The sequence below is a fragment of the Erithacus rubecula genome (assembly GCF_903797595.1).
Source record: "Erithacus rubecula genome assembly, chromosome: 8".
Lineage (NCBI taxonomy): Eukaryota > Metazoa > Chordata > Aves > Passeriformes > Muscicapidae > Erithacus > Erithacus rubecula.
Window position 1 is genome coordinate 17,786,582 of NC_136659.1, and position 72,089 is coordinate 17,858,670.

Below are 72,089 nucleotides of genomic sequence, written 5' to 3' on the forward strand. Positions count from 1 at the left end.
TGCCTTTTATTAGTTGCAGCATAATCTAAAATAGAAGATGGATAAAATAATTGACCAAGACTATAGCTTCAGATATTATTGTCTATGTGCCCCACTCTGTCTTTCCCTTTTCTGCCACTCACTAGGGGAAAAGCAGTTTTCTTCCTTATGCTAACTCCAGTTCCTATCCACAGCAATCATGTAAATCTTGGCATCAGTCTCACAGCAGAATAAAAAGTCAAATCAGCAGGAAGCTTCCACATAAGAGCAACAGGCAGCTCCAGGAGTAAGAAAAAAAAACCTACAAGAAAAAAATCTTTTCAAACTCTTCCATTTATTTTCTTTCAAAAATAAAGGGTTCTCATTAGAAACCCTCAGGTTTTCTTGTATTTTTAAAGATAATATGCCTTCAAAGAATAACAACTCATTATTCAGCCAGCCTTTCAAAGTCTTTTATTTCAAAGCTTCTTTCTGAATAAACAAATCTATAAAGAGAAAAAAATTGCAGTTTCTGCTTTTCCTAATGTTTTACAGAGGCTACACAAGCTGTCTTCTCTCAGAATGAGTCAGATCTGAAATTACAAAGTAACCAAAAATTGTTGGATATGGCTGGTGGAATTAATTTTATATGTTTTACCTACAGACTGCCGCTAAAGCAACAAAAATATTTTTAATTGAAAATTCAAAATGTTAGATCAAAACCCCAAGATATTTTTAATGATTGTTATTATTTGCTTAGGGATGTTTTAAATGTTTCGAGATAGGCAAAGGAAGACTAAGTATAATACAAATAACTATCATAAACATAACAACATAATAAAACTGAAAGTAGGGTTCGTGATGTAATTTGAATTTGTACTTATTGAACTGATGTGCAAAATGTCTTTGTATCCAATTATTACATTCCACAAGAACTTACTTCAGAGTGAATTAGTCCTTTAAGGACTAATTTCCTTTAAGGAGGAAGTGTCTTACTCGGACTAAACTGAGTTACCCTCCCCAGGATGAGAGAATGATTAGGTTTTAAACCAGAGAAAACATACTGAGAAATATAAAGATTTTGTTGCTAGAGCAGAGGTTCAGGAAATACAAAGATTGGAGTAAAATGTCCTCAGAAGAACTGGAGAAAGGAGTTTGGAATAAGAAGGAAATGTTAATTAGTGAATGGAAAGCATAATGTTAGTAAGTGCAAAATAATACAATTTGTAGGAAAATTTGTAGGAAATTTGTGGAGAAATGTCTGAACTCTCACAGGACTGTAGTCACCAGAAGAAGACCAAGGCATTATTGTGATGAGTTGAAACCATATGATTCCTTGATATAGTTTCTATTGTTAGTACCTGAATTACAATTGGAAATAAAAAAAGAAGTTCAAACTCAGTACACAAGACTTCATGATGGCTGACATGGGCTTACGAAGGAAGAAATCAAACGAAGCACTCTGTGTGATTCTGGGCCAGAATATTTGACTTCTTATTAAAAGCAGGTACAAATGGAGTACAAGTGCAGTCAGAGACTGGAATAACAGGGAACTCTCCTGTCCCTGAAGTCAGCTAAAAACTCTGGAAGCAATTCTTACTTAAAGATACCTTTTTTCAGAGTGAAGTAACTCTGTAGAGGGGTTTTGAACAGCTGTTGAATGCGGGAATTGCTGACTGCCTGTATTGCCTCTGAATCTTCTTTCATTGATTTGAGGAGAGGAGAGCAGTGCTTAGGTCCATATGCAAACTCATTCACTCAGATAGTGCTTGTGGTTATATTGTTGCCATCTCATGGATTGGCAAATTCTTCCTAGGCTTTTGCGGTGCCAGGTTTCTGCTTGGTAGCAGAGAATAGTTCATCCAAATCCATGTGTAACAGTACCTTCTTTTCAGACCTGTGGACTTTCTTCCCAGTCACCAGCTGCATGATTGTCAGTATAGACCAAAGAACTAGGAAAACTTCTACGGCAGCATTTTGAGATCTGCTGCAGTTGTGTTTCGCTAGGCTCTTGCAAATCCTGCTTACAGTATGCAATAAAGTGAGTACAAGATTTATCTCTGATTTCACATTGATGTAGGTTTTTAAAAAAGCATACTTTTCTACACAGAAAGGACATTTCGTGCTGCTACTCTTGTTAGGTATGGAGACCTATGAAATGATGGCATCATTCAGTATAATTGGAAATGCAGGAAAAAACGGTGTTTTATTGTTGAGTAACCGTCTGGCAAACATCTTTGTTTACTCCATGCATCTCATCCATTATTTGTAGATTATAAGTAAAATGTAATTTTAAGTTTTTTTAAGCAAAGTGTTTCTGTAAAAGAATATGAAGAGAAGAAATAGGTATAAATGGGGAAGCCACTGTCTGTCTACAGCAAGTAACTTTGTGAGGACCAGTTTAGTCACTTCGAAATACAGGCTGAACGTGCAAGAGGGTTGCTGGCAGGGTGCAGTGGGGAATGGCTGGCAGCAGGGCAGGCAGGAATTGCAGGAAATGGCAACCAGGTTCAGCTGCTGAAGCAGGTTGACAGTTATGCTGGAAAGTCAATCCACAGGTCATAATCTGACCTACTGAGGGTCAGAGTCCTGTGATCTCTAGGGAGGTCCAGGGTGATGGGACCAGGCAGAAATCAGGCCAGAAGTCAGGTCCAAGAGGATGCAGGCAAGCACTGAAACACCCAGGTGGAATGGGATTAAAGGCCCTGGACTCATGGGCAGGAGTGTGGGGGTTCAGGCTCCCAGGTGAGGTCTTAATAGGTAATTAAGACCTAATTAATGTGTTTAGGGTCATTATTATCCATTGGCAGTCTTGCATTTGAAACAGACTAAAAGGATTACAGAGGCTGTGCCTTACTGGACTTCTGTTCAAATTCCTCATTACAGATGCAGTAATCACAGCAATGAACAGTCATGTAAATTTTTTTGTATTTTTAGTCTCATTCTCTACATCTGATCAGAAACAGAAGCCAGACAGGATTAGTGCTCCCATTGCCACGGTCCTGAGCTATTCCTTAATTGCAACAGCAGTTGCTGTTTTTAACAAAAAGAACAAGCACCCAAGCTGAATTACTAGTGTATTTTAAGCTAGTATTTCTACCAGATCCAGTAGTCATAACAATAATGAGAGCACTATCCTGGAGAATCAGAATTACATGAATTTTGCCACTTTGTTGACCTAAACATGAATGGCAAGCTTTGTGAAAAACCATGGTACCTTGTCTCATCAGCACCAGTCAGCCATAGAAGACAAAATAATAATAGACAGAGATTGGGAAGCAGGTAAGATCAAGCAATAGCATTTGCATACCATGTAAAAAATAGCTTTCAGTAGTACTGAAACTAGTCTGTTCAATGGAATAGATCGGAAAACATCATCAGAAAACAAGCCAAAATCCACAAAGAGATTAAATTAATAACAGAAGCTGTTATCAAGTATCAGATGGCAGAACTGTGCTTCTTCATTATTTGAAATTGGCATTCATATTTACTTTTTCAGGTTTTTTTGTTGGTTTGTTTTTGTTTTTTTGTTTTTTTTTTTTGTTAACTGCAAGGTTAAATGGTAAAAGTACTGGAAGTTCCTACTTTTTTTTTTTTTCCTTATTCTTGCTGCTTTCATATCTTGTATATGAGTTTATCCCTAAACTTCAATGCTTTTCTGTTCTTGTTGTGTCTTTTAACCAAGCTTGTATTTGCACAAAAGTTGCAAACAGAAGTTTAAGAGCTCTGAGGTGGAGCACAATAAAGAGCAGTTTCCAATGTCAGGGATGAAGAAATACTGTATTCTGAGTGGGCCCTTTAAAAGAAAAGAGAAGTGAATATATAAATTCTGATATGACTGTGTGTTATAAGACGAGTAATTTTGTGGTTCTGTTTTGAGGCAGACTACTCATCACATTGTATCACCTAAAAGTAAGGCTGGTCTAGCATCTGCCAAAGACCATTTTGGTTGTGCTTGCCACCTAGTGGATTTCTGCTTGTATACACATATGAGCAGGATCATCTGCCCAAAAATATTTGACCATCACACTATTAATCAAGCTAATATTTAATTATATCCTGCAGAATTTAAGTGCTACTCAGTGGATTTTTATTTTGTTGGAATGAAATTCTTGTGAAAATTGAACTATTAATTGCAAACATTTTCAAAACTTTTATCCATTTTCTGACAGCTGTATTTGTAACTATGACTTGGTGACCAGCAAAATATGGAATTTGAGAGCCAATGAGTAGTCAGTGTACGTGGCCATGGACTCAGCTGAAAACTCAAGCCCCATGCTAACAAATGGTGGCTTGATCTTCCCATATTTGCAATTGCATTCTCACAACAGGATAGTTTTGGTTTGGTTTTTTCCTCCCTCTAACAACTGCTACGAGGAATTTCCATTATGATCAGAAGGTGAAATACGAATTGCTTTTGCAGTGAATTCTTTTACTTTCCGTGAATTCTTTCAATTTCCGTTATATACTGATTATGTTTCTAAAGTACATATGTATATATTTACAAAGTACATAAACTTCATCATAAAGATCATCATAAATAATTGAAATTAAGACATATTTGAGAAATTTTGTACAACTGTCCTCCTGTTTTCAAAATGTAATTTAGGAGTAATCTGATTATCCAAATTTAGAAAGTTATATTTTAGTACCATAATGAAAATCTGTACTCAGTAGTATCACAAGCTCAAAAATAATTTTTATTAATATATAAAAAAGAATAAAGAAAACAGACATTGTATTTAAATATTTTCTCTCATCTACAAATAAGTACCTTGTATGATAAAATATTTTTTTAAGTTCTTGTGAACAGTTAAAAACAGAGGAAGGAATTTTCTGAAATAAAAGCAAAAGAAAGAGACTTTTGAAATAGAAAATATTTGGCAATATCTCTTAGTCACTAATAAAATATCCATGTAAACAAGTAATCCATATTTACATTATCATATGCAATATTCTTGGTTACATGTAGTAAGAAGTACACATGTAATTACATTCAATTTTAGAATCTAATTTGTACCATCATTTCTCAGTTTCATTAACGTTGGAAAAAACACTCTTCTACTTCTGTCCATAGTACTGCACAACAGCATGTAAATAGAGGATTTTTTTTCCCCAAGCATCTTAAAAATATAGCACTTTCAATGTTAGGTTTTGTAACTTCCTGTTTTTATTGGAATCCAAACCTGGAATGTAAGCTCTACAATCATATTCCTGTAGATGTTTTCCAAACATGCAGAAAAATCTCTGTGAAAAAGCTAGTTCTACCTTCCATTTGTATGTTTGAAAATACAATCTTTTCACTTCCTATGTTGCTACTGTATTTATGTTACTCATAAATACAGGTAAGAAAACTTGCAAGAAAGGAAAGTTAATGGAAGGGCAATTTGAGGGGCAGGTTTAGGACTATTACTCTCCAAACACCTATGGATTTTTATTTAGCATTGAACTAACCTAATCTTTTTTGCAAGGATACTTAGAGGCCTTTTTAATCAGTTTAGAATTAAGCCAAATGTCTATTGTATGTTTTGTCAGTTTTAAATTGCACACACCAATGTTGATCAAGATTTAGAAGCTCACAGCTACTGCATCTAATGGGCACCTTCCAAAGGTCAGCAGCCAGAATCCCACAGTTCATGCACATGAGATACCACTGATTCTAAATTCTAAAATGGAATATTCAAGCTTCTGCTGAATTTCTACTATTATGTTTACCCTCTCAGCTGAAAACCAAAATTATTTTCTGGGGGGCTCACCTCAAAAGGTTGCTAATCATTGATTTTGAGTTAGTTTTATATCACAGAAAGTTGGAATTGGAAGGGATCCAGAAGGATCAAGTCCAGCCCTTAAGCAAATGGCCCATATGGGATTTGAACCCACAACCTTGGTGTTACTGATACCTTGCTCTTCATGAGAATAGAGAAATAAAGAAATGCCACCATTCTTTTTTCAAGTATCATTCCCCTTGAACAGTACATGGAATACAATGGAAACCAGAAGGGCATACTGGTTATTGTAGCTTAACTTTAACAGCATTTACAACCAACCACCTAAAAGCTGTTCACTTCAATATATTCAACTCAGTATTGTAACAAAAGAAGTTCATAGATTTTGTGTTTTTTCCAGTACAGTATACAGTTAGTTTCTTCCAGAACAATCCCTAGGCAACTGACTACTTTTCATACAAACATATGATTTTATTATGTGACCTAGTACTATGCAAGGATTGAGTGAGCTCATTTTCACAGGTGGATGAGACACAGTAACAAGCCAGTACATAACAATTTAAAATTCTGTTGCCTGTGTGAGTGCAGTATAGAAAGCTGCATAGCAAATTACTGCAAGTGAGCTCATTTATTCACTTCCCCTGTCATGCTTCACTGTTTGATTCATTGCACATAGTGAGACTGGAGGAGTGCTCACACAATAGTTTAGTAGTTTAGGTTAGTGTTCCTTCTGTCATACCTGAATTGTACATTAAAAGCAGGTATTTTCTACAGTAGAAAAATACACCAATGTGAGGTTGGTCCCAGTCATTCACAAACCTATAAGGGAAAACATAGAACTCTGGGATGTAGTCCTTGAGTACCAAATGGTATAGCAGAAAAGTTTTAAAAATATTTTATTATGCTAGCATTCTGTACTGCATTCACCAAATAAGAAAATATTAATACACATCAAATAACAGGAACTGCGGTGCTTCTTGTCATAAGTCATGTCCAAAATACTTTTTACTGGCACACAGTGAACTACAAAAATGGCTCACTTGTTGAAGGGTAATGTGTTAAACTGTTTTTAAAAGCTTTAGTAGATAAAAACTTAACGTAGTATTTAAAAAATAGGAAATTATATGCTGACTGAAACTATCTATATTCCAACATGAACAGTGGTAAATTCTTATTTCTAGTGGGCTCTGCAGCTTTTACAAGAGATAATAGAATGGTTCATCATTTTGGACTTGTATAGTCCAAATAATCTACTATAATTATTCTTCTATAGTAGTAATAGTATAAATGTTATTTGTATCTGCGAAATTAATGAATGAGCATAATACATTAATACTTCAATTACTAGAAAGAGATATAAAAGTAAAGTGCCAGTAGGGACTCTTCACTATTTAGAGAAAACTGCATTATTTAAAACTGTAATTTCAAATTAGAAAGGAATAAAGTTTGCATAGATTGATTATAGACTAAAGCATGTCTTCGTGCCTATGATAATGTTTTTGATATCAGTGTGGAGATTCCCAAATTGCCTTGCCTTTCAGTTAAAATGTAGCATATTATTCAAACAGCAAAGCTCACCTATGTCTTAGAGAAAGCATTTCTCACTTATAGGTAATTTTTTTCTGAGACTGAAAGCAGATTTTTCTGCTTTCCTAGTCCAGTAGCATAAATCAACAGAACTGTGCAATCAAATAAAGATGCTAAATTGCTGCCTTAAGGAAGACTTAGTTTAAGTGATACATTTTTTTAAGTGCGTTTCTATAGCTTTTCAAATAACACAAATTCTGCATTTGGGTGTCTTAAAATTTCCTTAGATTTCAGTAATAATTGCACATAATTCAAAGCCAAATATTGCCTGTATAAAATATATTTGGTAGAATTCGTTAGAAGGTCAACAGATACATTCTGACTTTAGAAAAACAAGACCAAAACCCCCCAGAAGTTTCTGAAGGAAATGTAACATTTTATGAAGATATCAAGCAAATTTTTAATTTCTTTTTTTAAATTAAAAATTTTGGAATAAATCTTTTTATGAAGGAACTCTGTAAAGTGCAGAATGACCTCAAATCCCATAGAACATGGCTGGTGGGGGGGTTAATCAGCTAGACAAATCAGAGCTTTAAAAAAGTGAACATTACCAGAACATTTATGTGTGACAAACTAAATTTTTCTGTCTGGCATACTTCATGGCTGATTCATAACCTGCAAAATCACTCAAAATTTACTCTGAATCTTGTTAAATTTTTCATGACTATAAGAGATATAAGCATTAAGTTAAAAAGTGATAAGGAACACAGTTTCCAATTATGTGATTTTCCCAGTCAAATTATGATTGTGATGTCATTCATGCTCTTGTTTTTTAAAGAAGGCATGGACTGGACATGGAACAATAAAATATGTTTTGGAAATTTAATTACAGAAATTTAAATCCATATGCAGAAAACTTGAGTGTCTTTCAGCAAGCCATATTGAAAATGAACCCCCAACCTACTTACATAGCAATGTAACACTATTAGAAGGACCCTCACCAGAGGGAATTTGGAGGTATAATAGTACTTCTATTCTGTGTATTTTCTTTACATAGTTGATCTTTGTCCTGCTTCATCAAATTTGATGTTTTGTTTTCTGGCTGCTTCAGTATTGCCCCTCAGATCAGATTTATCTGCATTACTGTTTGTCATTGTGGATTCTACTTCTGTGCCTTCAGGAGTTGCTGCAATGGGCCTCAAGATTTTAGCGTTCTCTGCCGGGGGCCGCTTCCAGTGGGGCCTGCTTGCCATCCATAAAATAAGTGAACCAAATATGACAAGCAAAAGACCAAGACAGTTGACCAAAGTTGCTTCTGGTGGGGATGCACTGTATGCAGGATTTTTCCTTTGAAAGGGGAATAAGAAAGAAGAGGTCAGAAAATAGTGTTTTAAAGACAATTCGGTCTAAAAACAGCAGTCTCCTGTTAGGTAGATCTTGTTAATACAACCAAAACAAAACAAAACCATGTCCCAGTACTGGATGCTTATTATTCTGGGTAAATGGGCGTGTATTTGCAATGAATAACAAGTGGAAACAAATACTTACAATGCAAATATAAGCTTTTCTGTGATTCCCATGAGAGCCGTTGCAATCACAGTTGCAAAGATGGTGAGACCCGAATAAACATGTATTGGCATCAGAGCTATGCGGAGATGAACTGGAGCAAATGGGAGCAGAAAGACAGCAAAACCCAAGAAAAGCTAGAACCAAAACAGATTCATAGTTAAGGCTAGATGGAAAACAAGCTGTACTTCTCAAGAAGAATAAAAATAATTATAAAAATTCCATTCTGAGATGTCTTCAGGTAAGAATTTTAAAAGAATTGGCATTTCTATTTTTGAATGTGTTTCCTGTCAAAACCAAAGCAAAATTCTGGACTTGCATTTGGGAAATAGACATTAAATATTTTATAAATAATCCTACCTAATATCAGTATCCAGACTTACTGATAGTGCTAAAACTCCAACCAAAGTACTGGAAACACAACTTTTCAGTGTCACTAATTCACTAATATAGTAAAAGTGTGAGGAGCCACACTTTTTACAGTCTCATCAAGTCCTGTTCTCTGCTCCTGTTGCAGATTTGCACATAAAGGAATATCAGAAAACCGTCTAACTTTCTGCCTTGAGTGGATTAAATAATTATATTTTGTTAGAATTTCAGTTAAATTTAAGTGCCTATCTTTAGAAGGAGAATGGTCTCTTCATATATCGATCACGAGGCTTTTAAAGAGTGAAGACATGTATGGGTGGCATCAAGTTATTTAAGGGACATTAGTCCTCCTCTTAACACTAATTTTGTGGTGGAAAATAACCCATCATGTCTCATGTTTACATCCACAGGCTTGCCCCGTCATGTTGAGGTTGTATCCCTTTTTTAGTTTGTTCAACCGTTACTTACCCCTGCTGCTAAATTAGACACAGTGCATGAATTTGTATTTCAGCCTGCTTTAACTCAGTCCTTGGTTTTATCTTTCCATAATGGATTAGAGAGCCAGATATTTTCTCCCTGGGCAGCTTTTTAGTACACCATAATCAATTCATCTCTTAATCTTAGATCTGCTAAACAGTTGAAGTTTTTTAAGTCTTGCACTGGAAGATAGCTTTTCCAGCTCTCAAATTACTTTTTCAGAATTTCTTTGGGTTCATTGCTTTTTATTCTTCTGATCGCTATTTTATACTTTAAAAATCCATAATATTTCATATTAGTTTCACTAATGCCATCTTTTTCCTGTTGTCACAGCATTGTGAGAACTCATTTAGAGCTTCATGTCATTTTTGAATACTTTCCAGAGACATTATTTTCCAAGAAACAGTCTCATTTTATATTTTTGCCCTATTCTTAAATTTATATCAGTGTGCTATACTGTCTTAACCTACATTTGGCTTACTTACAATATATTTACAATATCATAGGCAGAGTATTAATGTAAGCGTAGGACTGATGTGCCTTCTCTGGTAAATGTCATCTCTGTTAACAAAGACACTACTTTATCACTATTTTTTATAAAGCTCAGTCACTTAGTAATCAGTTTCTAACTGGAGACTTACATCCCAGATTGGAGGACACCAAGGATCTGTTGATGTGACAGGCAATGCATTAAGAGCCATTCATCATGTTTATAGTAGCAAAATGAAAAGTAGAACTAAGATTCTAGTTGCAATTCTTCATTTAACCATTAGAAAAAATACTGATACTCAGAGTAGTGGCAGCACAGACTTCCTTGAAATGGCTGCATCATTAGAACAAACTTGATTTTAACATTGTTCTTTCTAATTCATTCATATTCATTCTTATTAATTTGTTCCACTATAAAGAGTATACTCACTAATGCTGCAATATGCTTTCGTTTTCCTAAATGCTAAAAACACTATTTCAACACTTTTCCCTGTACCTCTTGACCTGAGCAGTGAAGGATAAAGTCCAGAACTGGAATCCCTTAGCTGAGGCTTTTCTGCGCTTGATCATAGATAATTAATTTTTTCTTTCTAGTGTTTTGGGAAAAAAATATTTGAAGGAACAAAATAAATTTCCATAGTGCAATAACACAATATAGGGAGTTCAGAATATACAGAACCATCTGTATGTGTTCTGTTTCAGGGCATGGTTGCTCTTCTTTGCCAAATTTGGAATTCACTAAGTTAGCTTATTTTACATTACAATAATGCTAATTCTCTGCCAAGAGGAGTAGTTAAGAGCATGCCCACCAACATATGTCAAAGTTCTGTTGATTCAGGAAAACTGGTTAGCCAGTAATAACTCATTCAGATGTCATATCCTTTACATCTCTACTGCTCCCTGATGCACTTGTTCTGCTTGGGGCCAAGAAGTGACTACTTAAATTTATGATAGCTGAAAAAAAAAGTAGAAAAGCTGTTACTTCATTTGAGATGTTCTAACTGTATTTAAATATTCTGCCGAAAAAACAAATAACTTGCTGTAAGTTCAGGAGTTAATAGGACTTAGAAACACACTGCTGTGTAACTGTTTTGTAAGATAATGGCTTTATGCCAGCAAATAAACAAAATACTCTTAAAAATGCATTTTTCTTCAAAGTCATTGATCCAGTATTTGTACATTTACATTATAATTTGGCAAATCAGAGTGCAAAATGGCTATCCCGGTAGTTGCGATGTACTGACAAGAGCCTATTATGCCTGAATTACTCAAAACATTCTTCAAACTTATAACCTGTTTATAAATACAATTAGATTCTGACCTGGAGAGAATAAAATATAACAGCAGTCAGCCCAATCCAGCTGTGCAGACTGTACATGTTAGGAATGTTCTTGGCATTGTGGAATTCAAACACAGCTACCATAGAAACAATTGCAAGAATCATAGCTATGGTATTTAATCCAGCATGTATGAACTTCATTAGGACTTTGCTGCACTTCCAGGTCCAGGGCAATCTGTACACAATAATAGCTGAAGAAAGAAGAGAATCAAGATTTTAGGCCTTATAGGATAAATTCTTTCACATATTAATAATTATGCATAATTCACATAGTTACATTGTAAATTTCTACAAAATCTAACCTTAAGTCTTCTAAAAAGTCTATTAAAAGGCTTTTCCTCATACCCTTAGCATAGCATACTCTGAGAATACAACTGAGGCTTAAATACAACTTTTAAGGGATTTTTTTCCTCAATTATAAAATATCGCACAAATTTAAGTGTGTTTCAAAAAATACCCCAGTAAATAACTTGGTGTCATCTTTTCCTCAGTTATTAAGTTGATCTAATAGGGATTTGGCATAGGATTTTGATTTTTCTGCTACTAGTCAGATTGGAACAACATAGCCTGATTCTTAGGTTGAGAAGATCACTTGTTGAGAAAGTGTGTAGGATTATTTTATAATATTTATTCTCTTTGCCAACTGTGGATAATGCTGTTCTCTAATTGCATAGATACTTATATGACTGTCTATTACATTGATATCAGTAAGACTACTTTAAATGGGAAAATGCTCTTCAGCATCAGGGAATCTTAATCTGACTTTAGGGACAAAAGCATTTAACAAATACAAGTCTTCAACCACTGTTAGTCAAATGTAGGGAAGTTTTGCCTCTACTTGAATTAGTAACTCTAGCAGACAGTATTTTGTCCAGTCTGAACAAAACCATAATATCCATTGATCTAATTCCAGATGGTCCATGAGAATAACTTAACCTAGAGATGCTTCTTGCCAAGTTTTCTCCAAGAAATAAAAGTTTTATTTCCCCATCACCACTTCCTTCTGTGCTTCTCCCTGCCTTTCTCATAAGTGGTGCTTTTCAGATCTGCAGGAAGAAAGAAGACAATCTGGGAAACAAAGGGGAGAGAAGGAATTCACCTTTGAGTGAGTACAAGCTCTTAAAAACTTATTCAGAAGTGATGTGTAATTTCATATCAAAATTAAACAGCCTAGGTTAAAAGCACATACACAATTAGAATGTTTGGTGGTGACATGTTAAACAGCCTTGTGAAGAGTTTTCTCAAGGCAGAACATCTCTACTACTGTTAAGAAATTTGACAGCCTAGACTGAGCTTTTTGACTCAGATCTTACTCCTGTTTTGAAGTATGATTTTAAAACACATCACACAGGGCAGAGTTACCTTGCAGTATCTTTATATGAGACATCTGTCCTTTTACAAATGAACAAGGCAAAATTCTAGAGTTACTCTCTAACAATACAACATTTCCGTCCTTTGTATATAAACTCAAGAAAAAATTGGTTTAGTTATTATTTAAAATCCTCTACTCAAGTTTTTTTTAGCTGTGCCTTTCTACGTTAAACTACTTAAAGACTTCTTTTTTCTTGTGTGTGTCCAAAGAGGTATCTGATTTCCCACTCTCATTCAAATTGTTTGGATTCAGTGGCAGAATTCCATCAGCCAAATTTGAATCAGATTCACAGTGGTATCTTACCTGTTGATATTTCATCTGATTTATTTTTTTACAAACCCCTTCAGTCTCTAACTTTGCTTTTCCTATTATGTAATAGGACTTCCTCCCTAAATGATGCTGTATTATTAGTGAATTCCTTGCATGCATGTGGTTTCTTAGGTATGGTAAACTTTCACTTACTTTACATATATATATATTAAATTACATTATTTATACAGGGCTTGGGGCAGCCCTCTTTCTCTGTGACACAGAGAAGAAACTGAGCTTCAGGGGAAAAAAAAGTGAATACATAGGAAAAAGCTGAAAAAAGTCTCTCCCTATTTTCTTCAAAAGTTCTATGCTGATATAAAAAAATAGGTTGAGCACATTAAGTAGTATAGATCTTAATGAAGTCAACAGGTGGTTTTCATTGCTTATTTATAGCCTGAAATTACACTTCCTATTCTATTGAGCAAATATTATGAAAAACAGCTTCAAAATATGGTTTATTGCTCAATAGTAGTTTGCAGCTTGAAGCCGCAAGAAGGCTGAGAACAGCCCCACTCCCACTGAAAAACAAAAATTTACAGTGTACGTTCAAATTACAACATTTTCTTCATAGCCAGCACTAGACAGCCTTCAGCATCTTCCAGCCCTTTGACTGGTTGCAAGTGTAATGGGAAAATGTTAGTCCACCACTGAATTCTATGAAATCCAAAGTTCATACACTCTTAGAGAAATTGGGGGGGGGGGGGGGGGGGGGGGGGAAGGGGGGAAACCAACCCTGTATCTTAATAATTATATGTTATTTAAGCAACAGAATAAATGATTAATGTAAGAGATATACTTTACAAAACAATTCATCCTAAGTCCAGCCTGAAGCATTTTAATAGTGCTTGTGTTGCTACATTTTCTTTGGCAAAAACCCCGCTCCTGGATCAAGCTTCTGTGGTACTGAACTTCCCTTTCTCAGGACATGGAAGAATGACAAAAGCGAAACTTTCCTAGGGCAGCATTTCTGGCATTTCGATTTTCAACTTGCATAAATTCCAGCTGCCTAGGAAAAACATTACCTCGCAAGCGTTACTCAAAGTGCACGGCAATCCCCGGGCCAGGATAAACAAGTGCTTGCAGAAAAAAAAACCCCAAACAACCCAAAGCCCATATGTAGCAATTTTGGCTTATTACAAGGGGCTCTTTGTCCCTTCTGCGGGAATGCTGGCTTCCCTAAACTGCGGACCGACTGCTGCGCTCCCGCTGTCACCCGCTACCGCCCGGGTCTGCCCCGGCAGCTCCGCCCGGAGCGCCCCGCGGCCCGGCCCGGCCGCAGGCAGGCCCGGCTCCCCGCAGCTCCGCGCCCACCCGGGCCCCCGACGCACCGATGCCCTGGATGAAGACGAAGCCCGTGATGATGAGGACGGGGTGCCAGTTGAATTCCCCCAGGCTGCCGTCCCAGCTCAGCCCCTCGCGGTAGTGGAAGACCCAGACGAGGGAGAGGATGACCGACATGAAGCCGACCAGCAGCGCAGAAGCCAGCAGCGCCAAGAATCGTCCGTAGTCCTCCATCTTTCGAGCCCCGTGCGCGGCAGGAGCGCCGCGAAGGAGGGGCGAGCCGCGGCCGGGCGGGGTCGGGCTCGGGCCCGGCGGGAACGGGACGGGACGGACGGGACGGGAAGGGACGGATGCAGCAGGGGCGGGAGCTGGAGCAGGGCGGCACTCCGCGCTCCTCCGCGCCCCTCCACCCTGCCCTCTCCGAGCGTCCCGTCGCATTCAGAACTCCGCCTTAGAAGAGAATTGTCTGTGTCAGCCTGTCTCCTGCCATGGTGGCAGCCCGACTGCGCTCCCCACGGCAGCCGAGCACTGGTGGTCACGGGTTTTGTGCCGAGAGGCTGTTGTGGAGGTTGGGGAGTTCACAGACCCGCCATAAAGATAAGCTACCACAGTCACAAGCACTCAGAGATAAAGCAGGAGAGCTGTTACGGTGAAGAGACAGCACATACAGAAAATGCAGAGGAGTGCACTTAAAACTTACCTGGAGCACAGTCTTGCCATCATGATGGCCCCTTTCTCACTGGACTCATTGAGTGCTGAATATATAGAACAGATCCTAACCAGTTTCATATGTGGAGTCTGGCCTAAGTATGAAGGAGGATGTGGACATTGTTCTTTTGGATGGCACAAATATATCAAATATCCACTAGCAAAGAAAGGGAATGCATAAAACCAATAGGTATGGAAAGGCCCATTGCAGGAAAGTTAGAGAGGAAAACAGAAAGAAACAAAACAGAATTGCAAAAGAAACAATAGGCAACCTGCCAAAAATACAACATGATAGATTGGACCAGTTGGGTCAAATCATGTAGTCTACTACTACTAAAAAGCAGTTACTTTTTGTTTTGGTGTAGAACATTCAGTTGGCTCTGGAGCCTGTCAAATGTAGTAGGAGGATATACCCAAATCAACACTAATTTTCTGGTATTTGATTAGCTTACTTTTAAAATTATATATAGTGTTGAACTGCATATGAAATAGAACTTCGTTAACTGACTGAGAGAAAAAATACTATTTACTCTGGCTAGCATTTGAGCTCTCTGGTATCTCACACTTAAACTGAGGCCTAGAATATGAAAGGAAACAGTTTTATGAAATTTAAAATAGTTTTAGTAGAATACTGCCAATTCAAACACTAAAGTGTTGGAAATATCTATATAGAGTCATGAAGACCAAGCCAGATTTGGAGGAGGATGCAAATATACTTCTTCATTATTGTTTTTAATCTCCTAAAAATAGACACTGACATTGTAAAGAAAAGTTTGACTTGAGCCAGCAGTCCTTGTATAAGGATACTTAGCTTTAATTTGCATGGATTTGGTGTGATCTGCCCTCAGGATTTAACTGGTTGCTCATTCTACTCACAATGGTAAGTAGAACACTTGTATTGTTAAATTTCACAAGTCACAGCACCTAAGAGAAGATCTAAACCTTAAATCTTCTGATGAATGCACTCATGCATAATCTTGCAAGTGTGCCAGATTGTCATTATCTTATCAGGCACACATCATCTCAATATTATGGTTACTCTTGTCTCTGTAAAGCCTAAAAACCTGACATAAATGTTTATTTTAATTTGCCTCTTATGAACCTAAATCTCCCAATTGCAAAATGCTTCCAAGTCCCACTGATTTCAACAAGCTTTGATTACATCCAGTAACTCAACAGTTCCATTTAGGAATCTTCTATTCAAGTGGATTTTACTTAAGCTAAAACTGTATCTCTCAGAAGACTTTCATTAATTCCTATACCTCAAACTGGTTTACCCTGTTAAGGCAGCAAATAACAAGAGCACCAACAAAATTCTATTGGACTGAATATGAAGCCTAGTTTTACCAAGTAATGATGAAGAATTTTTCTTTTTTTAATAGAATTGAAGAAATTCTAGAGCTTAGAGATTGATAAATAAACCAAATCAGAACAAAGGGCAAAATAAATCAGTAGACAAAGTGAAATGTTCTTTACAGAACATCTGTAATGCAGAAGAGATTTCAGGCAGCACCATTAGTAACTCTGGCCTGTATTTCTCACATTTCATGTTCTTCCACCTCTTCTTGCCCACCTGGTGAAAATATCAGATTGGTACAGAATCAGAAGCAATCCTTAACGCAGCTACAATGTCTGAGTGGATTTCATGTTTACTTGGGGGTAGAAACTCAACATGATACAGTTGACTGCTGAGGGCTGAATGACGCACTTGATAATCTGTTTGGAAAATAACCTCCCTGCTGGCATAAAAATGAAACTGTCCTGTATGGGGCTTTCAAGTCTCTGGGATCAGTGAACACCTGCTTTTGTTAACCATTACTGTGGATAGGTCCTATAGCAGTTCATAATCTCTATTCTTTCCCAGAGCTTCTGTCTTCTAGAGACAATGATATTTTCCCAGTAAATTACCAATTCCATCAGTGTGTGTTCCCTCTTAGCAGTTCTGATGGGACACGATCTAACATGCACTTCTTTCTTTGGGTTGCTGCATTGTCAGATGTAGAGTAACTGTGACTTCAGATCCAGAACAACTTCAAAGTAGACAGACAAAGTAAGATGAACAAAAACAAAGGTTCACAGATTATTTTGAAGAGGTAACGATTCCTGACAGTAGTACATGTGTGGTAGTTCACAACTGCTGTCATCATTGCTATATTATTCATATTTTCAGAGTAGCAGCCTAAACATAAGTGTACATAAATGCCTATCTAGCAACACACTATGTCACCATAGACCATTATTTTGTGCTTCTGATGTAACTTTTTTAATATAGGAAGTGTTTCTAGTTTCAAGTGACCAATAACTGAGTTGTCAGAGCTGTACTTAGAATGAGTCGTCTCTCTTTTACCAGCTATAACTTTATCTCTTTTTCCATGCTGGACAAGTAATTTAAGATCTAAGCCTTAGACCTGGATATTCCAGACAAGTTACAGTATCTCTTAAAGCATTTGGATGAGTTTTTCAGAAACCTGATGGCTGTTCATTTTGTAAACAAAAGTGCTGAGATTGACCAGTCAGCTTTGTTCTGGCAGCTAATTTAACTGAATGTTGTGGAAGCATTAGAAATATCTCTGTAGAAGTTATCTTACCAAGAGTAATACAGACAAAGGAGTTCAAGAAATTAGTGTTTGAATAGCACAAACAAACCAGAATGATCCTTTTAATCTTTTTGGTAGTGAGTTCCATGCCTAAGCAACAGAACCATTTAACCTTTACTATTGAGAATATCACTAATTTGTCTTTGCAAAGTGCAACTCTGGAACAAGGCTCTTCTAGTAAATGATGTTTACTTATTCCCCACCCTAGAAAGAGTTTTTGCCGAGATAAAATAAGGCACACAGTGTACATTTTGACCAAAATGTTATACCACTCATTATTACCTGTGCAATGAAACTCTTTAATTGATCTTCAATCTATTAACATTTTGTGAGTTGTAGGTTATTTTTCTAATAATTAATTTTGTAGAAGCTTTTCAAAGCTGTGGAGCTGTGGGACAAACATAGTTGGAATTGCCAAAGCAAGATTATAAAGTTTTACTGCTTTCAGTTTTTATTTGGCTTGTGCTTTCTTATTTTCTTCCCTACTACTCACTCACCAGCCTTACCAGTATGTACTCAAATGACAAGAGAAAGGCAGAATGTGCACTCTTTTAATGCTCAAAGCAAATCTTATCAAGAGAAGTCACTCCTTCATATTTTTTTAAGTTTCTAGGCTGAGAAATTCCACCTGGGTCTCTAAACAGCTATATTTATAAAATACAAATAAAGGGTTAGCCCTTTTGGGATCCTGTTTTTGCTTCTCTGTCCTGAGCAAATCACTGAAATATGAAGCAGAAAATAAAAAGTGATTTTGTTGAAATAGAAATGCTGGAAGTATGTTGCTTTGGCCCACAAAACAAAATGTTCTAGGATAGCCATAAAATCAAGCCAGCTTTCAGGCAGTACAAACAAGAGGCAGTGGCATTACAAAGGGCTAAAATAGGAAGAATGTGGTGTCAACATTCAGGAGTTTCCTAGATTTCCTTGCCCCTGAGCATGGAAATGTGTGCAACCATGCTGCTAATTGCATGTTAGAGGCAGGCAATGTCCAAAGCTGAGACTAACTGCAGATCCAGAAGATAATAGGGCTAATTGCCAAGGTACAAGTACAAATATGGAACATCCAAGTAAACACGTTAACACAATGATTTTCCTGCCTGTCTTCTGGCAAGCAGCTGCTACTGGAGGCTGTCTGGAGAGCCAGCAAGCCTATTGTGGAATGCATTGCTTCTCCTGCAGCATCTCAAGTAAGCCAGAGTTCTTCAGTCACTTTGTGGAGTGAATTTTAGCTTTCCCTGCCTTGTTTCCTTTTTTCCTCCTGAGTGTGCCCTTACTCTTCCCTAAAAATATATTGTCCTCAACACCACACTATTCCTTCTCCACTCAGGCATGAATAATGCATTTGTACTCCCAGTTTACTAAATGAATTACTAAGCCATACCAAGCAGTTCTTAACAATCACATTACTGTAACTCTTCATTCTGCTAGGATACCTAGTTCCTTTTATTTTAAAAAATCAATTTATATGTATGTAAAAACATATAAAAATATATTAAAAAGACAGTAAAATACATAATTTATTAATATTTCTCTTTAAACCAAAACATACACAACCGGAAAACCTGAGTGATTTTATTTCTCACACAAAACCAAGAGAAGAATTTTGTCTAACTGCTTTAATGGTAACATTACAATTTTCATACTACATACAAAATTTATCCTCGATAGTTTTACATACTTTAATTAACAATTTGTATTAGTGATGCCTTAAGTTTTTGCTTTCATATTTTCCAGATTCTGTACTGCATTAGTATATAACTCTGAACTTCATATAAAGTGTTAGCAAGTTCTCCTCATAGTTTAGTTAGAAAAAACAATCCTTTTCCAGCCCAAGAACCAAGGACACCACTACAGCTTCAGGCCCAAGAAGTATAAACAACAGCAAACTGAGAAGAGCAGTCTGAGAGGATGAGACTTTATAACCTGAAGCTATAGTTGGACCATTCACCCCCATATGTAAATGGGCCAAAACTTATAAAAATGTGAAAACATGTGACCCATCATCCATCTTGGGTGGAGCCATGGCTGGGCTCTTGTACATCCCAAGCTGTGTTCTTTGAGGGCCTTTTAATAAATAACTACTTTATTCCTTTACCACTGCCTAGCCTCTGTTCTAGGTAGCCTCTCAAGGCATCATTAGAGTTGCATAGGTAAAACTATATAAGACAGACCACAGCAGATGGTAGATAATAAGGAAGTCCATGTCTTTCTTCTTGATGTCCAGTATTTCAATCCTATTGCTGAAGAGAATCAATAAATGCTGCATCTAGCATTAATGGTGAACTGGTGAATACATGAAAAGCCATGAACTACAGGCAAGCATACAGTGTCACAAAGAAAAAAAGAAACAAGACCTTATGTAGTAGCAAAAAATGTTAAGATTAAATCCAGCCAGAAAAACAGTAGTTGACTACTATGTATGGAGTCCTTAAATAGCCTCTAAAAGTCTCTGTAGCAGGTGTTTATGGCTTAAATATATACAAAAATTCTCCCTCATTTTTTTACTAAACACTTTCTGGGTTTATTTTATAGCACTAAGAATCATCATCTTTTGCAGTATTCTTAAATAGCATCCAAAAGTCTCTGTCGCTGGTGTTTATGGCTTAAATATATACAAAAGTTCTCCCTCCTTTTCTTACTTAACACTTTCTGATTTTTTAATAACATTAAGGATCATCATCTCTTGCAGTATCACATACCATTTGGTAAACATAACAACTGAATCTCCTGTTAGGCTTCTGTTCTATATGTAATACAAGGTCTTTGTCAAAGTAAACTTCATGGCTGTAAGTCTGAAATGAGAAAAAAAAGTTCAGATTGAAGTCTCTATTTTATAACTTGCTAATATCCATATCATTTTCCACAAAGAACAAAAAATATTTAACAATGGTGAACTCCATCATCAGGCAGAAATTTTGTGTGGATACACAGAGATTACTCTTCCGGATAAAGGACAGAATTTTAAATCTTGGAGAGGTTTCTCACATCTCTATTTCAGGAATCTAAGTTCAGAGCATCTGACTGAAGATCAAAAGTTGCCAACGCAGTTAATGATAAAGGAGATGTAACAGTGCTGAAAATTTCAGACCATTTAAGTTGGATGTCCACCTAAAGTTGGACTGTATGAACAGCCCATTCCATCGTCCCAAATGTATATACAACAAGGCCCATGCTTCATTTTATGCATGGGTACTTCAAGTCAATAGGGAGACTATTTAAAAGTTGTAAAGTTAGTCTGATGTAACTAGCCACAGACTCTAAGTTGATAAATACTTTAGAAATACATTAAGGATAACCCTTACCCCAACCAAAACACCCCCAAACAAATCAGCCAACAAGAAAAAAACAATGATTTCAAATTATGGAGATTTTCAGGTAAATTAACTACTGTCTGATGGAGCATTTACAATTTTAGAGTTGTAATTATTATTCTATGCAAATATCATCCTTTGTAACACTACTTATGTATCTGCTTGAAATCTGAACAGAAGTGGTATGTAAATGAGTATAGGGAAGAGAGTGGGAACAGAAGACAAGAATTTTCCTCACCACATCCCAGGACTCCTTTAATGGAATACTCTTAAGTAGAATCCCATGTTCATTGCAATGGAAGTCAAGGTGAGCTCTTCCATCAGCTCCTATCTGAGTAACTGCCACAGTGGATAATAAATCCAATTCATCTTCATAGTCCACAATTTTGAATGTCTTAGGGAAAACAAAACCTCAAGTTTACAAATCAAACATAAATTGACATTCTCCTCTATCTAAACTGCATAGCTCTTTTTCTTCACGTGAAAGCAGAATGGGGCAAATTCTCGTTCTTAAGTCTTCTCATCCAAAAGAAAACTTTGGGAGTCTAATACCCAACAGGAATTTTTCCCAACATGAGCTGCCAGGGTATTTCAGCAAAATTCCTTAAGCAGGAGAAAAAGAAGTGATGTTCTGAAAAATCTTAATGTGCACATACATGTGTTTTATATGTAGCATACAGAAAATAGAAAATGAAGTGGCCAAAGACATATGATTAGGCTCTTGAAGCACAGAGGTTAAGAGACAGTGTAGCTTTAAACCATCATTGGTCTTGAGGGAATGGGTACATTAGACTAATTCCATTAATATCTCTATGTTCTGTTCAGACCTTTCTCTTGCTCCACAGATTATATGTCAGTGAAGAACTGACACCAAAATGTTAACATAGTTCACAATCTTAATTGCCTTTATCTCATTGTGACATACTCTTTAAATTCAAGTCAGTCTTTTTCTTCCATAATGTAAAAACATTTATTGGAATCACAAATAAAGTGTAACAGCAGGAAAAAAAAAATAGTGTGCAACTATTTTTATTATGGTTAAAAGAAAAGGTGAATAGAAATAAACTGCAGACTCTTAAGGGTTATACTGGACTGTGCTATATTTTTACCATAGTAAAATCAGAATAAAGAATAGAAGTGACTGCCAGAAATTGATTAATTTTACCTGTTGTGCTTATCTTAATTACAGATCCAGCTCTAGTTGGAGAGCTAAAAAATATTTTCAAAACTTTTTAAGACTCAATTGGTGTTTTCATTCTCAAGAAGCAGATACTTAAAGGAAAAGTATTAAATATCTTATCCTACAACCCAATCAAAGTAACTGGGAGAGAAAAATAAAAAGTTTAGACATATACTATAAAAAAGAAGGTCCTAAAGGAAAGGAAAAGTTTCTTACATGTCATAAAAAGCTTTATAAGAAATGTTCAAAGTAGATATTTAAATGGAGAAAAGAGCAAAGATTTGTCACACTAGCATATTTTTTCTGTGCCATTGAAGTCACGTGGGGTTATGGTATCGTGGGGCACAAAAATCAATTCTTGAAAGAAAGAAAAAATACAAAGCTCGAATGTCAACCAAGGAGAAAAGATGATAAATAGCATATGAAGCAACTGGAAGAAGACAAAGAGAAGAGGAATAAAGAACTCAAGGATAAACACAGCTACACCCAGTGGTTACACCCACTGCACCTGAAACAAGAAGGGCTTTTGGCTAGCTGAACACTAAAATAATCCATGAATGTTCTTACTACATCAGTTACCTCTTGTTCTGGGTCATCATCCAGCAGGGTAAAGCGCTTTTTCACCACTCGACCAGAAGCTGTTACAGTAACACTGTTGTTCACCTTTGGAGAAAAAAGAAAGTGTCTCTAGACTTCGGAGCAATTTAGTTTCTATCAATTGGACAATGTATCTGTTTCATATATTTTACTTTCTGATCTTGTTTTACGCATTAGCTAGGTGTAGCCCTGGTGGTGTTGTTTTCTTTATGTGAGTTCATGAACTTGGTGACTTAAGTTGAGATATAATGCTGTTTACTCATATTCAGAGTTGTCCCACAGAGGTGGCAAAGGTTCTCAGCTACTATATTTTTTTTAAACAGAAGTGACTAGAACCAAGACACTGGAATGAGAATTAAGACTGCTAAATTACCACCAATTATTTTCCTAAACTTTTAATTCTAGAAGATGGGAAAAGTAGCATCTTAAACCAACATGGCCGCTTCCACTGGGCTTCATTAACACCAGAAATATTAAAAAGCAGGTTATCAGTGTCTTAATAAAAGTCAAAAGGAATAAACACAACACAGGCAGGATTAGAACTCGTATTTCTTTCTTCTTACTGTAACAGAATTTACCTACACAACTCTCAAAAAGCAATATGGCAACTTGTGAATTCAAAGCAAGTTTTGTTCTCAAGTTTGTTGTGTATTTTTAATACACAAACCTTTTTTTCTTGCAAAAGCTTAAAAATTAACTCTCATATTTGCAGACATTTTACAGTATTCAAACTCTAAAAATTTGCTTTCAGATAAGACATAACCTTGTCTGCTGAATCAAAATGACAGTTTCAGGCATTACCTAGAATTTTTTTCAAGTGTGCTTTTTAAACTTTTTGACATTATATTGTCTTTGTGATTCTGTATCACAAAAGATTCATAAAACAGAGGTGATTTAAGAGCTCAGTTCTACCAGTAGTTTTAAATCAGCCTCTCACACTTGATTCTACCTTTCTGCACTCTTCTGATCCACTGATGAGTCAGTCCTGTTCTGTTCCAGTTCAGCAAAACAAGCAAGCAGAAAGGACTCACCTTTTCTGCCAGGTTATTATTCTGTTATTTCAGTGCACTGATTTGGCTCACCAAGGATTAGATGAATGCCAAACTTGTCACAAGAGAATGACAGGTGTGCATGGCCAGGAAAAGGAATAGACTTTTGGAAGCAATGTAGTGTTTTTGTTGTCTTTTGAAGACTTAACCCTAAGTTATGAGAGACTTTAAATATTTCGAGTGTTTGTATGATCAGTTTACCTGAGCACTATAGACACATACAATTAACACTTGGTGGCACCTTTATTTGAAGGAAATCTGTCACCATCTTTTAAGTATGTTTTAAATCCATGATACATGGTTACACAGCACACATTAAAGAATGCTGAAAACTAAAGAAGAGACTGGAAGTTTCAGAAATCTATCCTGAAAGTGTTACTGTTTTCAAAATTCTTTTCATACTGCCTAAAGTCCAATGAAGACAGAAAACATCTTTCAATAAATCTTGGATAAAGCCCATGAAACACAGTGATTACTGAAATATGCAAACCCCTGTTTATAGCTCAAAATCACACATTGTGAGCTCAGACACTAAACTCACACAGTTTTCTCTGTTGGCTACAATCGTAAAATCTTCTGCAATCTCCATTTGATCTGCATGATTTTTAACTTCCTTAAGCTTTAAGACTCTACAAAAGAAACAAATTACAAAGTAAGTAATGTATTCTAATCTGCTTACTGTAACATTTCTATATAATTTTTTTAAATCTACTACATTAAAGCACTGTAAATAAATAAAATGGAAATTAATTATTTTTGTAATTTATGCTTATCAGTGAAATTTTGACACAGTGGTCCTTGAGTATTTTTCATATTTTCATATCAAAATTTAAACTGTGACCTTTAGTGCCCACATGGAAATCTGCAGATGTTTCTAGAAGAACTTTTGATTCTGAGAAATTAATAGATTTTACAGTTTCTATAGTCTGATGAGTGTTTCAGCCTGCAAATTGTCAGACTACTGAATTTATGCAGTTATGCAACTTCTCTAGTGAATAGAAGATTTGAGTAAAAAAGGCTCATACTTTATCAAATTTGGTCCCACGTGGATTATTCTACCTGACATATCTGGATGGAAATATATCCAGTCAGGTTCAAGTGAACAGCATTTCATCTCCTGTATGCCATTTTTTGCCTGAAGAAGAAAAGGAAAGAATATTAGTATTTTGAAAGTCTCACAGATCTAATTAAAGAGGAAATACTGAGCTACTCACTACATACCTCTCAAGGTTTTTAAGTATTACTCCTAAACATGACCAGAAAGGATGACAGTGGAACAATTATAAAAAAACCTCAGTTCTCTCAATTCTCAAGATACTCAGTGGAGCAATTTTGAGATTTTTAATATGCAGTAAGCAATAACCTTGTAACTTACCTATATATTATCATATCTCTTCTGAAAATAAGCAGAATGAAGATTTAACCTACACTGTGCAAACACTTCAACAGTTTTGAGTATCCAAGACATGGGATGTGTCAAGACAAGCAACAAACATTAGCACAGAGTTTCACTTGAGCTTCAAACCTCAGGCTTTGCCTCTTTGGTGCAAACTATTTGTGGAGCATGTAAGCCTGGAAAACCATGTGATCTCAGCAATCACATGCAAGCCAGTCAAAATCTTGGGATTTTGGTGGTGGCTTTCTGTTGTTATATTTAGCTGACATCAATCATTCAAATTGCCAAATATACAAACCCACGTAGAAAAAAAACAGATGAGAAAGGATTCTGCAAATTCATTTGAATCAAAATTGATCTTCAGCTACAAATGTAGAACATCAGTTTTGAAAAAAATATAGGAAATAAAAAGAGAAAAAGGAAAGCAAAAGAGATAAGGGCATTTACAGATGAGACTTATTTAGTCAAGAAACTCTGAAGAGGCCCAGAAGTTGCTTGAAATACAGAATGATCTTCAGACCAATTCCAGATTAAAAATAAAAGCCGAGATGGAGAACTCACACAAAATAGTATTCAGATGATTAATAGTACATAAACAAAATAAATTAGCAATAGATTAAACTAACTAATAAAACCTTTCTAGGCACAGAAGGGGACTAAATTGAGCAATCAAATCTTTTTAGGGAGAGAGAGAAGGTGCAAGTCAAAGATCAACAACAGACATTAAGGACATTTATTCTGCAATATGTTAAAATTTAAAATAATTCTGTAGTCAGCATTTAGTAGGCTGACTAGTCAGAAGTGCATTAGGATGTTACCATGCAAGAAAACAGGTAATGAGACTTAACTTTTAAGTCATGAATACAGTGCTGCGTAGCTCTGACAGTACTACTATTTTATTGAAATGAAGGAAATATGAGAAGCAGTACTGATTCAGAAGGAAGTATTTTACACATGAGTCCATGGGATAGCTAATTTGAATCTGGGGTGAGCCCTGTGAAAGCACTACACTGGTAAACAAAGGTATTATAACATACTCAGGATAAGAGATGTACACAAATATATTACACATTAATTTCAGAGAATCTGCTTTCTGAATATATTACCAAAGCATTGTCTTTCAAAGAACAAATATGGAAGACTCCTTTATGTTTTTTCTTGTTAGGTGTGATGATATAATGCCAAGGGTAACCTCCAATTTGAAAGGCATTCTCCAGAGAAGATGCTTCAAATAGCAAAGGAGGGGTATCTGCAAATATTTGGTAATGTTAACACCATTAGTAGCAGAACAGTCATAATTCATTTGATCTTTACAATTCTAAATTCCAGTAAAGCTTCTAATTCTGCAGAAGTTCTGAAGATTGGTGGAAACACATTTGCTATGAACTCTGTCCCAGCACCAGCTATGCTACCTCATCCAGCACCCAGGTGCATATCTGCAGTTCCCTCTGGAGGGTTACTGCCTTCTCAGATCTTGATGCTGAATACTCTTCTAATACTTCTGACTTACTCTGTTCACTTCTGTTCAGGTATCTCACACCATAAAAACATTACTGTAATAATGCTCATCCCTTCAGGCAATTTCTGGAGGGAGGCTAGGACTTAAGTAAGAAAGAATAGTTAAATTACAGTCAATACAAGCCTGCACTCTGAAACTGTTAAGATCTTGCTCACTGAAGCATTTGCCCATCTCATTCTTGAAAGAAAACAACTCAAAAACCACAGGAACGCAACTATTTGTAAAAAGCAAGCATGAAGAATATATGTCATGGGTTCCAAACTTCCGAACCACAAATTCCTGAATATGATTAGATCAAAAAAATTTTCTCCAGTACAAAGGTTTTACATCTCAAAACTAAAAACTACAATGATCTATAAACCATGAGATTAAATCTTCCTATTAAAGGCAAGTTTTCCACAGGTCCCTAACATTAAATGGTGGTTTCACAGATTGAGATAGAGAGAAAAATGGGGGAAGATTTCCTTTTGCAAAAACAGAGACATCAAATCTAGCAGCCAATTGCTTTGCTTTGATATAACATTGCATTGTAACTTCACGATGTGTGTCTTTTATCTTTGTGTACTCTCTCATTTTTATATAAATCTGTATTGATTCATCTCTTATTATCTGACACTATGAAAAAAAGGCATTTTTTATGTGGACCATCACCCAAAAAAACATTTAATGCAGAAACATTCAAATTTAAATAAATAAATAAATAAGTGCATTCTTTGATATCTGTGAAACCAACCTTTTAAATTTTTTTAGATGCCTCAAGTGTAAGCTTGTGAGAATGTATTTTTAAAGTAAGAAAAGAAACTTCAAAAGAAGCCTCAGACTTTGCTCATTCATTAAGATTTTTAGCATCAAAATCTAATCTCAAGTGCACCAAGAAAAGCTACTATTTGCTTTTGGAGAAAGAAGTCATTATATCATGCAGAACATTTAAAAGTTAATGATATGAGGCATTAGAATTGTTTTTAATAATTTGTTCTCTTCCGAGGAATTCATTTTACTGAAACTGGCACTTCTCGGACAACCTAGAATATCAAAATGCAAGTAGAACAAATTGGATTCAGTCTCTTTGAATTTTCTCTACAAGCTGGAGTAAATGTTTTCACATCTTTTGCTTACATACCATATACTGTTTCTGAGTGCTACTAACAGCTATCCCAGTCATTCCTCTTTCTCAAGAGCAATAACATCTCAGAAATAAAGAGGTTTCCATTTCATGCATTGATTATAAAGATTTTCAGATAGCTTAGTTGCTCTAACAATTTTCTTGCTATGTCCTATATAACTATTACTGTAACTACAAGTAAAGCAAAGCACATTTTACTATAATGTAAATCCAGAAATACAGCTACAGCACATTATGAGCACAGTAATTTTAATATTTTTTCTTAGTATGAAATAAGCCACGATCAATCCATAAAGACACAGTCAAACCAATACAAAGATCATAATTACCTGTTATTTTAATGTTACATGGAAGACCAAATGGAAACTTTCCTACAACTCCAACCTGACCATTCCAGTTGAATTCTTGTCCCAAATCAACTGGTTGTTCCATAAACTAAAACAACACAGAAAAATTTAGCTTTATGGATGCATACTTGCTTGATGCTTAGTTTTACTCTCTATTACTACTGCATTCTTTATCTTGTTAGATACTGCTTGAGGTCTTATTTTTTAATGTTTGATTTTTGATTGGAAGGATATCAACTCAAGTCTAACTGCAGTTTTGTTTGAGATCAAACTTCTAGCCTTAACCATCATCTATAATTCCAGACTAGTGTGTAGAGAGAAGCACATCTGGTGTGTCATTTACCTAACTCCCCAGAAGTCCCTGCCTGACCCTGTATCTCTTAGTTTTGCTGCTTGTAACTACTACAAGTAATTTTTCTGATAGTGTATCCATTTGTATCTTCTGGCTGTAAATAGATCTAGGCAGGAACTTACATATCCCATATACTTGTGTAGAGTGCATGAATATTTATGACTTGTTGCCCCAAAAAAGCATGGACTGTATGAAACCTCTTTATTTCATTACCTGTTCCAAAATGGCCTTGAAGTTATAGAGTCTGACCAGACCCATGCTATACATTACAATCAGGATTCCATTAGAAACAGCAACATCTGTCACACTATTACCAAAAATCTGGAATGAAATTAAGCAAAAAATATTCTATTAGAGCTGAAATAATTGAAAGAAAACACATATAACTGACATTATATCCTTGATTTTTCAATAACTTTATTTTTTTTATTCTGATTGTTTAAGTTTTCTGTAACTCATCTATTTTGCTATTTCTTTCATCCACTGCACTGCACTAACACCTGAGGTTGTATTAGTCATATTCTGCAAGCAGATTTATGCTCTAATCAATTCTCAGTATATCTTCATATCATGCTACCCAGTTATTATCATACATGAATAGATTATATTATTCAGCATCCCACGTTAGCAAAACTAGCAACTTGATCTAAAAGTCCTGATTTCAGATCTTCTGTTCTTTCTTCATCCCCAGGGTAAAATACTAGTCTAATCACAACTCTGTGACTGCGTACAGCTGTACTGAAACTACATTATCCAGCTGTCACAGAGTACAGGCTTTTCTCTGAATCCAAATTAGACATATACATGAGAAACTGACTTATCTTTTTTAATAATTATGCACTATTCATTTGTGCCACTGCTTAACACATCACTGAGCAAACCCCACGGACTAATCCTTAGTATTTAATTAATACCAACATGTAAAGTTGATAGATTTTTTAAATAGATATGCTTGAAAATATAGTTTTCTTTAATCTGACTCACTATATGAAACAGCAATTAAACCAGTTAAAACAGGCTTAAAAACGATAGAAAATGAAAGAAACTCAAAAACTGTAAGACACATCTTAACACTACCAGCAATTTTGTGATCTGTTTGGTTCTGAAAGGTATATTCACCCCTGAAACTATGTCTTTTATTTAGTTTTATAGCTCTTTCTCAATACATTTGTTAGCTTAGGTCTGCTTCTTTCAGACACACTCTAATAATCTTTCAACTCTAAAGTCTCCTTGAGACCTCAGCCACTCTGAATTCACAATGTATTGTGGTATACCATCTCAGTAAAGCTGACATGTGCTGTGCATTCTGCAGCCTTATGCAGTAACACCAACCCCAACTCAAATCTAACATTCCATTGATCTGTATCAGGTCTGGCACTGCCTTCCCTGCTTGCACCTCCTTCTGGGTGGATTCTCATATCCCAAATGCTGCCCCTTCCATTACAGTTTTAACCATTTCTCTGATGAGACCCAGCTGAAGAAGTGCTCTTTCATATGTTTTGCCTACTATGACCACAATGAATGTGGCATGCCATTCCTAACCAGAATGAGAATACTTTTGATACTGGTAATGTTTTTTCCAGTCCTAAATACTAATTTTTGAACAGAAAAATACATAGTAGTACCTCCAAGCTTTCATGGGCCCAAATGAAAAAGTTTAATCCCCTACCTGCACTTGCCAGGCCAAATTTCAATTACAGCCTTAACCCAACCAAGCACCAGCTAAAACTCCAGCTTATAGCTCTGGACCCTAAGAGACACTGTACCTCACAGAACCTAAAAGACAGAGTTTGTATGTTTGTACTGTTTCATGTGTAATTTGTATCCAGAGCTTTCTTGACTTAAAATAGAATAGTCAAAACTACAATCTGGCTCAAAGTTTCTTCCTAAGTGTATGCACTACCTCATAGGTCAGAAACTGAACTCAGATCGTTTGTTCTTGACTGATAAAGCAAGACATATTTACTTTTGTCATTCAGTAACAGTGAAAATAAAAGTGTCAAACATTTATAACTGCATAGAATTCATAGACTATTACTAGGACTGGGTCAGAGGCACATCTATTTTTCTTTAAGGAGGTGAAAAGAAGTGTAAAAAACACTTTAAGGTTCCCTAGTTCTTATGACTGCTCTAAGAAAAGGCTAAAGTCCTGCTGCATGTCAAAGAGTAACCCAGCAACAGAATCCATTTGTATCTTTTCTTCTGGTTATTAGAATTAAGAATATTTGCCCAACACCCTTATCAGGCACAAGAACACTGCTACTAACTAATGTTTCAATTGCTTTTACAGACTGTAAGTATGACTTCTGAAATTCTGAAATAAGTGCCTAAATTACAGCTCTCATAGAACTACATTACACATTACATATTACTAGAGAAATTAAATTACCTTTTTGTTTATTTCCAGCATTCCAATGAATGAAAGAGGCAAAACTTGGAATACAGCAAGATAAAACAATACTGTCTGTTGGATTCCTGCCTGGGAAAGAACAATACTGAATATAGTTATTAAAGGTAGGACACCTTTATTTTCTACCGTAATAACCAAATATAAAGTCCCCATCTTTGTGCTTGTAAATTTTTTTTATCAATGTTGTAAAAATGAGTTTTTCAACACACTTACCTGCCGTGCTGCTGCAGGGAGCTTATTCTGAGCTGACTTCACAATCATTACCTCTTGAGGAGTATCCCAGCTCAGATACCTATTTGTGAACAAGAAAGGCCTGCCTTAATCACTTAAAACCCACTTATTACTATATTATTTCCCATAAAATGTAATCAACTATAACTAAGCAGATGCCTGTGCCCACGCAATCTTCAGTATTTGATGTGGAAGAGGTGCTCAAGATGTTTGCTGTTTGCAATAATGCAGAAATCCATGGAACTAGGAATGACTTATTTCATACAGGATTGTGAGAAAAAGTTGGAAAGCATGAATATTCACTATCTTAATTTTTCTCCTTCCCTTCATAATCACCACTTTCTTATCCTTCAGCCTAAAGAAAATATATTTTTTCTGAAAACAAACAAACAAAAAAAAGCAGTTTACCAGAAGCAGTAACTGCCCTGCTTTAAAACAGAAATATGGCTACCTTATGGAGAACAACTTTTGCAAATAAAAAACAGTTCAGACTTTAAACCTGTTGTTTGTATGTTTGATCAGGTTTGTTTTTCAGCTCTTAAAATACTCTCCTGGTAGGTTGCCATTGCAATAGTAAAGGCTGTAAAGTTGCCAGAGAAAAGCAAATAGTAGGCTAGTTCTGTGGAACTTGATACCAAATTTGACCCCATAATATTTAAGTAGACGAAATTTTTCTACAGGTAAGAGCAGGCAGGAACAGTACTGCAGGTAATGTTCTGGATTAACAAGCCTGTTGTGAGCCATAGGGTAGTACTAAAATAACACGATTGCCCTTCTTCTCTACAGTACTAATCACTGTTAATTATATTAAACTCTCCTTCTCCACTATACTACACCAACTGTTAATGACACAAAGCCTAGTTGTTGTTTAATACCTGAAGAATTTGCAACAGGAACCAGCAAGATACACTTTTTCCAGTACTTCTCCACTATCAGCAGAGAGACGTAGAAGCCAGTTCTGCACTGTCAAGACTATCAGGGAAGCTTTATAATCTGATGGGCTTGGTAGCATTTCCCCCTACATAAAAAAAGACTATTAGAAAAAACTTTGTATCAGGAATATACAAAACATTTTGACACAGTCAGAACAACACAAAAGTAAATACACATTCCTCAAAAACTGAAGGAGGAAAACTACCTGCTAATCAGATCAGTCTCTAAGCTCATGTCCATACCAAATAATTACCTATGACATAATCTGCTGTCACACTTTCTGCAGGACAGTTACCTTCTCTAAAAAATCACCCTTTAAAAAATCCTTGCCTTGCAAAAAGTAATTGCCTATTTATCTAATTGATACCAACCTTGAAGAGAAAATGGCTTAAGTATTTCAAAATAAGACATTCAGAAGTAACTCAACAGTAACTGCTACAAATGGTATTCACACTGCTTTAGTTTTTAGGCACCACAAGGATAGGGCTAATATTTCTAAGGTCTGTGGGCACTGGGTGAAGGAGATATTATGTAATTATCAGATAGAAACAGTAGAACAGTTTTTGAGCAGGGTCACTTCAATGGGCCTCCAGTGTATCTGCTTTTTGAGGGTTTTTTTATGTCAGTAGATCTGAAGAAAACTAAAACTCCCAGCTATTGTCCTTGCCATCTAAAAATAAAGGAAAATATAAGTAGAATTTATTTTGTAAGGAATTTAGAATTAATAGCATAAGACTAAAAGCACTGTTTTTTAAAACTTCCATGAAAGCTTATGAGAAAAGCATTTGAATGCACTATTTAGAGTGAGAAATTCAGAGAAATATACCTCTAAATGTTCAATTAATAAAAATAAGGCACATGCTGCAAACTTTAATGAGCTAACTCTATAAAAACATTGAGAAAATAGTTTGGAAGGAAAAAGCACTCCATCCTAAATGTTTCATCAAATTTTGCACAAAAATGCTCTAGCAAAAAGTAATCTTACCAGTGGGCATTCCAATAATAAAGCATCTTCTATTTTTTCAGACTTGGCACACTTTGACTTTTGATAAATTAGTCTTGGCTGTTGTGCAATGCTAGAAGAAATGATTGCTGATCATTAGTCTGTTTTATGGACCACTTCCTATCAACAAGTCATTTCATACAGTTTTATAAATCCTGCCTTCTCCTTAGGCAGATGAGAAATCTAAGCATCTTATTTTTACTTTGTAAATATATCTGAAATCGCCATCAAAATAATGCCTGATAAACAATAGCTAATATAATGTAATATTTAAAAGCTAACCTTGTCTAAATCTTTTTGTCTGGTTTTATTTTTTGGTTTGTTTTTAGTTTTGGGTTTACTTCTGTCTTTTTTAAGTAACAAACTTAATAGTAACATTCTTGCTCTAGTGATATACGTTAAGAAGAAAGCATATTTCCAAAACTAATGATCATCCTGAGACCTTCCCCTCAAGTTTTTCCAATGCTGCCTTTCATAACAAAAGTGCAGTGTCATCTTCAGATTTTTTTTAAAAACCCTGCTAATTAAAATTGATGCCATTTGGGTGTTTCCTATGATATATTCTCTATATTCTTCACATGTATATTTGTCACTCTGTCACCTATTGTATTAGTAGCTAGCTTTCCCTGTACTTTTCTATGACCTTTTCCTAAGCAAAAAGGCAAAACAAATTCCAGAGCTCCAAGTCCTGGGATGTACAAGGCCCCTGTGCTATCTTGGTTCTTCCTGGGAACCCAGGCTGAGAACAACTCTTGGAAATTCTCGTGGACAAAGTACAACTGGTGCTGAAGGGGGGACTTCAGAGAAGGGGCTTGACCTGGGTGAAGGGGGAATTGCATCATCACTTGTCCTCCTAACTGGTGCTTTTTATCAATTATGCTGATTTCCCAAAACCTGTAAATGTATACTCATCCCTGTAGGGTGGGCTTTTGTGGGCCTCTTTCCATAACTGCCTCTGAAGGCCATCATTAAAGGTCCCCTTTTATATTACCTCCTAACTAAGATTATCCTGAGTTTCATTTCCAGGTTGGGGAAAAGAAAACAAAATAAAAGCTTTGTACTGTACACAGTTTTGCCCTCTGGGAGAGGATGAGACAAAAACATGGAAGATGTTAGACAGGTTAACTCAGTACTGAAAACATTCAGACCATGTAGGAATAAAAGCAGATTTACATCTCAGCTGTGGGTGATAGAGTAACTTAATTAACTCTTAGTGCTTTACCCTGACAGAGTAGTTTGTGTTTTATGTATCATATACCACTGCTCTGCTCACAGTTTCCTCAGCAATGCAGTTCTCAAGTCCATGCTCTTCCCTCACAGCAGGGACAGCCAAAGACAAGGGCTGGTGCACACAGATTTCCTGTCCTCTACCCTACCATGTGCTGCTTCTAACTCACATCTCTGCAACTGATTGTGGAACAGGAGAATATACTAGATCAGAGAATTGATCTACAAAACACATTTGCCAAAACTAGAATATACTGCAGGTTGTAAGAATAATTTACTTATTTTATACAGAATTCACATAGCACCAAGCTTGTAACATAGTCTGGTTCTGTGACAGTCTTTAAAACAGTGCTAGGTGCCAGACTACAATGAACTACTGTTCATTTGGCTCTTTAGTGCAAAACTAGAAAATTGTGTTAATCTTCCATTCTTGCTCTGAAAGCTGAGGTTATACTGCACCAGAAAGATGACATCTATCACCTGCTTATTTTTTGTTCCCAAGTAAGCTCCATTTAATTCACAGCAGCTATCTGTATGAGTAAAGTTAGCAATATAACACAGAATCAGTCTCAAATCTGTAAGTCAGTACCACATAACTGTAAATTTATTACCTGGTAATACAGCATTGGTAATTGTCCATGTAAATTCTTCCTCTTTCATATGCAATAGGAGATGCAGAATGAGTTGTCCAAACATTCTTGAATTTAGTACTTTCCTGAAACGCAATAGTTTTAATAGTGATGGCTGTTTGTAACACACTTTGCTTCTGAAAAAAATTTTATTGCCCTCCTGCAACTTAATTACTTACATTAATTACAACTTTACTGCTGAATACACAAGAAGGAATCTTATTTGGTTTTTATAAATAGAATTAACAGACCTTTTATAACAAAATTTTGTCTTTTTTAAAGACCAAATTAAAATATTTTTAATTAGCTACTATAGACAGCAGGAGTAAGGAATATTTTGTCATTAACTGTATTAAAACTGGCAACTAAATTTCCATGGTGACTTTTGAAATCAAGGACTACGTTCCCAGAGTATAAATATGCAGAGAATTCTTTTACATGTAATTAATTTGGTTTATTAAACACCTAATTCCATTCTGCTGGTGGTGTTTGGTGTGAAAGATAGAAAAACGTATTTACTGTTATTTGCAATAAGGGCCTGAAACATTAATGAATGAAATGAATTGCTCACATGAAAGTTTCTTGCATGCATTTGAGATATCAAGAGCTCTACACAAATAGCAAAGTTCCAGTCTTAGAAAAAAGAAGTGTAAGTCAGACGTACTGATTTTTTATTTCAGTAAATCTTGCATGCCTATTGATCTAGTTACATATGCAAACACTTCAGGTGATTTCCAATAAATGTATTTTCAATATAAGATAATTGCCAGTTCACTCACACATTCTCTTCTGATGTCTATCAACTACTGCATGGAAGCAGTAATTGTTTTGACTAAAAAAAAACAAAAAAGAGTTCAATTCAGTTTGTAATGGATTTAATTCCTATTTTTTTCGTAACATCAGTTTCACTGAGAACTGGGGTTAAGTTTACCTGAAATTCTCTGCCGATTATCCTATTATGCCAACAAGATTAGTATTAAAATATGAAGCCATCTTAGGGAAATAGGTGATATAAAATTTCAAAAAAGCTTATTTCTAACATAATTTTTAGATATGCAAGTGTCTGGGCAGTTTCTCCTCTCTACATTTCTAGGTCTGAGCCTTGTGAAATAAATTTAACCACTAACTCTTTTCATCAAAACTGCACCTTTTTCTCCCCGAGCTTGTTCTGCGGCGTGACCGGGGACCTGTCAAACGCCTGGGCCGAGGACTGTCACTCGGCCCCTCGGCTGACAGCCCGAACCCTCAGGGCTGCAGCCAGCGCCGAAACGCAGCCTATTTATTACCTGGCACATGATCTTCCGGAGGAGTCCCAGGTTCTTCCTGAGGGCGACACCAGCATCTCTGGCGTAGAAGCCGTGGGCCCTGCGGGTGAGGAGGCGGCAGACGTTGTGCACCCCGCACGCCCGGAGGGCGGCCCTGTCCCCGCCGGCGGCCGCCTGCGGGCATATTCTCGGCCCTCGGGGCGCGACCGCCTTTCTCCCCCGCTCCAGGCTCGCTCTCGGCAGGGCGTGCGGCCTTCAGGGCCAGGCCCGCGGCGGGTTTATCTCCAACACCCGCCCTGCCGTAGGCAGGTGAAGCGAAGCAGGAAAGGGCCCGGGCAGCCCTCTGCTCCTTGACTACCGAGCCGAGGCCTCTCGAGAGCGCTCCGCGCCTCCCCGGCAGCCGCAGCGCCGGTTTCCGCAGCCGCGGGGCGGGGACGGCCGTGCGCCCCCTCCCCGCGGCCCGCCGGGTACTGTAGTTTTTCCGCGAGCGGAATCTCGCGGCGCGGCCGGACTGCACCTCCCGCCGTGCCCCGCGGAGCGCGGCTGAGGCGGCCGCGTGGTGCCGCGGGCGGAGCGGGCTCACCGCGCCGTGCGGGAGCGCTGCGGCGTTGGCGCTGATAAGGCACCGCCAGGAGCAGGCGCTGCGCAGGGCTGGGTGAGAATCGTCGGCAGCGGCCGCCGGCCGGTACCGCGGAGCCGCCCGCGCACCGGGAGCTCTGCCCCGGCCGGGCTCCCGCTGATCTGCGCTGAAGGATGCGGGCGCTCGACGTGCGGGGCGCGCACATGGAAGCATTTTACCCGTCGTATTTTTAAATAAAGGCAGGAAAGTTTTGTTAGTGGTATCTAGTTAGGAAGAAGCGGGAACTGGTATCTTCTTTCTTTTAAGATGTTCCTGCTGTAGAGCTCAGCCCTCGGGGTCGGGCGCGGGGCGTTCCCAGGGGTGAGCTCCCGGCCTGGCACCCGCGAGCCTTTGGGCACCGGCCGCAAACCTTTTGGGTACGGCGGTGTGGGATTGAGTGTACCGGCACCTGGGGGGAAGGTTAAGGGGTTTCTTGGAATCCTTTTAAAACTCCAAGTGAACAGAAACTTCTTAAGATGTGTGACACTTGGTTTTTGTATTTTTAGAGCTTCATCCGTAATGTTGGCATAGTCATGAATCGCTGCTTGCCGGCAGAGCAACTGAAGTGGACAGACTTGTTTCTCTTCCTTGTGAGAGACCAAGCGCTCAAATGGGGTAATCGAAAGTTGCTGATATTTTTGTGTGCCCATATCTGTTGTTCACGATCTGAGTGGAACCTTGAATCTTCACTGATCCTGAAGGAAGGAGAGAGTCCTTTAAATTTCTGGTGCTTTGCAGTTGTTGCTTGAAGGGAGCTAAACACAAACACAATGGTTGCAATTGCTCCTTCAAAGAGCTGATTAGCGCAGTAAGTGGAGCACACTGTCGGGTGGATTTGCAACATCGCCAGTTACTTCAGAGCTGGCAGGGCAGGTTGTAGCTCGTCAAAGTCCACATGGACATCCAAGTCCTCTGCAAGAATGCAAATGGATGAGGTTCTTGAATAGAAACTGTAGACAGTAGTAAAATTCATGCAGTTCTATCCCAGTTCTCATCACCTTTAATAAAAAAACCCATAATTGGTGTTGAGGCAAATCATCTGTTGGGCAATACATTTAAATATTCAGTATTTTGTAGATAAAATGGTTAGAATAGTTTAAGTGATTGCATGTGGAGGTTTAGATATATGTTCACTGTGTGAATATGTGTATACATACACATTAAGTCTCAGTAGCTCTTTTTTCCTTTTCCTCTTTCCTGTGTAAGTAGCAGCCAGCAGAGGGTGTGCAGGGTAACAAGGAACCCATCTTTGATTGTTCAAGTAAATGTTTCCAATAAATCCTCAGGATTTATCTCCCCTTCTCTCTCATAGCATAAACTATTTCCTCTTTGCCAGACTATTTTTAGCAGGCTACCTCACAGCTTGTGGAAGAACAGGCACTTCTCACTCAGCACATGTATATGTGATTAAAATCATATCTGGTGGGGCAAGTTTGTTTGTTTTTATCTGCTTTGCTCTTTAACTAATTTTAACTTTGTTGTCTCTGTAGGAATCAGAATAAATAAAAATATGTTTTCTTTTGTTTTTCTTTTCCCCTGGGAGGCACTGCTCTGCAGCAGTTTTACTGAAGTTGCTGTATGCTCACAGGGAGATCTGCATCATTCCTGGTGCATGAGAAAGGAAAACAGTTGAAATTTTTACATCTGCTGAGTTTGAGAAGTTGTGAAATACCCTGTTGTTTCAACTGTGCTTAATTTTTTGGAAGTATATAACTGAAAAACTAATCATGAAGCCCCAAGAGAGCATGATTAGTCACTTGGTCAAATAAAATAGGATTAGGCACTTGGTTAATGAATGAGTCTGGTTGACAGTAAAGTCACCCCACCCAGACTGGAAATATTAAGAAATATAAATATGTATGTACTTTAAAAATAACTAGCAGTAATTCATAGTTATATCTTCTGTGTTGCCATTATCTTGAATTTTCTTTCCTTTCTGGCTCAGATAGCCACTTGCATCTGTTTTGTGTCAGGTGTTTTGAGTTTTGGTAGTGTTTGATGGTGATAATACAGATTAGCAAGGCTGTACAGAAGAGCATTGGGGATTAATGGTCATATGTTGTTCTAGATAAGTTTCTGGGTACCAAGCAGAAGTAATTGCATAAAGTCTATTGTTTCCAGAATACTTTTCCGTATGGAATGGGAATGTAACAAAAGCTGCACATACTGTTCCTAGTATAGGCTATTTTTGTCTTTATAACAGGGACTCCACAAGTAGACTTAGTGATTGGAGATGGAAGAAGTTGTTAGATTTGCACTTGGAGATCAGCCAAACGTCAAAATATTTTCATCCAAAAAGTTTATTAAATTAGGTTCTTGGACAAAAATAACAGGTTATTTCTGTTCTTTTTGTTTTGCTTTTCCCCTCCCCCCCCCCCCTCAGAATAGATACTTTTAACGAATTTTACTCATCAGTTAAGTGATTTACATGTTTTGGGGTGAAATTCACTGTTGAAAAAATCTTAGAGCAGTGCTTTTCTTGTGTATCTGATTTTTCTTCTATGGGTGTGACTGCATCAATTAATTTAATGCTAACTTCAGGTCTGGCTAGCAGTTGATGTATGTACATTCTTCTGTGTGTTCACCGAAAAAAACTGTACTAAAGATGCTGTGTTTGCTTGTTTGAGGAGGGGAGGAGTTTTAAAGCTGTTTCTTAAAATGTCTCAACTAAACTGAGGTCCTGATCTGTACTTGTAACAATGACAAAATTGTAAAGTCTAAAAGGCAGTGCACCACAGGGAAACAAAGACTTATATGTTGCTCTTCGAAGTGTTATCAAGTGTATTGTTTCTTTAAACATTTTTTTTTCCTGAAAAATAGTTATGCTACCACAAAATGAAATAATTTCTAATGTAATTCAATTTAATGTTAATTTTCCTTAAATATGAAAGTTGAATTGTCTTGATTAACAGTCAAACTTAAAGTATTCCTGACTGTGTCTGTGAGCAGGGAAAGAACTCCTAATTCTTTCAGGCAACATTTTTTGCTGTCATAACTTCAGGATATTATCATTTTACCCGTTAACAAGAAAGGATGTTTGCCTGTTCATTAACAAACTTCAGTTAAACAATCGAGCAATGACTCGCTTCAGAAAATGTAATGTAGGCTTACAAGTGATTTAATGCTTTTGAGCTTTTAGTAGCCATGTTACCCACTAATCTCATGATCTGTGGATGACTTCTAACTCTCAGGGATATACATGTATGCCTTAAGGGAGTTCATTTACATTTAACATTGATTGCAGCAGTAAACTTCCTCACCTACCCCACTTGCCTTGCATTTTCAGAATTTATCCACTAAAATTGTTCAATTATCACTCAAAGGCTCACTTTTTCATAGAAAGGCTTGCATAGCTGGATTTTACTGATGTAAGATCATCTTAGTCATCTGACTATAGTTCCCATCTGTGCATCTTTTCATGTTCTTACTGAGATATTTAGAAAGCCAAGAAAAATTATGTGACTAGCCTAGCAGCTGAATCATTGTATTTTATAGTGAATATCAGTGCTGGCACAGGAAATGCAAGATACTAACTCAGGTCTTTTCAAATAATTGAGTGAGGAAGAGGATTTACAAACAGTTTGCAATGTAATAATGGAATCTTTATCCAAGTATTTCTATAATTTAATAATAATAATTTTGGATTATGGTTTGGGGTTTTGGAGGACTTTCTATTTGTTTTTATTTTCAAGAATTTTATTTTTCATTGCCTTTATGTAAATGACACACTTTGCAGAAGTTATCATGATGTCTTAATTTTCATGTCTCATTATTTCATTCTTTCCCATATATATTAATAATTATGGGTTATGCTATGGAAAATGCATACATATTTTCAAATACAAGCTGTGAACAGCTTGTAGTAATTGAAGAATAAATTGGAATTGTTTTAGTTGCTGAGCCTCATTAAAAAAAAAAAACAACCCCAAACAATAAACTCATTAACATTAGAAGAAGTTTTGAATTTTTATTAGGCCTAAATGTTACATTTTCACTGTATGGCAGTCCTTCCATGTCTTCGTAACATTGCAGTCTCAGCAGACAAAATTAACAGTGGTTTTATTTGGCATTGTCAACCATAAATCAAACTCCATTTGATTTAAACTTCAACAAATAAAAAGAAATTTTAATCATTTTTCCTTTTTTTTTTTTTTTTCTGTAAGCTTAAAATGAATAAACAATGCCCTTTTAAAAGTATGACTCATTCAAAAGTACACGTTAAATGAGGAATTGTTCATTTAATTGTAGTGAATGCGTTGCCAGTCTTTGTATTGATGTGTACATATTAATAATTTTCAATTCACAGTACAAGACTTGGGATCAAATACTACTGTTTTCCTCGAGATAAAAATCTTTGTTTTGCAACCAATGTGCACAGAATGTTTTTTGTAGTGCCTTGTGCCTGTTCTTTTGTAACTACGTATTGTATTTCCAGTGCAGTAAATTTGTAGGTGTGGTTTCTACAGTAGCAGCACTGCAAGTAAAGAAGATAAAAAAAAAGCAGGACAAAATAGGACTTAGAATAATTTTAAGGTAAATAGAACAAAAGCCCATCAGGGTTAAAGTAGTAGGAGGGGTATTTCCTTTCACTTGTCTCATTGAAAGCCTACATTAACAAGAATATGCTAAAAAAACACCAAAAGTGCTAATACTAGCTACACACTTGTTTCCTTTTATTATTGATCCTTTATGAAGATATTCCAAGTGAAGTAAAATATAGCTATATAGGATAAACTTATACATGTAATAAATCTGAATCACTTTTAAATTTCCATTGATAGACCTTAAACGTGTATAACCATTGCATTTCAAAGACAGTACTGAACAGGGATCAGGAGAATACATGGCAGAAATGTTGGATGACTTTATGTGCATTATGTTTACACTTAAAGTTATTTAATTTCCTATTTAAAAGTATAAAACCATAGTCATAATTCACAGTGAAGTCTTTTGAGTAAAATGAGTGGGGTGAAAAATGTCAGTTTTGCTGACAGTGTGTACCCGCTAGAAGAAGCGGTTTCATTGCCGATCATTTCTTGTTTGTGTTCATAAAGGTACAATATCAGTCTTTGATTCCTGGTTTACTCTGTATTTCTTTTCCTTCCCCTCCCTGATAGGACTTTGAAATTATATCAGATAATTTATCTTTTTAATGGTTTCATTCCAGTAGCCTACTTTGGGATTATTTGGGCTTTCAGCACACTGAAGGGATGTTGCTGTTTTCTAAAAAGCGTTTGAATTGATATTTTAGTAAATCTAATACCTGTTCTTGGTTATTTGACCAGTCTCTCATGTAAGTGACATAAACAATTAGGTTACTGCAAAACTGTAATTTGAGTTAAATGTATTTTCAGGTCTTTCAGCACAGTGAACTTCATTACAAGGCTTTCTGCTGTGTGTCTGAGGAAAAACAAGATGCAACACAGGCACCAAAGTAATAGACGACCAGCGGTTCCACTTGGATCACGGATTTTAACTGATCCTTCTAAGGTCTTTGAGCATAACATGTGGTGAGATATTTCCTCAAGGCTGATTTTCATATAATTTTGTGTTCTGTTTACTTTGATGAATAATGGTGTGGGTGTATAAAACAAGGTGCCATCAGAATAGACATAAGAAGGTAGCACTAGAGGAAGCCTGAGACTGTCACAAGTAATCTAACAGTTATGAGCTCTCAGTGACTTGCATTAAAAGCTGCCAAACAAATAGTTAGTCAAGGAATGAAAAGCAAAAATATTATTATGGATCAGTAATCAATCAGGAGACAAAGACTTTAGAGATAAGATAATCCCTGTTATTTAAAATGGCAGAAAGTTTCTAGGTACAATAACTTTGCATACTGGATTAGCGCCCTAGTCTAAAATTGACACCATTTTGAAAGGAACATGTAAATTGCTCCTATTCTTGTAAAGGTGCACTGATGATGTTACAGATATCTCAGCAGAAATTTTCATGCACTGTGCAATTATCAAAAAAAGTAAATTGAATCTTAACATAAATAAGCAATGTAATAGCAGAGAAGACATCAATGTGTAAGTGCTGACAAGAATAAGAATTGCTCTGATTTGCAACATCTCCATCTCTAAAAGATGCTTTCATGATTAATGTGTGCTCAGAAAAGAATGAGACTGCTAGTCAACACAGTGGGAAAAATGAGGCTGAAAAGCCTAAGATTTTTGATTGTGGAATGGAGATGAACAAAAAACAGTAAGTGATACAGGAAGTGTTAGAAGGGTAGAAGATTATCTAAATCTATTTCGAAAGTAGAATATCTGGTCTCGCAAATATCTACCTAAGATGTATGAGAGACCAGGAGATTCTATTCCTACATTTCATTAAACCCAAGGAATGTTTGTTCAGAAGTGAGAGATTTAGAAGCTATACAAAAAATTACTTCTTACAGAATTTTAGCATATTTTTGATTTCTGCCACCATCTTTGATAGCAAGGGTTTAGCAAAATTAAGAGAAGGGACTGGATGTAGTTAACAATAACCAATGGGTAATACAGCATAGGAGTAGTATGACACATTTTAGGACTTCAGATGACTTCATGAAAGTCATCTGCAATTCTTTTACTTTCCTCAGAGGTATCTTCTGCTGTTAGCTGTCAGAGAAGTTACTGGACAAGCTTGCTAAGGTTTTTAGAATATTTTTTTATAACTCATGTTATTGTTTTACTTTGCTTTTTAATCAAAATTATTTCAAAAGATTCTCTATATCAATATTCTGATGAATAAAATGTCTTAAGAATATGATACAGAAAATTTTATTTTTTAAGAAAAGGGCCACCCTTTTTCTGTGACATGGGTTTTGATGAAACTGTTTGTTTGTTTTATAATTTCCTTCAAAAAATTGATTATGTGTAGCTTCAGTTTTTTCTGCTATCCTTTGGTGACAGTCTAACACAGAGTTATCAAACTTTGATGCAGGTGGCTGGGATAGATTGTGAAGGTGGAAGTGAAAGAAACAGGGCTATTCAGAAAGGTGGATCTGCCAGTGAATCTATGTAGCTCAGATGGGGAAACAGGTGAAACTGAATTGAAGCAGAGGTACATGGAAGTTGTGATGGTCTTGATAAATCAAGAACCTGGCTATGATGTGGGGTAGGTCATTGTTTCTAAAGCTCACTGCATTGGCAGGATTCTCACTAGGGAGATAAGGAGAATTAGGATGAGTGGTGGCAATGCTAAATAGATTATACAGGAGGAGGATAATATACTCATCTTCTCTAACACTGATGTATGATGTCCTTTTGTTTTCCACCTACAATCTTTAGTTGTTCATGAAGTGGCATTCTTTTTGTGTGAATTGGCAGAGAGCCAAGAGCTGCTACCATTGCTGCTACAAATACTAAGTAAATTACATTTGGAGACTAATGCTTTAGATGTTTATTGGGGTGCTTTTTTGTCATTTTGAGAGAGAAGCAATAAATGATGCTAAACATGGGAGCAAAAAATGCCTGCTTCTATTCAGGTCAGTAATTGACACAGTTTTCGCATTATCACAGAGATAATTAAACCCTATGTTAGCAAACAAGTTAGTGGAAAAGGAGTAAGTTGAATAGACTGAACTGAAAGCAGCACTGTTTGATCTCATATCAGGCCTATTCATGTTAACACTTCCTGGTGTGGTTAAAATGGTTCAGCCTAAAACACCTTTGTATTTAAACACTTCTGTGCTTAGAATTCTTATGTGTCCTGTCTTCCTACCAACTTGTATTGCTGAAGGAGCTGCCTCATTTGAAGCATCCATACTATGTAAATAATTTGTGTAAGAACTATGCAGTGTTCCCTCTTTTGTAGATGTTGATCAAGAAGTGCTGCAGCAGTATTATTTGCTTTTTACCATATAGAAATTTCTACAAAAGCACCATAAGGTGCTTTTTGAATTTTCAAGGAGAGGAAAAAAAGGCTGCTAATGAAGATGGTGGGCTTCAGGCACCTTTAGTATTGTGTGTGGAACCCCCAAGGGCTCTGACAGACACACAATGATGGATTAAAATTGATCCGTTAGAGATTACAGCACAGCAAGTCATCTCTCAGGAGGGCTGACTGTGTATTATTGCCATCTGAATAATCCTTGGTTTCAGCTTGCTGGAGTAGGCAAGGTCAAAGCTGATGATAGCAGTGAGGGAAGCAAATCTTTCCAAGAGGATGTCTGCCTGGTAATGCTTCAGTCATTCAGTTTTATTCTACTGCAGTGTGTCTGTCAGAGCCATGACACTGCACAGGAACATTTGGTATATGAACAAATACAGGAAGGGGAGAGGCAACCTGCTGGGGACAATAATGAGAAATATTTCAGTAGAGAGGCGGAAATCAAGTCTGAGGCAAGCAGACAAATACATACCAATTAGTCTCCCACAATTAACAAAAGAGGAACAGTGAAGGTCTAAGAATTAAATTACCTATATGTCACCAAGTACGGAAAAGGAAGATGCTCATTAGCTTTTAGATACAATCAACTCTTTTCAAGTTGGCACCTTCTTCCTTTTCCCATAGTAACCAATGGAATTTTAGTCACAGGCTTGCAGTTAGCTGAGTTCAGTAGGATTAGGATCTAATAGATTACTTGAATTATATTATCCAATTGTTCAGACTGGACAATTTGGAGGGACAGCTGATTGACTTTTGAAAACATCCTGCAGCACATTTTTGGGCACTTCCCATTGTGGTCTGATCCAAACCAGAATCTGCAGGGAAGGCAGTTTAGTCATCAGGATCAGATCTGGGCTTGGTTCTGTGATCATGGATTAACATAACATTTAGGTAACCACTTTGCACAAATATAGATGGCATAGACTTTGGAAACATTGCAGCATTGCTTGACTTTTCTTACAAACATCTCATTCTGTTTTTTTATTTTTTTTTAATGTTACCTTTCTCTGTTCCTCAGAGAAGTAAAATCCTGTTCGTCAGTTCCATCTGTTCCAATTGGATTGGTGGGTTATGCTCCCTGTTTCAGAACAGCTGATTTCTTTGCTAGTACTTAGCTCCTCATCATGAACACTGTTAATGTGAGGTGTTTCTTTCATTAGGGTGTTTGTCGGTAGGTCTATTACTGTATTCAGCTAAATACAGTTCTAATGGGATACTCAAAATACACTCTTGTAAAGACATTCAATTTGCGAGATACATATAATCCTGTTATTAAACAAAGAAATACATTCTACTTCAGTCTCTTTGCAGCTGGGGCATGTTTCTTAATCAATTGACTTTTACCCAATTAGTAATTAATTTTTATCTATCATACACTGTAACTTAGGTTTTAACTGTCAGTCTCCTTGTGGTCATTTGCTTGCACTCAAAAAATTTAAAGAAAAGGTATTTAAGACAGTGTAGCTAATTCATGACTGTTTTTCCTGGGAAAAAATATTATGAAAAACCCTACTGAAAAGCTGATGCTTCAACTGCCTTTTGCAGGGACCACATGCAATGGTCACAAGAAGAAGAGGAGAATGCCAAGAAAAAAGCAACAGAGAACTCTCTTGTGAAAGTTCAGTCAGAAGAACAAGGTAACAAATTTTGAATAGTATAAAAATTCTTATTTTAATGCTCTTTATTAAAACATTTGAACATGCTGTAGAATTCAGGAACACTCCGATTTCTACATTCTTTTTTCTAATTTTTTATTTGTTTTTGAGGTTTTTTTCCCTTTGTTGCCTCAAAAGATCTCACAGTGTGTTTTTCTGACAGCACAGTTACTTATTTGAACAATTTTACAATTAGGGTGGCAATGGACTCTGTGTAAAACAAGTGCATCAGTATGGTGCAGTTGTTCTGACCTCTTTTGCAGTCCTCCAGAATACAATTTTTGCTAGGCTTTAAGGCTTTTACAGAATCAAAGGGAATGAATTTGCATTCAGCTATGGTGTTGGGGATGAAGATTCCCATGTACACTATTTAAATGCTTTTTAATGATTTGTGAACTATTTAGAGAGCTTGTGTTTGCACATTGCACCGTATTTTGGTTAAATGCCATGAAAGTTGTAGTGGTCCTGGTTGGGCTGGTCCCAGCTTGCTGCCTTTGTCAGGCTGAGCTAGGGGTGCTTCAGGAATCATTTGTGTTCACTTGATGTGGAAGGTGTTGCAATACATCCTGTGCAGTCTGCTCTGTAAGGGATTAAGGAGTTTTGTGCCTGTATTCAGAAGGGAAATTTAATGTATTCTTGGTTTCTGAAGAGTGATAGTTCTAGGTTCAAATTGGCAAACTAAACCATAGACTAAACTCTAGGGTAGTTATGAAGGCTAAAGCTGGAATATATACTTGATAGTAGCATATAAGTCTGGATTCTTAATTTGTTATTTTGTTAGAAAGATATTCTGAAAGTGGTTACTTGCATATCCTATGCCTCAATTTACTTAGCATGTTGTGAATCTGTCAGATAGTGTCATGATCCTGTACCTTGGTGTAACTAAGGCACATGTTGGAGTTTATCTGAATTACCTGAGAATGTGCCTTTTATTGTGTGCCCTTCATCACCTTGAATACTCTGTGATTGTCAACCTGCCTTTCTCTGTTACCTCTCACATTCTTTATCTACATACAGGAGTACATTTTTTTTTTTCCAAAACTGCATCTGATATCTTCATTTGATTTGTATAAAAGAGCTCATAATTGAAAGCAATCTGTGTGACTGTGTGGCTCATAGAACCTTTCATTCTTCATCTACAATCAATTAGAAGTTAGTTTGTGCTGGTGAGAAATGGAATAATCAGGCATTTGTCTATTGCCATGAAAGACAAGAATCCAAGGATGTTTCTTATGAATGCCCCTCTGTTTAGAACTTGAATAGGTGAGCATTGCTGATAGTATTCCTTCAGAAAGCTTCAGCTTCATTCTGCAAGTGGAAGTACATTTTGGCCTATTTGTGTAAACAATGAACTAGACCAAGGCTAATGAGCAGATTATTTTGTGGCCTTGAAAGCTACAGTAAGGGGGAAAAAGACTGATTTCAGCAATAGTATTGTATTACTAAAATATAAGTGCTCTGAGCCTTTTTAAAGCAAGAGAAGTTAAATTGAATGAACTCATGATACTACCTTTAGGAATTTGATTTACTTACTAGCATGTGCAGTTTCTTAAGCATGCTTGCCAGCAATGGAAGATGCTGTTATGGAGAAAAATCACTTGACAATGTAAAGGGTGTTTGCTTGGTTGGTTGGTTTTGGTGGGGTTTTTTGGTTGGTGTTGGTTGGTGGGTGAGGTTTTTTTGTTGTTGGTCTGGTTTGGTTAGTTTGGGATTTTTTGTTTGGTTAGGGGTATTTTGTTTGTTTGTTTTTGTTTTTTCTTGGAAGTTTATATATTTTTTAGTTCTGTAATTTTTACATGCTTTGGAAAATTTCGTGGGTAGGCTAATTAAATACACAAAATGAAATAAAATACTGCATGCATGTTATTACACAGAGCTGCAGAAATGACCAGTGCAACAATGCAAAGTAAAGAGTTCCTTCACTTGAACCCATGTCTTTCCATACTAATAAAGTTTGAAAGGCTGACCTTAGCTATTCCTTTCTTTCAGTTCAGAAATTTGAAAAACTTGGTGTAAATTTAAGTACAAGGGTTCTGAGCAGACTTGTAGGAAAATGGTGACTGTAGGAAGGGGTGATAATAATTAAAGAACCTTTTGACTAGAAGGGTTTTTGGTTTTTATACTGAAGCTGAGCAATCTGTAAATGTAGGACTTAAAATTATTGAAATCTGATATATATATGACCTCAATCAACTCTGAACTTTTAATATAAAACAGGCCTGTACAATTACAATTACATGGCTGGGTCTTGCCCTTGAATAATACAATTGGATGTATTAAATGTTAATTTTAAAACATTATGCAGATTTCTAGGACAAGGCATTCTGCCACCTCCTTACCACTTCCCACTGCCTGTCTGTGCCTCTAATGATAATTCTCAGCCTTGTTTATCTCTGAAAAGCTGTAGCAATTTAGGAAATAATATGTTAAGATTTAAAGAGAGTAGTAGGAGAAGTGCACTGTACATTTACACTGTGCATTTATATTAAAAGAATTAATGTGTTGGTGTGAGTGAGAACAAAATAAGAAAGGCAACACATTATATGAGGTATACTTTTGCAGCAAGAGATGGCAGGGGTAGCAAGATAGTTCTGCAAATGCGTTGGAAATAAGGGGGGAAAAAACCAAGAAAAAAATTTGGTTTGGTATTTGGGAGGGATAAGGAAGGAAAACTATCAACAAAAGAGACATTGAGAAGCTGTAATCCTGATCTTTTTATCAGCATTCTTTTGAAAGGGTTAGCTAGCTCCAGTCCAGCGGCTAGCACAATTAGTGCTAGTAAGAAAGAGGAAAGATTTTGTTCTTGAACTGAGAAAGAACAGGTTACAAAGTACATCCATAGGGTACATGGATGAGTGGAAAAGCAGAAAAAAGAATATTTGCTTTTTTAAAAAGGAGGTGGGAAAAAAAAGAAGAGTCAGATAATTAGTTTCAGTTCCTGGAAAAATACTGGAAGAGTACATCCAGAGCTTGCAGACATTGGGTTCAGAAGAACAAAGGAGATGAATACTGGCCAACAAATTTTTTTTTCAAGAATAAATCATGTAAAATCAAGCTAATTTCCTTCTTGGAGAAGGTTACAAGCCCTGGGGATAAGGGAAGAACAGCAGACGTCTTGAAGTTTATCCTTAGTCAGGCTTCTGACTTGCTTTACTTGACATTTTCATAAGCAAGTTAGGCAAGTGAGAGCTAATGAAACTGCTTTTGGGTGAATGAATGCCCAGAGAGATCCTTTCAGAATGGAAGTGCTGGGCAGAGGAGTGTTTTATTCTGTGTCCAATTCTGCTTGGTATTTTCACTAGTGACCTTGGGAAATTAGAGACTTGAAGATGATGTTAAGTGATGTTTCAGCATGAAGGACAGGATTAAGATTCAGAAAGATCTGAACAAGCAGTGGAAAAATAATCTGAAATATATGAATTTGCTAAAAATGAGTGCAGATCTCTTTGCTTCAGAATAATTCCTTGAGGAAAAAAACCCTAGGTTTTGGAACAATTGACTTGATAGTCATTTTGCAGAAGATCTGAGAGTTGTGGTGAATCACTAGCTGAATCAGCAGTGTCATGCTGTTGCAAAATGGCAAGCTGGGAGTTATAAACAGAATTACAACCTGTAGGCCTCATAAAATACTCCTTTTGCTCTGCAGTAATAATGCCTTTGCCAGAATACAAGACCCAAAAGTAGTAAATCAGTTGGAGAGAATCTAGAGAAGAAAAATTGAAATTATCAGAAGTCTAAAAATTAAAAAGAAGAGAGGTTTAGATGGTCTAGAAAAGAGATTTTTATGGAGGCATAGTAAAATACTTCAAATTTGTAAATAGGTGTTGCAAAGAGAAAATAGGGTAATCTTTGTTTTGTCTGCTTATCCCTAGACAAGAATTGCTCGACCAATTTGCAAGTTAGAAGTTTTTAGTTAGGTAGTGGAAAAGGTTTTTAACTGTGTAGAAAGTTAAGGGCTGTAATGTATTACTAAAGAAAGTTGTATGTGAAAGGCAGTATTTTAATAATAAGTTGAACAGATTTTTGTGGAAAAAAGAGTATGAATTAATTCCCTGACTGGGAAATCCTTTCCAGTCCTACTCTTTGATATTCTAACACTCAGATTGTTTTGTGAATTAAAAGTGAACACAAAGGTCTGTTGTAAGACTCTGAAGTGTTTTGAAAATAAGAGAAGCAAGTATGTTCCTTCTGTATTGTTGAGTGGTTAAATGTGAATTACTGTTTGCTAAATGCAGTAGCATTTATCAGTCCAGTTCACAAAACTGGAATTTTTTTAAAGAGGTGATGAAATACCAAGAAATTTGCAAATGATTACAGAATTTCATGAAGTATGAAAGAACTTCAATTTACTATTTCATAAAAAATTTAAAAGATGCATTGTTTTTATAATTTGAGACATGAAATCTTGTCTAAGAATCTTCAGATTGTGTTTTGTGGTGCTGTTCTATGAGGTCACTACATTTTTAAAAAATGCAATAAGCCTGTCTACATCTTCCTAAGTGCCATCAAGTCTAATTAAACCTTTATAGGAGTTATTTTGAGCACAAGTAAAGGTGAGGCACAAAATCCAGTATGTTTTAATTTAAATGGAGAATGTGTGGAACTATGGATTTTTAAACTGTATATTTGAAGTCCAAATTATATGTTACTTTAGGGTATTGTCTGTCTAAGCTCATATTCACCAAGGTTTTGTTCTGTTTTAATTTCAGATAAATATGAGAGAGAAGCCAGTAGATATTGGAATGAATTTTACAAGACACATAAAAATAACTTTTTCAAGGATCGCAATTGGCTGTTTCTGGAGTTTCCAGAAATTCTTCCAGAAAAAAAGAGACAAGAGTTCAAAACAGAAAAAATATCTTCAGAACACACAAAAATAAATAAGGACAACAATTTTTCACTCAAAAATGGAATGTTTGAAGAGGGAGAAAAATACAGGAAGAAAAATTATGGAAGCGGTTCTACTGTGCAAGGATATGTATATAATGACAACCGAGCAAAAGCTCTTGCTGACAATCCTCAGGGTAAAAACTGTGGAGAAGAACTTGGCAAGGTAGAATCCTTCCCTGGTTGTGATGCCACTTACCGAATATTAGAGGTAACGCACTACAAATGTTCTGCCCATCATATAGAGCTCCACTTAACTACTCAAAAATTTGATAAAGACCCTTACTAAGTATCAAGAATGTAGGCCTTTGGAATTTTACATACTACATCCATTTATGGCAGAAACTTTCAGAGAAACCTAAATCTGGACTTGGTTTTCCTTTTAAAGTTTTTCCCAAATCAGAATAGGGCTAGATTGTCAGATTCCATTTTCACTGAAGGTCAGGTTTCTTATTTCCTAAGGAAAGGTATGAGTTTAAGTGCTTTGTCTAAATGTGCAAGTATTTGCCTCATTCTTGCCAGCTGGTGAAATTGGACGAGAATATTCCATTTTCTTATGCAGTTTGAGAGATGGATTCTCTTAACTTTAGAAACTTAGAAAGACGTTGGGGAGAAATGTGATCTGAGAGTTGTGGTATGAGCTGATTATACCTCTTGTGTCCAACATACCTTCAAGTCTAATGGATCCTACTGGCCAACTAATTTAAGACAAAAATAAGAAAAAAAGGTTTTACTTGCTCTATTCTTTTAACTTTATTTTTCTTTTCTGATTTTAGGTTGGTTGTGGAGCTGGAAACAGTGTCTTTCCTATTCTGAAAGTTCTATGGTACATAGTTTTGGATTTCCGAATATGAATGTTGTATTCACTTTTTCATTTTCACTAATGTTGGTGCTGGATCAGTGCTGCAGAAGTGTTGACTGAACCATTTTATAGCCCTAATATTCTTAGTGTGTCAGACCACAAATAATTTTGGTAGCATTGGTTTAGGATAGTCCTCATATTGCTCTACCCTGGTCTTGGGGGATCGTGTTTGCTGACAGAGTTTGTCTTTGGGTGCATTCAGGCTGATCTCTTTTAGTTAATCTCAGGCAGGTGAAATATTCTCTTCTCTTATAGATCACTGTAAAGCTACCAGGTCTCTCTTCAAAAGGCCAGGATTATAGAGACCATAGATAATGGATTGTGATCTACTGGGAATAAATTCTATTTTTTCTGAATTGGCTGGTATATTTGTCCCATTACTTGTGGTTTCAGTGTCAAGGCACAAGTCCTGTATCACATTACTTGATTCGTTGAAACACCTTAATCCACTTAGCTTCCAGTTTTAGAAAAATCTGTTATGACTGCTTGTCTTCCCATCCATGTAGGCAGGAAGGTTTTATTGGAAAGGCTATGTATGTTTCAAGTGTTGAATGGATTTCTCTTTATTCATGCCTTTAAGAGCTTGAGAACAACACAATTCATTGTTCTATCGATGAATTCTGTTTGTTAGTATAACCAATACAAAAAAATACTCCATTTTGCAGATATGGAAACACAACAGGAAGAATTGAGTGATGGACCAAGGTCATACATGAAACCTCTAAGTGTTAGCAATGCATCTTCATCCCACAGCAAATGCTTTACTTTAAACAGTATGTAGTGAAAGGAGAGCCTGGTTCCATATGAAAACTTTGAAAAGAACCCTATACAGGAAAAAAAATGTCGTGGCAGTATTGAAAAAGATGAGACTAATTTTTGTGTTTTCCTCACAGGATGCATTAGTCATAGATTGGCATTTCTGATAATTATGAATCTACTCATTAGGTATTTTTCCTGGAGATCTCAATTCATATGTAAATCCTTCAGTCAATCACATTGCTTGATGCATTGAACAACTTGCTTGTTTGTCTTGTATATGACCCAATGGAAAGATCTCATCTCTAAGTAGGCTTGGCATAATAAAATGGTTGATTTTACTCAGAATTTAATAATAGGAAAATTGCCATTATTGCAATTATATGCATATAAAATAATATATCTATATGCATATAATTATATGGATATTAAAAGAAGCCAGTATCAAGCAAGTGTACCCTGGCTACAAAAGAAAATTCACTAAGGTTAATAAGATAAATCTTTAACCTCTTCCCCTTGCCTCCCCTAAAATTTAAATTAGTGCTTTTTAATACAGTGTGTCATGAAAACGCCATCCAGATCAAGCCATGTGTTTGTCTTAAGTGGACTTTCGACTTAGTTCCTATCCTGCTCTAAAAAAATTTTTAAAACTCCAATATTTTAGCAAGTCTGTTTGGAAATCAGCTTAACTTTCCCAGTGGATTGATGGGGTCCAAAGCCTGACTGCTTGTCCTCATACATAATAAATATGTAAATTCATCAATTCTCATGGTGGTCACAGAGCTGATAAAGGTTTTGCTCAGCAGCAAGAATGGAATATATTTTGTTCCAGAAGCATTCTCCTGTTGAGCCTTCAGAAGTCACTAGCTTAGCTGTGTATGCTGTGAGATCTTACAGGCACTGGCAGAATTTATTGATTCCCTTCAAATCTGTCCAAAATCTTAAATATATTTTTAATTAATTAAATTGATCATGAGGTCATCTCTCAGCGGGTTTTGAGTAGATTTCTCAGTTTAAATTGCAGAGGTGAAAAAACTTCTCTCTAGAATGACTTGTACCTGATGAATGGTACAAGGAAATCTGCAGCTGGCTGAGTCTTGGATAGGAAGAGAAGGGGAAACAGTGCTACAGGAATTTTTTTTTCATCATAGCTGGAAAACAAAGGAGATAATAGAATACAATAACCAATAGTGCTTAATCAAATCAAAAGAATAGCAAGGTGAGACATGGAAACCCGAACTCTTACAAAACTGGATGACTTTTGCAACTATCCATCTCCGTCCAAATCATATTGCTAATTAAACTGCATGTATGGGCTAATAACATGGTGCTCCTGTAAGAAAATGTGACCTATTAATGTGCATTTATGCATTACAGCACCAGGACATCAGTTCTGACAGCCCTCTGTGACCTTTTTTCTTTTCCTTTTTGCTTCCTCCCTGACAAGGCTATAATTCTTTTTGTACTAACTGTCTGTTGCTATTCTTATGAATTTGTCTGCCCTATTGGTTCATTACAACCTATGTGGCTTTCCATGTGCTAGACATCAAAAAAGCATGCTTGATCAAATCTGTGGAGAACCCCAGAGGACCCTCTGAAGTTTCATGAACACTGATGTAGACTTTCATCTTCTACATAATAATTTTTAACTGAAGTTGGTTTTGTTTTCCTAGCAATACACCTGGAACCTTTCTATACTGTTGTGATTTTGCTTCAGGAGCAGTGGAGCTGGTAAAGGTAATTCATGCACTTGCTTTAGAGTACCTTACAAGCCTGTAATTCAGGAGGCTGCCAGGAAGCCATCTTCATGAAAAAGAAAGTGATGGCTTTGACAACTTTTAACTGAAATTTTCAATATTCCAAAGAACAAAGTCATACTGTATGCAGAGAGGAATGAATACCATCAGTGAGCTTGCTTCTCAGCTTGAGTAAGGTACTGGACAGAATAGGCTTTTATATGAGATGTTTTACAATGCAGAATAATTGAAGAAAAAATGTTTCTTGAGTCACAGTAAACGTATTAACTACTACTCTTCTCTCTGTGCCTCTTTTCATCTTTTTCCTGACAGTCACATTCGTCCTACAATTCAGCCTGGTGTTCTGCCTTTGTTCATGATGTGTGTGATGATGCTTTACCCTATCCTTTCCCAGATGAGATCCTGGATGTCATTCTCCTTGTCTTTGTGCTCTCTACTATTCATCCTGACAGGTAAATGAAGACTAAAGGGCAAAGCAAATGGGTTAAATCTCTTTTAACTGGAGGTTTTCAATAATAGCAAAAGAAGATGATTAATCTTAGTTATTTAATAAGCTACAGCATGGATAAGGTATTTTAAATTCTGTTTGCCATTTTCAGGCTTCAAGAGAAAAGGCTAATTATAATTAGTGTTTCCAGTCTCCATCAAAATACATGGGATATGTTGTAACTAAGTACATCTCTATTAGAAGTGACAGATTAAAAAAGATGGCAAATTAAAAAAAAACCAGACTAACAGTCTTCTAGAAGGTAGTTATTTTTAGTGGTCAAAACCAAACATCTATGATTTAGCACCTTACTATATGTTGATATAGACTTATATTGCCAATTTAGCCACATTCAAATGCTTACATGCAGCCCTTTTAAACTAAAATGCATCCATAATTTTGTAATTAGTTTGAATTAAGCACATTTAATCTAATTTTCATATGTGGTGTTATGCAGACTACTGTTAGCTTTTGCTAATGCCTCTCCATGTCTATTGAACCAAATTTTATGATTGTTAAGGTTGGCTGATTGTGCAAATGCCCTTTTTTAATGCAAAAAGAGTAGAAGAGGGCATCTAAGTTCAACTTCTTGACTCTAGCTAGGTTATATGAAGGGACATACATGCTGTTTGTGTGATAATACATTTACTACTTCAACAATGTCTGAAAATAGGCTTGGCCTAGAGAACAGTATTTTCCTACATCTGAGAACTGTTTCCCTGCTACTAGTGAAATCTTTATGCAGGAAACTCTTTATACAGAAAACCCTTCCCTGTATAGGAGATTTTTCCTTTCTGTTTATTCAAAGATGAGCACGAGTCACACAAAGCCAGGGTCCAGGTTTCAAAAACAATTCAGTCAGGAGACTTCAGATTTCCATAACTCAGATGCTGCCAGAAAGAAATTGGACAACAGTGATTCATTCAGTCACTGTGCCTGTGGAAGCAATAATCAGAATTCTTCTGTTCTGTCAGAATTTCTGTGGATCTTTTCCTATTAGTCTTTTAAGAATATGTTTGAGGTTCTTGTGGTTTATTTTCTGTTTTGTTTTCTTTTTTATTGTTTGTTTGTTGGGGGGTTGTCATTGTTGATTTTGGTTTTTAGTTTGAGTTGGGTTTTTTCCCCTCAGGGCTGACAGGGATGCTTTTGTGTGCGTGTGTGTATTATACACAAGAATTTTCATGTAATTACCTGTATTGTGAGACCCACTTCCCAAAGATGTGTTAGTCATTACTGCCATCTCATAGAATTAAAATGACTGCCTAAAGAAAAAGGTGATCCAGATTCATCTTGCTCAGTCTACATTTTTTCTGGAAACTTGGAAAGTGGGAAATAAAAGAGAAAACCAAGGGAATCACAATGCAGAACTTACATACTTTGAAAAGATGGAAAATACATGTGAGAGGCACACATTTATATTCAGCAAATTGTTACTTAGCAATTTCTCTCTAGGCTCTTGTGTTTATTTTTGATAATTGCTACTCTTGCAGACAATTTTTAACACATTTCAGTTTTACTAGAAGGCAGAATTGGAATTGTTAAACTTTTACAATTTGTTTGCAGAATTGGAAGTATTAAACTTTCTTTAAGCTATATAATTAATGTCTTCTAGTCCTGCTGGATAAAATTTCTCAAAGCACTTTCACTTTTTGTTCTAATACACTCCTTTCTGTGTGTGCAGAACTTCTGTTTATATAGGGGAGGCTGCAATACTGTGTGTAGCTACTGTCCTGAACAGTCTCTTATTCTTAGGTGGTGCTGCCGTTTTGGTCTGTGGCAGCAAACTTGGTTGCTTATGTTTGCAAACTTCACCAGCATCTCATCTATTCTCTAAGGATGCAAGGGGTTGTAAATAGGTTGGCTAAGCTGCTGAAACCTGGAGGAATGTTGTTATTTCGAGACTATGGAAGATATGATACAGCTCAACTTCGTTTTAAAGAAGGTAATTCCTGAATGGTTTTGTAGTTCACCGTTCATTTTAACTCTTTCTGGAAAAAAGAGTGACATGTCCTTTTTCATTACTGCTCTAATTTCTTAGGTCATTGCTTGTCAGAAAATTTTTATGTAAGAGGAGATGGAACCAGAGTATATTTCTTTACCAAAGGTATGGAATGTTATAATTTCATATAAAGGGTTGAGTGTTTCTCAAGGTGATTTGGATTATGAAATCACATCTTAAAACATGAATTTAAATAAGGTTTTATTTGCTTTCTAAAAAATTCTCTGCTTTTAAAAAGCCCAAAGCTAACTGTTGTAAGAAAATAATTTCCTTTGTGTGCACACTTGTTGCATTTAGGGTCCTGTAAGGCTGTTTACAGATATCACTGGAAATTTCTCTTTAAGTATCCTGTGTGTAATTGTATGCTCAAATTTTATTATTTAAACATGCACATGATTTCTCTGTTAAAATTGAGTTAAACATGCTTGGAAGGAGAGTCTGTAGCTATATAAGGCATAAAAGTCTGGATTGTCATTTGTCAGGGGAAGTAGCTTTATCTGATAATACGTGAACAGTAACCAAATGACATGCATTTGTTTATTCAACTATGGCATCTTGAACCCTGTGAAGAAAGGGTATCTATGGATGCTGTGAGTAATAAGTGATGTGGTTTCGGCCTCAGCATAACAATTTTTACTGCAATAGAAATCAAGAGCTGTGGAAATGAATTTCTAACAAAAACCTTATTACGGGCATTGTCCTTTAGCTTTCAAATTGCAAACCAGATTTACTTCCATCTTTGGCTGAACTACAGGTTGGTAATTACTACATTCTACAAATTACTTTTTTTTTTTTCTAATCACAATAATTCTTCATATGAAAAAATAGATGAGGTACAGAACATGTTCAACTTGGCTGGATTAACTGAAGTACAGAATTTAGTTGATCGGCGATTACAAGTAAACAGAAAGAAGAAAGTGAAAATGCAGCGAGTTTGGATACAAGGCAAGTTCCAGAAGCCATTGCTATCTGCATAATCCTGAAGAAACCACCAAAAGGCACCCTTGTAAATACTTGTACTCCAGAAATGTAGTATAGAATTGAACTTCTGAAGCTAAAGCAAATTGAAGTATATTTCTAGTAAATGTTGTGCTAGCCAATGAAAAGTATAAAAAATTTCAATAAATGTATTGAACTGAAAACCTTTGTCTGACTTTCTTTTCTTTGTAAATATATATGTGGGGGGGGAAAAAAAGGCCATTTCATACTTGTGCTTTACATGCAATAGTCTTTTCATAACTGTGACCAGGCATTATTTGACTCTTTTGAATATGAATAGTAAGTATAAGTATATACCTCATTCCTGTTAAAATTCACAGTACGTAAAAAGCTTTAATCTGAAGAATTATTGTTGCAGAGATTTAGAGAAATAGAATATCTGTTCTCACTATTACTACAGGCTGCACTGTGTTAATTTCTGAGTCCCATCCTTTCCAGCCACCGTGTCTTACAACTGTATTTCCTCTTTGGAGGGAAATTTCTTGGTGCATAAATAATGAAGACAAAAATCTTCTTCTGACTTGCATGTAGCTATCATTTCACACTGACTGCATGTGATATGTATACATATCAGATTATTCAGTGATTTTTGTCCTCCACTGTGACTGATTTACTATGCTGAAGTCTCCACTTTTCATCTACAAGCTCATAAGGAACATGCCAAATTCAAGTACAATGCATTAAGTGCTTTAGGTAGTAAACTGAACATGTTTTATGTAGAAAACAATTACCAAAATGCCAAAACAGTTCTGAAACCAAATAGTTAATATTGGATTGTTGTCTGGATAAATGCAATTTTTTTTAGTGATATGATAGATTTGCTAGAGGGAGGAGCAAAAGCAGTAGTCCTGAGTGCATTTTATTAATATTGTTATGGGGTAATATAGTCATACTAGAAGGGTAATCTACCTGGCAGCTGAGATATTTTTGTTGTTCAAAAAAATAAGTTGCTTTCTTAGGGATTGTGTATTGAGATTGTTTATTATGTTTTTATTGACCAGGGATATAGTACAGGACAGGACTACATTAGTACTTCAAATTATTTTAAGAAGAAAACTGAACTGCAAGCAATGTTTTCAAATGTCGAACATGATCCTGAGGCTGAGCTCGTATTTAAAGATACCACTATGCCACTTTGCTATTTAAATGTATTTTTAAATCAGTTTGCCACAAGGAGGAGAGAACAAGAAACAGGTGAATGAATAAAAAAAAAATCTCTTATTTAAACAAGGCTATGGGATGCATGTAATCTATAATATGTACTTTTGAGTGCCATTAATACTGTGACACTCAAAATGTCTTTTGTTGCTTTTTTTAGTCTGAAGGGTAAACGTCACAGCTGACAGCCCAACCTGTTCTTTTTGCAAGTTGATAGTTGCTAAGCTAAGGAGAACTGATGGTCTTCTAGGAAGAAAACTCTAAATTTTCTAAATGGGATGCCAAGTAGCTCCATCCCCTTTAACCCAGATGTGTTTCAAGAATGAGGTACAGTAAGGGATCTGATCCTGGATTTTTGAAACTCCCATTAGAGGAAAATACTGTTTTATGGATTAAGAGGCTTAGGAAGCTTTGATTAGCAATGGCATTATTGTAACCTGCAATAAAACTCTTGTGTTATAAATCAAAGGTTAAAACATAGCTGTGTTTCTCAAAGCCTTAAGAGCTTGTAGCACCCTCAAGGAAAATACAAATAAATATCTTATATATATATATATATATATATCATGTATACATAGCTCTTAGCTAGCACAAATCATTTTCTCTTGCAGGATTTTCCAGGGAAGTGATAATGATAAGTTCTTGAGCGTCATGCAGTCTTATTCATGTGTGTGATGTAAATTTTCCATTTGTAGAGGTTAATGTAATGTTTGGTTTGGCACTCACGAGGATATATTGATTCTGGAAAGATTTTAAAATGCTATGTTGTTGGTTAAACAAAAGTGTGACATCACAAAAAAACAAACCCTGAATTTTGAATGGCCTTAAGCAAAATCAGCTGTTTCTATTCCACAGTTTGCAGTGTAAGTATTGGCTACCTCTTTTAGAATAATGCTGCCTGATTTGGAAGTAATAAGATCAGCTGCTATTTTAAGTGTAAAATATCCACTGTCTGAACAGTTTTAAGATTCACAGAAGGGGATATGGAAAAAGGTATTGTTCCCAGTAAGAACTTCTGAATCTGAGTAGCACTTTCTGTATTTTAGCTTTATGACATTTCAGTTTTCAAAGAAGTTAATCAAAAACATTTTTAAAACACTTCCAAATTATCCGTACTAAGCAAGGACTACGGAAATAAAGAAGAAAGAGATGCAGACATCTGTGTAGGAAAGGAGTTTAAAACAGCTGATTGTTAATTAATTTCTGGAGGAAAGAAAAATTAGTTTATTAATATAGAAAAATGCATTTAAGTTTCACTTCTAAAATATGAAGTTGGTTTTTTAATGAGATGTGTACCGATGTGTACCTAAGATTAATTTATACATATTCTATAAATACTAAACATTTTAATTTGTAATTGTAAATTTTCTGTAATTTTTTGTGGAGTTTTTTTGTTGTCTCAAGCATGGCTTCCTAATGGCTATTAGAGAAGGGTAATCTTGCTAGAACCGAGCTTTGGATTAATTGGTTTTGGCTTGCTTTATGAATACCATGTATTTTTTGCCCAGATGTACATGGTACTTGCAAGTGTAGACCTTGCTGAGTTCTTAAGCAATTGTGAGGAAGTTAAACAGTAAAGAAAGTGACCTACTTTTTTTTTTTCTGCACTAATTTTGAAGTGTCTAGTCCATAGCAGTTGGCTCTTATAAAAGTCTGTTTTTCTTACCAAAACCAAGACAGGTGCTTGTGCCATACTCACAAATTCACCAAATCTGAAGAGGTAGTGAAATGCAGGCATGATGAGAAAACTCATCATGCAGAGTAGAACTCTAGGAACACTGGGGAAAAGTTTGTCTTGGAAACTGCACAGATAATCTCCTGATTTTGCTTCTTAATAATGACTAAAAATTTGCAGCAAACAATCCCAGAATTTGTATTAAACAACGGTGGAAATCACTTAACAAATTTTGCTACTTCATTTCCATTTGTGGTATGAACTTTACTGACTGTTCCAGTGTGCTCTTTGATCTGTTGACATATGGTTTGCTTCCTCTTATACCTATGCATAGTGGACAACTAAGCAGTTTCTTCAGGAGCTATATACACAAACATTTGCAGTAAAGTTGGCTGGCCTATGTTATTGTTAGAATTGAAAAAAGTTTTATTTCTTTCTGTACTGATTGCTTTTTCTTTTTGTGTGAATGTAATGAATTATATAGATGCTATATTATATGGTGGTGTCTCTATTTTTAAGTAATTTTAAGTTAAATGTCAGAGAATCATGGAATGGTTTGGGTTGGAAGGAACCTTAAAGATGATCTAGTTCCAACCCCTCTATTGCAGGCAGGGGCATTTCCCACTAGACCAGGTTGCCCATCCAGTCTGTCCTTGAATATGGCTATGATGTCTATGTAAATAGTTCATATATAAACCATTTATTCTCCATAGAGCATCTTCATAATGTGTGATTGAACAACCTTGAAAATAAAACATGTATGCATGTTGCAAAAAAATTAAACACTGCTGTTTTTAATAACACAGTTCACTTTGCCTTTCAGTATATGTAAACTCCACTCCATGTTTGGAACAAGGATTGGACATGAGGGATTTTTTTACATCCATTATGTGCCAGTTCCCCTTGCCTTAAGAATCACACAGAATTTGGACAAGTGTAAGTCTCCTATATTCAGTTACACTTCGTATGTAGTCAGTAAGATCTACCTGGGTTGCCATGGGTGTCTTAGGAGGTTCTTCATTTTGCCTGTGCTGCCTGGTATACAGGTCATGCCTGGACTGGGCTTTGAGATGAGAAGGAAATTTCTCAGTTTTGCTAGTACCAAGCAACTAAAAGGAGAACTTGCCTAATTTGAAAGCAAGAGCCATACTTGCAAGAGAGGAGAAAGACACAGATGCAGCTCAAAGGCAGGTATGAAAGGGAATGAGTCTTTCCTCTGGGAACTAGGGTGAGAAGGAATCTTTGATAGACTGAAAAAAAAAAACAGAGATGCAGAACAGGGAGCTGAGAAACAGGACACTGTGGGCACTATTTATGGAAAAGATTTGTAACAGGATACAGTGTGGCAGAGTGAGGATCTCAGGCTTAGATGAAATAGTGGAGGTGAGAAGAGAAAGGGGACTATTCGTCACAAAAATAGGGTGAAATCTGGGTAAGCAAAGGAATCAGTGTAAGGACTGGAGGTAGAAAGACCTATCTTCAAAGTTTTTACTCTCCCAAGTGGTAATGTATTTTCACATCTTAGCATAATATTACAGGTGTTCTCTTCCACCCATGTGTGTAGAATGCATTTCAATATATTAAAAAGATGGAATGTTTCATTTGTTGTAGTTCGTCTGTGCTATGCACATGTTTTCAACAGTGCAGGCAGATGTGTGATATACCTGCTTTTGCTTTCTCCTTAGGGAACAATGTTTTTACCTTCTTTCAAGTAGAACCCTGTAGTGACAGAAGCTGCATTCCTAACCTCCTGGGAAGCAAATACCAGAGCATAACAGAAGTGTGTATCGTGATTGTGTGCAATCAAGGTAGAACAATTAAATTTACTCCATGTGTTCTGATGATGTCCCATTTAAATCAAGGCAATATCTGCACATTATCACCATGAAGAGCCTCCCAATATCAGTTTCTGTTACATTTGCATCTGTTCAATAGAACTTAAAAAGAATTTGTATAAACTAGAAATAAAACTTAAAGAAAAATAGCAGAATAGTCTTCATCTGGGAGCACAGCAATTTAGAGATGGAATATGTTTTGTTATTTTAAAACACTTACAGTTGCAGAGGAGCACTTATCCAAGAGGCTGAAAATTTCACTTATTTGAAGTATAATATATGTCAAGAATATTAAAGCTAATATCCGTGTTTTGGAGCTTTGTATACTTAATGTTAGCTAAAGATATCTTGTCAGTTGTTGCTGTGAAAAAGGAGTTAGCAACAAGATGGTCTCATTTTCAGAGGATATTTTATTGATTGAGTTGCTACAATTTTGAAGCTCAAAAGATTAAGGAAGCAAGTGAATTAGCTTAATAAGGCTAAAACCCACAGATGACATATACAATTGGATAAATAATTAGATTAGGGATAATCTAGACATTCATGTGTTTTGATACGAAAATAAATTTTAAGTTCATTAGGAAAACTGGTAGTTATAAAAACAACCAAAATGTTAAATTTTTTAAGTATGATGTAAAAATAGAATGCTCTATGGCTGCTGTATAAATGCAGTGTATAGTCTTCTCTGTATTGTGTCCTGTTCAGGGAAAAGAAAAAGATGCAGTAAAAATAGATAGTGAAGTTTTCTCATGTCTCTAGGAATTTTCATATGAAGACAGTTTTGGGAATTGAATAATAGTCAATGTGAGAATGGCATATTATGTTATGTTTTAGTATTTAGAAGTTCTAATTTATACCTTTACATGATACTGAAAGCAAAATACATTAGTCAAGTTGGCAGGCAACAAACTTTCATTGTATGTATATATCACCATGACCTATAAAAACAAGGAATCACAATATTGACAAGGCTAAAGATTGGTGAGTTACCAAAAACTGGTTGTATTAGATTTTCCATTTTCATTTTTATATGTGTGAATGGGAAATTTTACATATTTACTGTTCAAGATTTTTAAATGCTTCCAATTAAGAAAACAAAGAAACAAAGAAATAACAATCCTAAAACCTTTTTCATTACCTTTTCTGAGATCCTAATATTGCTCAACAGTAGAGCTGAAGAATATGGCTGAATACAAAATGGGCTTAGTAGACACAGTTACCAAGTTAAGAAAAGGTAGAGAGGGAAAAGGTAGAAAAATAGAGAACATACTAATTGGCATGACAACATGTAATCCTGTAGCAATCATACAGCACTTAGTATTTTATACAGAGTGACAAATTCACTACAGTTCCTGAGAGAGTGGGAGAGAGACAACAGTCTTGCCACCCTTCCTTGTCACTCCCAGCCATAAACTGGCACATGGACAGGCCAAAAGCCAAAGAATGAAAGTATTTGGGTTGCTATAAGACTTACAATTGATTAATTATGCTTGGTTGAGACTGGCTGTTTTGGAAGGTTTAATTTATGAGCCAGCACTATTTTTTTCTTATTTTAGTGTCAGGCACACTCTAGCCTCCATTTCCTTCTGATAAAACAAGTGCTCTTTAAATGGAGGAGTGCATCTTTGAACTTGAATAAAAGGGTTGTTGTGCAATGTAGGATTTAGCAGATGGGCTTAGAGAATCCAAACCTACCACTAGTGTTTTATTTTGCACTAGGAAAGGCTTTGCCATTTTAAATGGCTCTGTTTGCTACATTCCCTGCTCAGCACAGCAGTCAGATGTTGTTCTGAGGAATCGGGCAGCTTTGCTTCCAATGACATTGATTACACTCAACAGTGAGAGCATGAGAAAGAGTAGTGGGTGGAGAAGTGAAAAGGCAGTGTGAGGCATTTCAAAGAGGAGATTTGCACTCCAGCACTTGCATGTGGGTGACAGTCCCTCAAAGAAACAATTTTTACTCTGAAGTGGAACAGAGTTGAGTCTTCTGTGCTCACTTCAGATTTAATCTCCATCCCTGCAAACTACCACTGCAGCCTGTAGTTAAATGTGCATTTACTTAAAATGAAAATAACAGCAGCGAGAAATTGCATCTTTAGCATGGAGCTGAGATTTCACAGAGACACTGGCATGTTAATCCCTGGCATAAATGGGTGCAATTCTCAATGACAATGCTAAGCCTGTTTACACATGGGCTGAACTGAACCCAAAGATGACAAACAATGCTATTCAAAATAATTCATTTAATCCCTTTTGAATTTTTGTGATCTAACAACCAGAGATGTTTGTGTTAAGAAATGATGATATGAAAAACCTGTCATTGTCACTGGCCATGACTTTCTCTGACATAGAAATTATGACAGTCATTATCCTGTTTTAGATTAAAATGTCATATTTTTATTCAAGAGTGAATATTAGTGAATTGAATAAATTCTCAGTGATAGTTACCAAACTGAAATAAGATCTGCTTTTGAAATCAGAAACAATCTGAGCTAGCTTATACAAAGAAAGAAAATCAAAACCATCCTGGCAGTAGGTCTACATTTTATTTTACCAAAGCTTATGAGGAATCAATATAATCAACAAGAATCTTGGGTTTAGTTTCTTTTTCTTTTACGTGTACTTATTTTAATAGCAAAAGAAAGCAGATGGAAAAGGAAGCTGCATGGTACACAGTCTACAAAACATGCAAGTATTATTATATCACTTAAGATATTTAACAAGCTACTAAATCACACTCTTCTTCTTGCATCAATGGCCTGGAGGCAGAGTATCAGAAACAGTAAATATTTATTTTACTTAGAAACTATGTTAGTAAAAGGCCTCAGGGTTTGATCTGAAAGAATAAAAAAATCTTTGAATCTTTGACCCAAATTTCCAATGTCAGTTATGTCAGTTAAAGTCCAGAAGGCTCCTAAAGTTTATAGAGCTTCTTAAGGACACTGACTAGTTGCTCACAATTGGAATCCAAATTAATGGTGCCTGCTTTGGTTTTGGGTGGAGTAGAGTTAATGTTCTTCCCAGTAGCTGGTATGGTGCTATGTCTTAGATTTGTGCTAAAAAGAGTTTGGTTATATAGAGATGTTTTTGCTATTGCTGGGCTGCACTTGAGCAGTATCAAGGTCTTTTCTGCTTCTTGTACTGCTTCACCAGCGAAGAGGCTGGGCTGGGGTTGCACAAGGATATGGGAGGGGACACAGCACAGCTGACACCAGCTGACCAAAGGGATGTTACAAACCATGTAGTTTCAGCTCAGCATATAGGTCTGGGGAAAACAGGAGGGTGTGGGGACATTTGGAGTTACAACATTTGTCTTCCCAAGTCACCATTGTGTGTAGTGGAGCCCTGGCTGTCCTGGAGATGGCTGAGCACCTGTGGGAGGTGGTGAATGAATTCATTCTTTAGCTTTGCTTGCATGCACAGCTTTTGCTTTACCTAGTGAACTGTCCTTATTTCAACTCATGACTTCTCTTGCTTTTACCCTCATGACTCCCCCACTCCACCAGTGAAGTGAGCAAACAGCTTGGTGGTGCTTAGTTGCTGTCTGGGGTTAATCCATGACAGGGCCTAATACTACCTGTAAGGATAAAATTGCAAACATTGAGGTACAAAAATACTTTGTTTGCTACTCTTACTTTGTTTAAGGGCTGAAATTTGGTTTGATTACTTATGTGATTATATTTTTGTGTAGAATATTCAGAATTTTTTATCCTACAGAATTCTGCAGTGAGTAGTAAGTTTTATGAAACTTAATAACAAACCAGGTAAGCTTGATTGACTGATAAAATCCTTAATGTTTGTATTTGTTGTTTTTCTCGCAATTACTTGAGAAAGTTCCTGTGAGAAAATATGTATATTCTTAAACTTAAAAGACCTTTGAAGTCCAAAATAACAAAGTTTGTGAAGATAAGGGAAAAAAAGAAAAGAGGGGGGAATGCTTTTTTTTATGCATTTTCAGAAAGTAAAAATGCATATTTATGTTTTCCTATGTTTTTATATTGCACAGACATTGTGTCATTTCATTACCAAAAGATTTTGCACAATGGTATGTGATTATAAGGAAATACCAGTAAAGCAGTATAATCTATCTTTATATTATGCTTTGGGCTTCCATTTTTTCCCAATTGTTCATTCTCCTTTTTCTAAATTAGTCAATCAGATTAAAAAAGAAAGCAAACATGACCCTGTTTGGAAGTCACAGATATCTGAAGGTAATGCAGGCAAATATTAGTTAAGTGTTTTTTCCAGTGGAATTTCTTTCCTCTATGAGGTCAAGCATGCAGCAGTCTTATCTGGTGTGTTACCAGGAATTTTTTTTAGTAGAGGCATACTATATATATGCTTATGATATTATATATCATTTTTATATTCTTGCTTCCAGCTTCACTACCTTCTGATTTACCTTAATAAAGCTTTTGGAGACTCTCAAGTGGAGTGTAGGTAAGTATTACTTAAGTATTTTAAGTATACATTATGTAAGTATTACTGGTTGTATTCATAAAGTGAATAAATAAAAAGTCTAACATAAGCATGCATGTGTATCTATGTGTAACTACATGAACAATAACAATTTCAGGCCTCTTGGTTTTCATCCCTAGCTTGTTAAGTGAGATCAGCAATGAACATGCAAACTTTTCCCAGGATAGCCTAGAGCAACCTTTTCTATCTGAGAGTTTCAGTACTCCCTCTTTTAGAAACAAAACAAAGCAAAACCACAACAAAACAATTATTGCCAAAGATAAGCCTGACAGACTTAGATTATGTATATACATACATGTACATATGTATATGTATATGTATAAAAATAAAATGAGAACATACAGAACATCAGCAGGCTGAGAGGTAGAGAAATGGAAATTGGCTGGCATCCAAGTAAAGAAAGGTCCAGGCATGAGAAAAAAGAAATTCCTTAAATAGGCATTTAACACAAGGTAAGAGAGAAAGGTTGTTTGCTTAGAAGTTTTTCCTTTAACAAATGGTTGTATGGAAAAGAAAACTTAATCAAGATCTTTCTATTCTTAATCTGGAAAAGTATACAAGCCATTACTTTCACGTTTGGACTATTTAAGCACTTTTATACAAGGGGCCTGCTGGGGATCCACATTCTCCTGCAGTCATTATGGATGCTGAGTCATCAGGAGAGCTGGCCATTTGATTTTTGGTTTCTAAATATAGAGGTGAACATTTAAAGCCCTAATCTGCTAACAATGGACACTCATATGCAGTATTGGTGACATGAATGATTTCATTCTTAATAGGCTTGTATCAAAACCTGTGCTGTGCTTGTATGACACGTACCCCTGAAGAACTATGGTTTCTATGACAAGAAAAAATAATTAAAATTTTAAAATTATTAAAAGAAATATAGAAGAGCAATAAATTTCAATCTTCAATAGGCCTTAGAACCCTCTCGTGGTAGCTTGTGTATCTTTGCTACATACTGAGGAGGTGGAACAAGTAGATTTCAGGGAACATAAGAGCAACCTAAATTAAGGAAGGAAACTTAGATTAAGCCTTAGAAGGGGTGAATTTTGTCTCTTTGATTGAGTTATAGCTAATGTATTCAGGGAATAAGGAGTTTGTGAGAGTCTGCCTGGAAATTGTCAGTTTGATAATAATATTATTGAATAATATTATCAGACATTTATTCTAACATCACCTTTGCAGCTGGTGCACTATACTAACATTCAGTATACAGATTGCAGTGGGGGTTTTTTATTTCTGATGTTCTGCACTCTTGGTTTGTTTGGAAACTTTGCTAAAATAAGACCTTTGACATTCAAAACACTGTGACAGAATCAGAATTAAAACAGGCATTTTCACTTTCACTTTAGATAAATTTGTATAATTCAGTATTACACAGTAGGAGCTTATTCTTAATAAAGCAAGGTTTTACATTGGTGTTTCAGTGTTTTGTTTTGACAGCATTCTTTGCCTTCTGCATAGATCCTAGCTGAAGAGATGCTTGCTGGGTGCTTTGCCACCTGAAGAGGTTGGGGCAGGGAGGGAGAAATCCTGCCTGTCAGCAATATCAGCAGTTTGGCCAAGCACCTACATTGCAGCAGCAGCATTGCACCTCTGGCAGGGCAGACCTCAGCCAGGGACTCACCCTGGCTCTCTGCTCAAATCTGCTGCTGCACCACAGGTGCCATCTTCCCATGCAGCTACCAAGGTCTTCCAGAAAAGTGAGTCCTCAAACAAGCTGTGAGGTCCCATGGGTATTATTCTGGCAGGCCAGGTATGGCTGTGCTTTGAGTGAAGCACATGCTTCATTGTTTAGATTGCTTATAGTCCAAGTGGACAAAATATCTGGTAGCTCTAAATTAAGGAAAGACTATCTACTAAGTGGATGGCAGCAGAGGAAAGGCTGTTTTGAGGAAAAATAGTTTTTTAATTTAAACTTTGTGTCAAACCTTCATCCTGTGTATACACAGTATGTTTCAAGAGCTATTTTTGTAGGTGAAATAGCTGGGAACAGAACTCTTTTAACAGGATGTAAAAAACCTGTAGCTATGTTAAGTGACAAAGCTCTGGCCATTGCATCCAACATGCAGTGCTTTTGTACTGGCAGTGGAACTGTGGCAGTTTGTGTGCAGCTGATTGATCAGGCAAAAAACAGCCGTTACCTTACTAAAAGATGTGAGCTTCAAAATGAGGCTGTGCCCTCATTTTCTGTGAGAACTTAAAACAGGCAAAGTTTGAGGTTTTAAAAGACAGTCAGCCATGTGTGACTTATAAAGCCACAACAAGTTAGGAACTCTTTAAATCTTGAAAATATTTTAATTTATCAGTTTCCTTCCAGCTGGTGTAAGACTAAGATGATTGTACAACAAAAGGGGGTTTCTTGACAATATTATAGCAGCATGATGAGAAGAATCTGTTTTTGATTGAACTAGGGCAGAGGACTCTTCTGACACTTGTGCTAAAAGGTCTGGCCCTGGCCATAAACATCTTGTCTGTTGCTCTCATGGAGTTTCTCAGGAGAATGTAGATGGAGTCAAGGTCTCTGGGCTCCAGAAGATAAATGCCTAATATGTGACCTACAGGTGTATGTCTGCTGTCTGTGGTAGATATAAAGAAAACAAGAAATGTTCTTTGTAGAAGACTGAATCCTTCTTTCAACTATGCATGGTATGCTGAAGGTGTTCCTTTGGGACTTTATTACTAATTTCTATTATAATTATTTTGGGTGCTGCCTTCACACAAGACTGAAAACCGTGCTACATCTCTTTTTCTTAATTCAACTCTTTACCGTAATTTGCCTATTTTCTACCTACAACATTCCAAATACTAGTTATTTAATGTGTTCTACCATTAATGTATAATGGTGAGGTCTTGATACAATTGAAAAAAATACAGAAAACAGCTGAGATGAGACAGAGATATGGAATGAATTATTGATTGTCTAAAATATAGCCACAATTCCATCTAAAATCCTTAACATTGTGTGACCAGTTATTATGTTTTGTTTGAACCTAATGTGAAAAAAAAAACTATGGAAAATCAAAATATTTACTGTGTTCACAAAACTGCTAGTGCTTCTTTTTCCAGTTTCACTCATCCCTGTTAATTCTGACAATGCTGCCTCATGACTTGTGGTGAAATTGAACTCCCATAAAAAATGCAAGTTTGGGGTATAAAATATACTTGTGAATTTCTCTAGAGAATGTGCCTTGCCACAGAAGGCCCATAGCAGCTTACTGGTCAGTGACTATAATTATGCACAAAGTCTCTCTTGTGAGAACACCTCTATTATGACACATAATATAATATGACATGTTTTCTTTCATGTGATTCCTAGGATGACTCAAATTTGATACAACAAATATTGTTCTGACCCTCAGGAAGCAAGTGAAAATTTTGCCACAGACTTCACTTAAGACAAGATCTCATCATAAAGAAATTTCAAAGTCAGACCTAGAACTACTGTGCATACCTTTTCAGGGATCTGTTGACAGTTTGGTGAGTGTAATATCAGGAGTTGTTGGGCTACATTTTCTAGGACTTTCTTGATATATGTGGTTTTATGCTTCCAGGTAGGAAAATGTAGGCTCCTTTGGCAAAATGAAAAGGAAAGAAAAAATGCTGCAGTTTGAGTATATCTGTACATTGTTGTGTTGTCAGACCTGCTTTTAAAATTAGTTTTTAAGTTTTTATAAGAAATGCTTTAATAAAATACTAATATGAAATATTCTGCTCAGCAGTCACAGAAAAGAAGCAATCCATAGTCTGTATCTGCTCAACACAAAAAAGGCCTGTAACAGAAGCAGCAGAGTGACTTAATATGAAGAATTTTGAAAAAGGAAACTAAGCTATACTGCATTCTCATTTATTAGACAGGGAGAGGGAACTGAAGAGTAACCTTTAAGGAACTCAAATTGCACCTGAATAATTTGCATTTAGAAAGGATGTTCCTTCCATGTTCAATTGGTTTATTGAATCCATGCTAGATTTCTGTAAATGCTACACAGGTTTTGCATCTCCAGTATTTTGCCTAAATGAAAGACTAACCTTTGGAATCTGGCTTGGCTATATTACATTTATGTTTAGTCTAATAGAGGTGAAGAAAGTCATTGAACTGAATGACACAAATTCTCTTGGTCCTTTGGAAGCAACTTAACAACAATCTCACTTGGATGTTCAGTTTGACAGGAATTTAACATCATTCCTATACATAGGAACATCCTTCTACTTGAAACAGCCTTCACAAATTCATGTTTCAGTAATTTACAAGGCCAGAGTGTCGTGCTGAAGGAGGAAAAGCTGAATATACTTTTCATTCCTGTGAGAAATTTAGAAGACACGTGCTTTGAGTGGTGAGCAAGTCTGCCTTCATTTTGATTCTGCTAGTCTGCCACAAAGAAACTTCAAACAATGCTTATTTTACTGAACAAAGATATTTTGAAAATTATTGTCTTAAGGAGCTGTGGGGTTGGTATGAACGTGGACAGAGATAATTTTGTTCCTTTAGTGTACTGTGTGTGTTGACAGTAAATTCTTCTTGCAGACAATGGTTATAAGAAGTTTTGCCTTGAGGGTTACACAAAATACTGTTTAAGCATTATAAGAGAAATCTTGCTTTGTATGTGGGACTTCTTAATAATACACCTATTTCAGTCTCCTTTTGTTTCAGCCTTTGTTTGTAGATTTCTCAGGTATCTTGTACAGCCCTTGTGGACAAGACAGTATTTAATGAGGTGTGTGAGACTTGTAATATTTTGGAATTTGT

The 72,089-nt window shown here is 36.2% G+C and overlaps 3 protein-coding genes across 3 annotated transcripts; 1 reads left to right on the forward strand and 2 right to left on the reverse strand.

Moving 5' to 3' along the window:
* Window positions 1-4,637: 4,637 nt before the first annotated feature.
* Window positions 4,638-15,090, reverse strand: CYBRD1 (cytochrome b reductase 1). The gene is made up of 4 exons (XM_079310414.1): window positions 14,464-15,090; window positions 11,434-11,642; window positions 8,760-8,914; window positions 4,638-8,558 (listed from the first exon to the last, which is right to left on the reverse strand). Exons 1-4 carry the CDS (start codon window positions 14,852-14,854, stop codon window positions 8,261-8,263), a joined length of 1,053 nt encoding a protein of 350 aa, XP_079166540.1. The 5' UTR covers window positions 14,855-15,090; the 3' UTR covers window positions 4,638-8,260.
* Window positions 15,091-19,220: 4,130 nt separating this feature from the next.
* DCAF17 (DDB1 and CUL4 associated factor 17) lies at window positions 19,221-36,714 on the reverse strand. The gene is made up of 14 exons (XM_079310412.1): window positions 36,315-36,714; window positions 35,011-35,114; window positions 33,155-33,245; window positions 32,112-32,254; window positions 31,219-31,297; window positions 30,985-31,074; window positions 28,809-28,916; window positions 28,226-28,331; window positions 26,361-26,503; window positions 24,884-24,993; window positions 24,400-24,487; window positions 22,792-22,875; window positions 21,271-21,426; window positions 19,221-20,513 (listed from the first exon to the last, which is right to left on the reverse strand). Exons 1-14 carry the CDS (start codon window positions 36,321-36,323, stop codon window positions 20,388-20,390), a joined length of 1,437 nt encoding a protein of 478 aa, XP_079166538.1. The 5' UTR covers window positions 36,324-36,714; the 3' UTR covers window positions 19,221-20,387.
* Window positions 36,715-37,101: 387 nt separating this feature from the next.
* On the forward strand, window positions 37,102-58,338 carry METTL8 (methyltransferase 8, tRNA N3-cytidine). Its single transcript, XM_079310413.1, is given in 12 exon segments — window positions 37,102-37,289; window positions 37,419-37,527; window positions 42,267-42,422; window positions 46,336-46,427; window positions 51,155-51,543; window positions 52,109-52,158; window positions 54,624-54,687; window positions 55,020-55,159; window positions 57,030-57,136; window positions 57,233-57,298; window positions 58,022-58,160; window positions 58,162-58,338. Coding segments are annotated over 11 exon segments (1,278 nt in total). The 5' UTR covers window positions 37,102-37,289; window positions 37,419-37,522; the 3' UTR covers window positions 58,232-58,338.
* The last annotated feature ends 13,751 nt before the right edge of the window (window positions 58,339-72,089 follow it).

What these genes read in the sequence shown, in the direction of transcription:
- DCAF17 (XM_079310412.1), bottom strand. An exon ending in CTTTGAAAGACAATGCTTTG is followed by an intron (nt 24,994 to 26,360) that starts GTAATATATTCA and finishes TTTCTTCTTCAG; the next exon opens with GCAAAAAATGGCATACAGGA. An exon ending in TAAAGGAGTCCTGGGATGTG is followed by an intron (nt 20,514 to 21,270) that starts GTGAGGAAAATT and finishes TTCTCATTTCAG; the next exon opens with ACTTACAGCCATGAAGTTTA.
- CYBRD1 (XM_079310414.1), bottom strand. Translation starts at nt 14,854, where the DNA reads ATGCGACGGGACGCTCGGAGAGGGCAGGGTGGAGGGGCGCGGAGGAGC. An exon ending in TTATATTTTATTCTCTCCAG is followed by an intron (nt 8,915 to 11,433) that starts GTCAGAATCTAA and finishes TTTTGGTTCTAG; the next exon opens with CTTTTCTTGGGTTTTGCTGT. An exon ending in GAAAAGCTTATATTTGCATT is followed by an intron (nt 8,559 to 8,759) that starts GTAAGTATTTGT and finishes CCCCTTTCAAAG; the next exon opens with GAAAAATCCTGCATACAGTG.